At 39.3% G+C, this 72,089-nt stretch overlaps 2 protein-coding genes across 7 annotated transcripts in view; both read right to left on the bottom strand.

Moving 5' to 3' along the window:
* The window catches only part of RIF1 (replication timing regulatory factor 1), a 61,886-nt gene extending 58,020 nt beyond the window's left edge, over positions 1 to 3,866 (bottom strand). For 5 of the 6 annotated variants that reach the window (XR_005719060.1, XM_040229067.1, XM_040229069.1 and 2 more), the window contains exons 1-3: positions 3,805 to 3,866; positions 3,240 to 3,393; positions 2,197 to 2,275 (exon numbers count right to left, since the gene is read on the bottom strand). Coding sequence is in view for 5 of the 6 variants with exons in the window: in XM_040229067.1 (XP_040085001.1) it covers positions 2,197 to 2,275; positions 3,240 to 3,343 (183 nt within the window). In the remaining variant the exon portion in view is untranslated. Of the gene's footprint in view, positions 1 to 2,196; positions 2,276 to 3,239; positions 3,394 to 3,736 lie in introns of all 6 variants that reach the window. The other variant, XM_040229068.1, reaches the window with a different exon arrangement.
* A 37,352-nt stretch (positions 3,867 to 41,218) lies between these two features.
* TNFAIP6 (TNF alpha induced protein 6) lies at positions 41,219 to 58,376 on the bottom strand. Its single transcript, XM_040229024.1, has 6 exons — positions 58,122 to 58,376; positions 53,622 to 53,759; positions 52,044 to 52,205; positions 48,247 to 48,475; positions 45,990 to 46,030; positions 41,219 to 41,922 (listed from the first exon to the last, which is right to left on the bottom strand). The coding sequence occupies exons 1-6, from the start codon at positions 58,213 to 58,215 to the stop codon at positions 41,744 to 41,746; spliced, it is 843 nt and encodes a 280-aa protein (XP_040084958.1). The 5' UTR covers positions 58,216 to 58,376; the 3' UTR covers positions 41,219 to 41,743.
* Positions 58,377 to 72,089: the final 13,713 nt, after the last annotated feature.

The raw sequence follows: 72,089 nt of genomic DNA, 5'->3' as shown, positions 1-72,089 counted from the left end.
AAGGAGATCAGCCCTGGGTGTCCTTTGGAAGTTATGATGCTAAAGCTGAAACTCCAATACTTTGGCCACCTGATGCGAAGAGTTAACTCATTGGAAAAGACTCTGATGCTGGAAGGGATTGGGGGCAGGAGGAGAAGGGGACGACAGAGGGTGAGATGGCTGGATGGCATCACTGACTCGATCACTGACTCGATGGATGTGAGTCTGAGTGAACTCCGGGAGTTGGTGATGAACAGTGAGGCCAGGCATGCTGCGATTCATGGGGCCGCAGAGTCGGACACGACTGAGGGACTGGACTGAACTGAAGATTGAGACCATGGATACAGCTTGACAAAGAAAGAGGGAAACTATGTGGAGATCAGCTAAAAATTTTCCTTAAAAAAAAAAAAAAAAAAAAAATATCTGCACACCTGAAAGTAAAAAAAAAAAAAAAAAAGGAGGGGGGCAACAAATGGAAGATGGTGAAGACACTAGATAGGAAGTAAAAGTAGGAGCAAAACTTACATAAAGTAAGCAAAGATTCAAAGGCAAAAGCCGACATTCAGCTATAGAGTGGAGCACCACCTCTAACAGAGAGGGAAGGAGTTAGAAGTAATGTTCACTTAGTAGCTGAAGTGCAACAGGCTTTAAACGTCATCTCAATACTTCAGAGAGAAGATTCTGAATCCATGTCCACTTGGAATTCAAAGCTCAACACCATATTCTGCATGTAAAAGCTATAAAATCTCAAACCTGTCATAGTCTTGCCATTTGTTCCTAACCCTACATTTACTTGTAACCTTGCATCTTTCTTGGTACCATTTCCTATTCCAAACTAATGTATCTTTGCTGCTGCTACTGCTAAGTCGCTTCAGTTGTGTCCGACTCTGCGACCCTGTAAATCTCCCCATTGCTTCTAAAATCAGATATCTAAGAAATCCTCAACTATTTGCTATGCTTGACCAGGAAGAATGGTAAATGTTAGCAGTCCTATATAAGAACAGACACTTCCTTGGAGCACCCATTTTATAATTAATCAAACCAAACATCCAAAATACTAAACCCTAAGATACATGGGATATTAAGGCAATCAGTTCAGATAGTCACAAATAGATGAAGTCTTACACACTGAAGACTATGAGAGCTAATACTGTATCTCCTAAATAGCAGCTAGCATATGTGTGATCAACTTTTGATCATCCTATCATTAACCACCCACAGGCTTCTAAATAATTATTCATCAGGCATTTTAGTTACCAGCTCTATTTACAAACAACGCAAATTGATTCAAATTGCATGTAAATGACTTCCCGATCCTACATACTCTCAGATACCAAATAGATACATGTCATCACATCAAACAGTACTGAAATGTGAAAATGACAAAGAAAAATGGGATAATACCGTTAACATTGCTTACTTATTGATAAGTCTTGAACTATTACACAGTAAAGTTCCTGCTTATATGAACAAAAAGAACTGAAAGCTATAAGAATATTTAAGGTTAGGCAACGCAGTATCCCCAGTGCCTCAATATTTAGCCAAAAACAATGCTTAAGTGTGCAATAAACATCTTTAGAGTACTTCCACGTAGAAGCACAAAAACAGGGTAATAAAAATAAGAACTCAAGGGGACTTTGGAGATTTAGTTCAACCTCTTCATTCCAAAAACAAGTAAATTAAGTTAGGTGTTTAGGAAAGCCACAAAGCCACAGTATACTCAAACGAGGACAAGAATATATGTCCTCAGTTTGATACTAAACTATACAACCTCCCTATAAACAAGCAAACAGGATAAGCATAATATCAGTTTTTTAACCAAGTAAGAATGGCAGAAATATGGGTGAGTGAAGATAAAAAAATGAATGTTACCAACACAGTAGATCAAATACAAAACTATAGAATCATTTAGAAGCACTGTTATATTAAGAGTGAAAGTTTTGGATTCAAGTGGTCACCGCAACTAAATTTACAGACGTTAGACTAATTTCTTCTGCAAAGTGGGGATTAAAGAGGAGCCTCAGCTGGACAGGGAGTATTAAGTAAGAGAAAACAAGAAAATTAGACAGCACTTGATACATTGCAAGTCCTCAAATAGTACTATAATAACCCTGCTGTTATTTTATATTAGAGTCAAATTTTTGAGTTAGTTAGCAAAATCTTAACCCCCTCAAAGTAAAAAAAAAACTATTTACTATTTACAACAAAGATAAGTACCTTTAAAACTTTAAATAGCTGAGGAAGTTTTTTCTCAATTTCCGTAATGATTTCTTTTCCATCTTCTCCAGTCATACGACTTAAAAGCAGAAAGAACATTAAGTTTATGCAACTGGCAGATACAAAAATGAACTATGAAATACCTGCACAATCTTTTTAAACAACATGTTAGAACATTGGCAAACTGATTCAGTACTTAAGATACTTAGGAATATTTAATACGATATACATCTGACATAGTGAAGCTTCCCTGATGGCTCAGCAGTAAAGAATCTGCCTGCCAATGCAGGAGACGTGGGTTCGATCCCTGGCTCAGGAAGATTCCCTGGAGAAGGAAATGACAACACACTCCGTTATTTCTGACTGGAAAATCCCATGGATAGAGTGGGCTACAGTCCATGGGGTCGCAAAGAGTTCGACACAACTTAGCGACTAAAAAACAACTAAATGTGAATAAACCTCAGAATAACTTGTGCATCCACACAGTACACGTTTTGACAGCTTCACTAGGTGAAGAAGAAACAAGGAAACCTATCGCTAGTTACAAATTTACTAAAACTTACTAAACATTTATCGTTTTGTATCGATTTCCAAACAACCGACAGATAACTCGGAAAAATACAGTGTGCAGGGGAGAAAACAGTGTGAAGCACTTGCGGTTAAATAAAACTCGAGTTATTGCTCTATATTAAAAAACCAATTCCGTGTTTCCCCACTGTCCCGAAATACAGGTGGCTTACACTGAAAACCCACTTCTCTGGCCAAATCCCTCCCAATCAAACTTTTCTTAATCCTCCTCTTACAAGACACACGTGCAGGCTTCCTCATTCCAGACACCGTTTAAGGGCTGCAGCACCTGCACCCCGTAATGTCACCCAGCACGCATCCCCCCCCCACCTCGCCTCACCACCGACCCCGGCGTCCCCCCGCCAGCGCCCAGGCTTCTTGAATACACAAACGCGTTCGGCGTGCAGCACCCGGACTGTCTTCCCCCCACCACCCCCCCGGGCGCCGCACCCCCACCCACCCCCAACAGGCCTCACCTGGTCAGGGTCAGGTAAGCGTCGGTCTGCTCTCCAAGGGAGGCGGAAGGGTCTTCCAAAGTCTCCAACAGCGGTGCCAGGGGGCTCTGATCCGCGGCCGTCATGTCGGCCACCCTGAGGCCCGGACCGGAAGAGGAGACAATTCGGTGACCGCTGGAAACCGACCCGGGCGGCCCGGCGTTAGTCCGGGTCCCAGACCCGCGCTCCCGCCGCGGGCTCACAGCCCCACCGCGTCCACACCCAGGCCTCTGGCGCACAAACCCAAAGGCCTAACCTCCCCTGAGCGCCGCAACACGCACCCAGGGCCACGCTGCGCTCCGGTCCCGACCCGCTCCCGCCACCACTTTCCCGGGCAGCTTTCAACAGGGGGAGGAGACCAGCGGGGGGGCGGGAGAAGCCCGGGGAACGAGGCGTCTCGCCGCGAGGGGGCGGAGATTGACCAGGCTGAAGGTTCCCCGCAGCTTAGCACTGAAACCCCAGCATTCACCCCGACGTACGAGGACAGGCCTGCGTCGTCTCCGCCGCTGCCCTGCAGCACCCGGACGTGGCCACAGCTCCACTTTCTCGGTTCGGGCTGTTTACTCCCGCGTGCGGCCCGCTCCCTCCTCGACCAAGATGGCGGCGGGGGCGGGCCCTGGAGCGCGCGGGAGTAAAACAGGCCTAGCGGGAGAGGCTCGAGCTAATCCAACAGGGGGCGGAGTGCCCAAATCATCGATCGCCTCCCTTCCCCGCCCGTAGTCCCGCCCTACCCCTCGGGTCACCTTGCGGGGTGGAGAGGGAGGTTGGGCCCAAATTTTACCTTCTAGAGACTTGAAATTTAAAATGTAAGCGGATCGCCAAGTTCACCAGACTAAATTTAGTGGATCTTCAAACTGCAAGTCCAGTATTTGTTGACGTATTAGCAACAAATCATTTAACAACAGGAGATAACTGTACTGTGATATTTACGAGCAGCGTTTAGATTGGTCTAGATTCCAAGCCTAGTTCCGCGTTACCTTGGCAAGTTAATCAACTTTTTTATGCCTCAACTTGCTCCTGTGTACAATATGGATGATAATAGTACCGACTACTGGTGAAAGCCAAGTGAGAAAACGTTGAAGAGGCCAGAGACTCTCATGTTTTAAGTGTACATAGCAGCAGCAGCAACAATGGCCTGGAGCATATTCACGATTCAACTGCCTGCGTCTGCACCCCACCCCCTCCCGCCTTAGATATTGTGATTCAGTTGCTTTAGGATCTACAGTCTTCTAATTGGCCTCAGGTGTTGAAGGGTGGGACTTGAATAACACTTAACACTTGGAAACTTAATACTTGGAGAACCAACTTATACCCTTAATAAAAGTCCTTGAAAGTGAAGTCGCTCAGACTTGTCCGACTCTGCGACCCCATGGACTGTAGCCTACCAAGCTCCTCAGTCCATGGACTTTTCCAGGCAAGAGTACTGGAATGGATTGCCATTTCCTTCTCCAGGGGATCTTCCCAACCCAGGGATCGAACCCAGGTCTCCCGCACTCTTTACCGTCTCAACCGCCGGGGAATGAAAGTCCTTACCCTTTTTGTAGACCTCTGAGCACTCAAAATTGTATCAACTTTAAAATAGGCATCTAAGGCCCAAGAGCAACTGGTTTTTCCACCCTGGCCTCATGGGTGCAGCCACCCGGCTTGAGCCTCTACTTATCCACACTGTACAACTATCAGCTGTACTGAATTCAGGGCTGTGGTTTGCCCTGCTCTGTGTTATCTGCACCTAGCAAAGCGTCTGCCAAACCAAGCTCTCAGAGCGTGTTTCTTAAACAAAAAGATGAAGGAAAAGAGAGGAGACACACAAGTCCTTGTGAGCCAAGCTGTGGAAATTAAAGATTTTAAGAAATAGTTTAAAGCTGTGTGTGAATGAAATGTAGAGACACTTCGGACATAATGGAGGAGAAAGCTTTTCAGTGCAGTCTGATAGCAAATCCTTAAACATTTGGAGGGAAATTTGCTCATTTTCTGCATTTTGGCAAAACACAGATACTTAAGGGAAAGAGGTTATTAGACTGAAATATATGGACAGCATTGCATTGCATTGAGATTTCAGTATTTGGAGCTCTTGTGTTGGAAAGAGAGGATCTTGAAATCCTGTTATTTTTTATGAAGGCTATGAGGTTAGTGGAAAAAACATTAACTTTGTCTTGAGACAAGTATTCAGTACCTCCACCCAGCTGGTGTGCCTCTCTTGGCTTTTCTCTTCTTTCTAACACTTATCACACTCTGATATTCCATTGTGTATCTACTTTTTTATTGTCTGCTTCTTCCTACTAGAATATCAATCCTTTGTGTATAGGGCCTTTGTTCTTTTTTTTTTTTTTCCTAATTCCTCATTTATAAAAAAGAGGTTGGGGTGGTCATCTTGCTCCTCTTTCAAGTGTGTACAACCATGCTCTTCCTGAGATGTTTTGTAATATTTTATCATTGTCACTCTCACACCCGAGATCCTTTGGCAGTTCCCATCAATCACAGGATGAATTTCAAAATTCTTGGCATAACATGCAAGCCTATTATTGGGTCACTGCTTCACCACCAGCCTGAGCCCCACCTCAGCCAGGTTCTAAACAATCTGCCAAAATCTGTAAATTTTCTGTGCTTTTGAAGGTCTATGTTATTCTTTGTGTTTAGAACATTAAGTCAATTTTTCAAGTGTGATAAATGTCAGCTAAAATATACCTTTTAATGAAATCCTTCCCTTATCTCCTTTATCCCAATGGAGAATTAAATGTTGTCTCCCTGCTGGCTCAGAGGTTAAAGCGTCTGCCTGCAATGTGGGAGACCTGAGTTTGATCCCTGGGTCAGGAAGACGCCCTGGAGAAGGAAATGGCAACCCACTCCACTATTCTTGCCTGGAGAATCCCATGGACTGAGGAGCCTGGTGGGCTACAGTCCACAGGGTCGCAGAGTCAGACACGACTGAGGACATTTCACTTTCACTTTCTCCCTGCTGATAGCTCTTTGTATGTAAACCTGTTAAAGTATCTTACATATGCCTGAACTGGAAGAGTTGCAGGTTAGCCTGAGGGGCATTAGTTCCAGCCATTATCTCAATCTTTGCCCCCTCCCTGTTCTTTGGTATTTTCTCAGTCTGATCTAAAGTATCAATACTAAGATATTGCAGAGTCTAGACAAATCTCATTCATCACATAGACCGTTCTCTAGACATCTTTCCAACTAGATTGCTATACCCAAGCTTCTCTTTTATAGGAATTCTGAAGCGACCACCATGAACCGGCTCCCACTGAATTTTATATTACCAGACACCCAAAGGATATTTTGTTTTAGTTCATTAATTTGTCCATGTATTAACTCATCCATCTTTCATCTATTCATTCAACTAATTTCTATCTTCTCTGCCTCTCCAAATCCTGTATCTCTGTCTCTCCTCAGAACATAAAGGTCTGCACGTTCCCATCCCTTCATGGGAAATAGATGGGGAAACAGTGGAAACAGTGGCAGACTTTATTTTGGGGGGCTCCAAAATCACTGCAGATGGTGACTGCAGCCATGAAATTAAAAGACGCTTACTCCTTGGAAGGACAGTTATGACCAACCTAGATAGCATATTCAAAAGCAGAGACATTACTGACTAAGGTCCGTCTAGTCAAGGCTATGGTTTTTCCTGTGGTCATGTATGGATGTGAGAGCTGGACTGTGAAGAAGGCTGAGCACCGAAGAATTGATGCTTTTGAACTATGGTGTTGGAGAAGACTCTTGAGAGTCCCTTGGACTGCAAGGAGATCCAACCAGTCCATTCTGAAGGAGATCAACCCTGGGTGTTCTTTGGAAGGAATGATGCTAAAGCTGAAATTCCAGTACTTTGGCCACCTGATGCGAAGAGTTGACTCATTGGAAAAGACTCTAATGCTGGGAGGGATTGGGGGCAGGAGGAGAAGGGGACGACAGGGGGTGAGATGGCTGAATGGCATCACTGACTTGATGGACGTGAGTCTGAGTGAACTCTGGGAGTTGTTGATGGACAGGGAGGCCTGGCGTGCTGCGATTCATGGGGTCGCAAAGAGTCGGACACGACTGAGTGACTGAACTGAACTGATCTAAGGTTAGTCATAACTTTGCTTCCAAGGAGTAAGTGTCTTTTAATTTCATGGCTGCAATCACCATCTGCAGTGATTTTGTAGCCCAGAAAAATAAAGTCTGACATTGTTTCAATTGTTTCCCCATGTATGTCCCATGAAGTGATGGGACCGGATGCCATGATCTTCGTTTTCTGAATGTTGAGCTTTAAGCCAACTTTTTCACTCTCCTCTTTCACTTTCATCAAGAGGCTAAAAAGCCTCTTGTTCCTCTTCACTTTCTGCCATAAGGGTGGTGTTATCTGCATATCGGTGGTTGTTGATATTTCTCCCAGCAATCTTGATTCCAGCTTGTGCTTCTTCCAGCCCGGCGTTTCTCATGATGTACTCTGCATAGAAGTTAAATAAGCAGGGTGACAATATACAGCCTTAATGTCCTCCTTTTCCTATTTGGAACCAGTCTATTGTTCCATGTCCAGTTCTAACTGTTGCTTCCTGACCTGCATATAGGTTTCTCAAGAGTCAGGTCAGGTAGTCTGGTATTCCCATTTCTTTCAGAATTTTCCACAGTTGATTATGATCCACACCATCACAGGCTTTGGCATAGTCAATAAAGCAGAAATAGACGTTTTTCTGGAACTCTCTTGCTTTTTCCATGATCCAGCAGATGTTGGCAATTTGATCTCTGGTTCCTCTGCCTTTTCTAAAACCAGCTTGAACATCTGGAAGTTTACATTTCACATATTGCTAAAGCCTGGCTTGGAGAATTTTGAGCATTACTTTACTAGCATGTGAGATGAGTGCAATTGTGTGGTAGTTTGAGCATTCTTTGGCATTGCCTTTCTTTGGAATTGGAATGAAAACTGACCTTTTCCAGTCCTGTGGCCACTGCTGAGTTTTCCAAATTTGCTGGCATATTGTGTGCAGCACTTTCACAGCATCATCTTTCAGGATTTGAAATAGCTCAACTGGAATTCCATCACCTCCACTAGCTTTGTTTGTAGTGATGCTTTCTAAGGCCCGCTTGACTTCATATTCCAGAATATCTGGCTCTAGGTGAGTGATCACACCATCATGATTATCTTGGTCGTGAAGATCTTTTTTGTACAGTTCTTCTGTGTATTCTTGCCACCTCTTCTTAATATCTTCTGCTTCTGTTAGGTCCATACCATTCTGTCCTTTAGTGAGCCCATCTTTGCATGACATGTTCCCTTGGTATCTCTAATTTTCTTGAAGAGATCTCTAATCTTTCCCATTCTGTTGTTTTCCTCTATTTCTTTGCACTGATCGCTGAGGAAGGCTTTCTCATCTCTCCTTGCTATTCTTTGGAACTCTGCATTCAGATGCTTATATCTTTCCTTTTCTCCTTTGCTTTTCACTTCTCTTCTTTTGACAACTATTTGTAAGGCCTCTCCAGACAGCCATTTTGCTTTTTTGCATATCTTTTCTATGGGGATGTTCTTGATCCCTGTCTCCTGTACAATGTCAGGAACCTCCGTCCATAGTTCATCAGGCACTCTATCAGATCTAGTCCCTTAAATCTATTTCTCATTTCTACTGTATAATCATAAGGGATTTGATTTAGATCATACCTAAATGGTCTAGTGGTTTTCCCTACTTTCTTCAACTTAAGTCTGAATTTGGTAATAAGGAGTTCATGATCTGAGCCACAGTCAGCTCCTGGTCTTGTTTTTGTTGACTGTATAGAGCTTCTCCATCTTTGGCTGCATAAAATATAATCAATCTGATTTCCCTGTTGACCATCTGGTGATGTCCATGTGTAGAGGCTTCTCTTGTGTTCTTGGAAGAGGGTGTTTGCTATGACCAGTGCATTTTCTTGGCAAAACTCTATTAGTCTTTGCCCTGCTTCATTCCGTACTCCAAGGCCAAATTTGCCTGTTACCCCAGGTGTTTCTTGACTTCCTACTTTTGCATTCCAGTCTCCTATAATGAAAAGGACATCTTTTTTGGGTGTTAGTTCTAAAAGGTTTGTAGGTCTTCATAGAACCATTCAACTTCAGCTTCTTCAACATTACTGGTTGGGGCATAGACTTGGATTACTGTGATATTGAATGGTTTGCCTTGGAAACCAACAGAGATCATTCTGTCGTTTTTGAGATTGCATCCAAGTACTGCATTTCGGACTCTTTTGTTGACCATGATGGCTACTCCATTTCTTCTAAGGGATTCCTGCCCACAGTAGTAGATATAATGGTCATCTAAGTTAAATTCACCATTCCAGTCCATTTTAGTTCGCTGATTTCTAGAATGTCGACGTTCACTCTTGTCATCTCCTGTTTGACCACTTCCAATTTGGCTTGATTCATGGACATAACATTCCAGGTTCCTATGCAATATTGCTCTTTACAGCATTGGACCTTGCTTCTATCACCAGTCACATCCACAACTGGGTATTGTTTTTGCTTTGGCTCCATCCCTTCATTCTTTCTGGAGTTATTTCTCTACTGATCTCCAGTATCATATTGGGCACCTACCGACCTGGGGAGTTCCTCTTTCAGTATCCAGTATTCCTGCCCAATTTCCTCATTCTTTATTTAATCACATATTTTCCAGCAACAATCAAGCCTATGTCATGTCTATCAGTGACTCCTTTGTCATACTTGTCCCTGTGTCCTAATGAATCTTCCTTCCTAATAATTCTTAGATCTGTCCTCCTGTCCAACTAGAATCCAGTTTATGACCTAAACATATTTCAGAATTATAATATTGCTTTTCTAAAAACTGTTTCTTACTGAGTGCCAGATGTTTTAATATACGACCTCATTTATTTCTCACGATGGTTCTAAGATGAAGTACTTTTCCTGAATTTACAAATAAACAATGTGAATCTCAAAGAGTAAACTAGGGAACTTTAATGTAGTCATGTGTAACCCAAAATTAATCTGTTTAAGCTACATTCATTCATCAACTTTTAATGAGCTCTGCCTTGTAGGATATGATTTTTATGGTGGATTTACTCTTGAACATTGTAAGAGTCCTACAAAAGCTCACTATTGAAAGAACTCTTTTAGTAACCATTTAGCAACATAAAATATCTATCTGTAATCCAAATTATTAAGGTTAATGCAGTGAGCCCAGTTTTGGAATCAAATAGGTGAGGAGTGAAATACTGCTCTCCCACTCTGCAACTTAGGATCTGCCCCTAAAATGCTTAACTTTTCCATGTGTTCATCAGTAAAATGAGAAAAAAACACCATCCTCAAAGTTCAGTAAATGATAAATATCCTTACTTAATGCCTAGCACAAATCCTGGCACATAGTAGGAATTTAACTAGTGTTTATTACATGAATAGGCTTCCCTGGTGGCTCAGACAGTAAAGAATCTGCCTGCAATCCAGGAGACCTGAGTTCGATTCCTAGGTTGGGAAGATCCCTTGGAGAAGGGAATGGCAACCCACGCCAATATTCCTTTCTGAAGAATTCCGTGGACACGAGATCCATGGGATTGCAGAGTCAAACATGACTAACACTTTCACTTCACTATTACACGAATATGTTGATTGAAAAATTGCATATTTTTTCTGAAATATATGAGTTAGTTTAATTTTGTCATTTAAAAACTGTGGAGTATAATGATTCCAATACTTTGGCCACCTGATGCAAAGAGCCTACTCATTGGAAAAGACTCTGATGCTGGGAAAGATTGAAGGCAGGAGAAGGGGATGACAGAGGATGAGATGGTTGGATGGCATCACCGACTCAATAGACATGAGTTTGAGCAAACTCTGGGAGATAATGGACAGAGGAGCCTGATTTGCTACATTCCATGGGTTTGCAAAGAGTTGAACATGACTTAGCAACTAAACAACAACAATACGGGTTCTGAGAGATGTTTGAAACATTACCCAACACGATAACTATTTTGCTAGATTCATTTAAAGAAGGGCAGACTTTGAGATCTTTTTAGCTTTTTAAATCCTATGTTACTAAGAGATCCCGTGATGGACTTTTCAATAATTAATAGATGGAAAAAAATTTAAAGATTATTTTATCCCATTATTAGTTCCTATACAATAAAAATATAGAGCTAACAACATAACCCATGACCATCATGAAATCTACTACCCTTGCATTCAGACCGACTACACAATGTTATATAATTATATTAACTAAGAGGTGTTTTAATCCTTTAACAGACCAAGAGCTTTATCTGTACATGTAACTACACACTTTCCACTGAACTGTGCAGAGGGTTCCTGCCATTTAGGACCAAGTCAACTCCTTTCAGATGAGAAAATTGAGTTCCTTCAAGTTAAAATGAAAAGAGAGGGGCAATATAGTATGAGAGCGGCTGATTACTAGGGTTTAAATCCTGACCCTACAACTTCTTAACCATGTGACTGGCAAGTCACTTGATCTCTTGTGTCTCAGTTTCCATTTCTGTAAAATGGGAGTAATTGCACTTGCCTCATAGGCTTATGAGGTATATGTAAATCAATACATGAAAAATGCTTAAACAATGAGTGGGTACATGCTATAAATATTCAGAAAATATTAGCCATAGAAACATTGGTTTCTCAGGTTTAAATAAAACATGTTATAAAACCATGAATACTCTCCCAACAACAACAACAAAACACTTTTTCATTGAAATGGTTTTTCTAGCCCACATTAAAAGTATGAGACTACAGTTCATTAGCAGTTATTTAATGCTATATTTCACAAAATGTGGGCTTCTTTTGTGGCTCAACTCGTAAGGATTCCGCCTGCAATGCTGGAGACCTGGGTTCAACTCCTGGGTTGGGAAGATCCCCTGGAGAAGGAAATGGCTACCCACTCCAGTATTCTGGCCTGGAGAGTTCCATAGACTATATAGTCCATGGGGTCACAAAGAGTCGGACACAACTAACTTTCACTTCAAGTCTCAAAATGTGGTTCCAGAGTCATTGCATCATGAACTGGAAAGCTTCTCAAACTACAAATATCTGGTCTGTATCTCTCAGACCTACTGAATCAGTTGTTCTTGGATAAGTCAAGTAGTCTACATTTTTAATATGCCCCTGAACTATTCTTTTCAGAACCAAAGTCTGAGATTCCTACTGTGCTCCAGGCACAAATTTTCTTTAACTTTTATAGGACAGCTTTTAATTATTAATATTATTTGTAATTGAAACACAGATATCTGCTTTTGAAAGGACCCTGGGTATATGGCAGAAATCATTTGCCTATATCTCAAAACATATTTATGGAGGGAAAACAAGTCTTTAGAAGCTCAAGAGCTACAAAGATAATTGAAACTGACAGTCTTGAGCAGCCAAAAGGAATAGTGACTCATTGTTATGCTTCAGGCCTTTGTGGAGAAAGAACATAACCACAAATTTAGAAAATTAATCCAGTTTGAATTCATCACCAGGTCTACTCATGGGCAGGATTACATGTTCTACTTTTCCTGATCACTGGATTAAGGAAATTTTTCTTAAATTGCCTATTCTAGTAAAATAATACAATTGAAAATTTTAAGTCCTCTAAGTATACTATGGATAAAACAGAATTTTGACCTAAATTTGTAAGCTTTGTTTTTGGCCCTCATGATACTGTTAGAAGTGTTAATTGGTGCAATCTCTAGGAAAAACAATTTGCAGTATTTATCAAAGTTACAAATTCTTTGATGCAAAAATACCACTTCTAAATGATTATCCTACAAATATGCTCATTTGTAAAGTTTGGAGACATTTCATTGCCAGATTGTTTGATTTAAGAAAAAAGGTTAGAAACAACTCAATGAAGGCATGTTAAATAGATTAGGTACAACTATATTGTAGAATACTATGCAACTATCTATGTACTTAATAATATGTAGTGAAATCCAAACTATTTTAATGGGAAAAAAATGTTTCACTGAAAGGATCCAAACATCCTTAGAGAAATGACTAATACCAGGGCTGGGTTGAGAAAGTATAAGAAGAGCCTGGAATATCTTTTTTTGTGCCAGAAAGTAACAAATGCTTTAAAAATGTTGGGAATATGTTTAAAGGACACAAAAGCCAGCGTGAAGGGCTCCCACTGGCTGAATCTAAAACAGTGGAATCATAGACCATTGAATAAAATAAGAATCATGAGCCTATACTGATACTAAAAATATTATTAAATAAAAGAAAGAGACAGAACGACAGAGTTAGGAAATGCCAGTTTGCAACCATGATATTGATTCAGGCAATAATTATCAGTAATGTTAAAAACCATTGAGCAAAAGTCTAAGGAGGAGCACAGTCTCAAAGTATCTCCTCATAAGATACTTAGTAAATAAGAGGTAAATGGTAACTTTACAGTGGAGACAAATATGAAAATCACCAAAACTTGCACAAACTAGTATCACTGAGGTTTCATGAAGTAATTCACTGGGGTAACAACATCACTTCTGTGATGTGCTTACCAATAATTTATAAACTAAATCTATCCATTAAGAAAGAATCAGAAAAATCCATATTGAAGGGTGTTCTTTAAAAACCAAAGTCAAACAAAAAGCTGGCCCATGTTCTTCCAATAACAAGGTCATGAGAAACAAAGAAAAGCAGAGGCAATGTTTTAGCATAACGATGATTCAAGGGCCATAACAACTAAATGCATGCATGATCATGGATCAGTAGGAGCTCTCAGGAGTTTTCTCCACCACCACAGTTTGAAAGCATCAATTCTTTGCCGCTCTACTCTTTCACTCTCATCAAGAAGTCCTTTAGTTCCTCTTCGCTTTCTGCCATTAGAGTGATATCATCTGAACATCTGAGGTTGTTGATGTTTCTCCCGCCTATCTTGATTCCAGCTTATAACTTATCTATTAAATCAACTATGCTTCTAATTGAAAATTTTTTTGCTCTAAGGGAGTAGTGAAATTTGAACAATGACATGTTATAACAAATATATTTGATAACTGTCCTATGGTTCTATAAGAAAATCAGAACAAGAAATTCTCACAAATTTAGAAAAAGATGGATTTTTCTGCAGCTATAAAACCAAGTCGGGCTTCTCAGGTGGCTCAGTGGTAAAGAATCTGCCTGCCAATGCAGGAGATGTGGGTTCCATCCCTGGGTCAGGAAGCTCCCCTGGAGAAGGAAATGGCAATCCACTCCAGTATTCTTGCCTGGGAAATCCCATGGACAGAGGAGCCTGGTAGGCTACAGACCACAGGTTTGCAGAGTCGGACACAACTGAGTGACTAAACAAAAATAGAACCAAGTCACGGTGAGAATACATTCAGCTGATAAACACAACTCATCTCAGTGAACCTGCTTTTGTAAGCCAACTGATCATCATTAGCCTTTTGCTTATAAAAGTCAGCTAATCAGGGATAAACTCAATCCAAAAAATATGCCTTAGAGTACCAACCAATCAACAATAGTCACTTGCATAACCCAGCTTTTAAGGATCACGCCAACCCTTCTATGCCTCTCAAAGACCACCCATCCTGAATGCCATGCTTTCCAAAGACTATGAGTCCTGCAGTTAGGTTTGCTCAGATTCTGCCTGACCAGCGTAGTTCTCCATTACTATGGTAAGGAGTAAATTCAGCTTTGTCCTTTTATTTCAGATGGCAATAGAAGTCTCATTATCCCTTGGCAATTCTGGAATTTCTGCTAAGATTGTTTTAAAAGCTGATTTTGCATTATTCCAGGTAAGCTCTGGGTCAACAGGTGCTTTTACTGAGCCCTTGTGTCCAAACTTTGTCAGGCAGCTCCCAGATCAGTCAGTTTCAGTAACCACCTGAGCGCTACTTTCATTGACTTCTCATTACTGTGTTTATTGTTTTAGCCTGGGATATTTAACTAAGTTTTTTGCATAAGGTTGTTACACTTAGGTCTTTGTTCTAAGTAATTAGACCTTTTGATTTGGAGTAGTATCATTTGGTAGCTATATGGAGGAGTTTAATAAGGTTACTAGACCTTTTGCTTTGAAGCTCTACCATTTGAAAATGTTTGCCATAGACCTGCATATTCTCCTGCTGCTTGCTTTGGTTCTGTTTTGTTAGAAATTTTAAAACATTTACTTTAAAAATTCATTTAAAAACAAAAATGAGTCCACTATGTGTTAGTATAAATAATATATTTTAATGACAAGATTTTATGAAAATAATTAGAAGTATAGCATTATGTTTTAATTTTTTGTTGGTCTTAACAGAAGACAGCTGAGTTCTCAGAAAGTATTCTGCCTTTAATTTATTGTGCTGTGTTGTTTTGTTGAAGATCAGGAAGAAAATCCAGCCTGGCATAGGGAGGTAGTTGGAAGAAGGAACAGTGTTTTTATAGCCTCTTCAAATAATTGTGGATATTTTTCCTTTATGTAACAGCAAAACTTGACAAGCAATAGTTTCTTAAAGATTCACTGCAATGTGGAATCTGAAATCAGATGAACTTTTTATATTCTGTTATATTAAAGTACATTAGTGTATCTTGAATTTTGAATGGATCTTTTAATCATGTATGATTTTGTATCAGTTTGCATTGGTCATTTGAAAAATACTGTCATTGAGTAACTTGGATCCTTCAAATGTTTACACATTTCAGCTTGCATGTGCTCACTACTAATCTCTTTCTATTGATATATACTTACTGGAATTTTTGAGTCACAGGAAATAAGAACATAAGGCAATGATGACTTGTTTTCCCAAGTACTGTTCCTAATTCACAATGCCACAGCAATTTTATAGGAGAGTTCGATATTTTTTTTTCCCTAGAACTTGATAATTTTGAACACTGGTATAAAAGAGTATCTTGCTGTGGTCTTGGTCTGCCTTTTTCTGATAATGAATTTGAGTAATTTTTCATATTTATTCTTTTATGTGAAATAACTGTCATGCTTTTCATTCCTCCCTTTTTTCCTAACAGCTTTATTGAGATAATTTACATTCCTTACAACTTACCATTTGAAGTGTACAATTCAGTGGCTTTAGTATAGTCTCAGATTGTGTAACCATCACCAAAAGGATATACAATAACAGATACATCAATTACCTGATGTCTTCATGCTAAAATAATTGCTGTCATAAAGCTAGACACTCATAATAGAGATATTGCAAAGATGAGTATACTATTCTATAATCACTATAGTAATACTTTACATATACTATATAAATACATTTACAGATTGTCATGCTAAACAGATTTCCCTAATTAAAGTCATTATACAGGGACATCATTAAATCATCAAAAACAAAAATAAGAACAATAAATTCATGTAGAAGTTTAAAGAGTTCATCATAGATGGATAAAATCTGAACACCTAAATTCTGAAAATAAATACTGGGGATGATTAAGGTATCTAATCTATGAGGATAAAGTCTGGCAAATCCATAATGGCCATCTGACAGCACCCAATAACACCCCAAATGAACACTTGTGGAATCTTCCATGAAATAGCCCATCATCATGGAGAAGGAAATGGCACCCCACTCCAGTACTCTTGCCTGGAAAATCCCATGGACGGAGGAGCCTGGTAGGCTACAGTCCATGGGGTCGCAAAGAGTCAGACACAACTGAGCGAGTTCACTTTCATGAAAACTGTATAAATAGCATACCAAAATGTCCTTGTATGTGAGTTAGAATAAAGTGTTATTTCAGAAATTAAAAAAAAAAAAAAAAAAGAAATAGCCCATCATCAGTTCAGTTCAGTTCAGTCACTCAGTCATGTCCAACTCTTTGCGACCCCATGAATCACAGCACGCCAGGCCTCCCTGTCCATCACCAACTCCCAGAGTTGACTCAGACTCACGTCCATCGAGTCCGTGAGGCCATCCAGCCATGTCATCCTCGGTCGTCCCCTTCTCCTCCTGCCCCCAATCCCTCCCAGCATCAGAGTCTTTTCCAATGAGTCAACTCTTCGCATGAGGTGGCCAAAGTACTGGAGTTTCAGCTTTAGCATCATTCCTTCCAAAGAAATCCCAGGGTTGAAATCCTTCAGAAAGGACTGGTTGGATCTCCTTGCAGTCCAAGGGACTCTCAAGAGTCTTCTCCAACACCACAGTTCAAAAGCATCAATTCTTCGGTGCTCAGCCTTCTTCACAGTCCAGCTCTCACATCCATACATGACCACAGGAAAAACCATAGCCTTGACTAGACGGACCTTAGTTGGCAAAGTAATGTCTTTTGAATATACTATCTAGGTTGGTCATAACTTTTCTTCCAAGGAGTAAGCGTCTTTTAATTTCATGGCTGCAGTCACCATCTGCAGTGATTTTGGAGCCCCAAAAGATAAAGTCTGACACTGTTTCCACTGTTTCCCCATCTGTTTGCCATGAAGTGATGGGACCAGATGCCATGATCTTCCTTTTCTGAATGTTGAGCTTTAAGCCAACTTTTTCACTCTCCTCTTTCACTTTCATCAAGAGGCTTTTTAATTCCTCTTCACTTTCTGCCATAAGGGTGGTGTCATCTGCATATCTGAAGTTATTGATATTTCTCCCAGCAATCTTGATTCCAGCTTGTGTTTCTTCCAGTCCAGCGTTTCTCATGATGTACTCTGCATATAAGTTAAATAAGCAGGGTGACAATATACAGCCTTGACATACTCCTTTTCCTATTTGGAACCAGTCTGTTGTTCCATGTCCAGTTCTAACTGTTGCTTCCTGATCTGCATACAGATTTCTCAGGAGGCAGGTCAGGTGGTCTGGTATTCCCATCTCTTTCAGAATTGTCCACAGTTTATTGTGATCCACACAGTCAAAGGCTTTGGCATAGTCAATAAAGCAGAAATAGATGTTTTTCTGGAACTCTCTTGCTTTTTCCATGATTCAGCGGATGTTGGCTATTTGATCTCTGGTTCCTTGCCTTTTCTAAAACCAGCTTGAACATCAGGGAGTTCACGGTTCACGTATTGCTGAACCCTGGCTTGGAGAATTTTGAGCATTACTTTACTAGCACGTGAGATGAGTGCAATTGTGTGGTAGTTTGAGCATTCTTTGGCATTGCCTTTCTTTGGAATTGGAATGAAAACTGACCTTTTCCAGTCCTGTGGCCACTGCTGAGTTTTCCAAATTTGCTGGCATATTGAGTGCAGCACTTTCATAGCATCATTTTTCAAGATTTGAAACAGCTCAACTGGAATTCCATCACCTCCACTAGCTTTGTTCGTAGTGATGCTTTCTAAGGCCCACTTGACTTCACTTTCCAAGATGTCTGGCTCTAGATTAGTGATCACATCATCATGATTATCTTGGTCGTGAAGATCTTTTTTGTACAGTTCTTCTGTGTATTCTTGCCACCTCTTCTTAATATCTTCTGCTTCTGTTAGGTCCATACCATTTCTGTCCTTTATCGAGCCCATCTTTGCATGAAATGTTCCCTTGTTATCTCTAATTTTCTTGAAGAGATCTCTAGTCTTTCCCATTCTGTTGTTTTCCTCTATTTCTTTGCATTGATCACTGAAGAAGGCTTTCTTATCTCTTCTTGCTATTCTTTGGAACTCTGCATTCAGATGCTTATATCTTTCCTTTTCTCCCTTGCCATTCGCCTCTCTTCTTTTCACAGCTATTGGTAAGGCCTCCCCAGACAGCCATTTTGCTTTTTTGCATTTCTTTTCCATAGGGACAAATTGGCCACAGAATCAAACCCTTATGTGAATACTTCCAGGAACAGAGGACTTAGCCAGTTCATGCCCTATTACAACACAAATTAACCTGGAAAAATTGTGAAAATAAGGCAAACACTAAGATCATAGCCTAAAAGATCCTTTGAGATCACTGAAGGAATTGTAGCAATTGGTTCCCTCTATCATTTATGAATATATACTATCAATAGTACATTTATTTTCTAGATAAGTTAAGACATTTGCCTGTTGAAAAGCCACAACACTCACAATGGTTAAAATACTATTAGATCTTGAATTTCCTATATAGAATGTTTCATCTTATTTATCCAGCAATATAAATTGATGCTTTTGAACTGTGGTGTTGGAAAAGACTCTTGAGAGTCCTTTGGACTGCAAGGAAATCCAACCAGTCCATTCTGAAGGAGATCAGCCCTGGGATTTCTTTGGAAGGAATGATGCTAAAGCTGAAACTCCAGTACTGTGGCCACCTCATGCAAAGAGTTGACTCATTGGAAAAGACTCTGATGCTGGGAGGGATTGGGGGCAGGAGGAGAAGGGGACGACCAAGGATGAGATGGCTGGATGGCATCAGTGACTCAATGGACGTGAGGCTGAGTGAACTCCGGGAGTTGGTGATAGACAGGGAGGCCTGGCATGCTGTGATTCATGGGGTAGCAAAGAGTCAGACACGACTGAGCAACTGAACTGAACTGATGGGGTAAATTTTAGTTTCACAGGATTCTGTTCTTTACTCCAAACCTGATTGTCTATACCACTTACAATCCTCTAGAAAAATATAAAGACCTTAACATAACTGAAAAGTTACAGCTATTGGAGATCCTAAACTGACATTCTCCAGAGACCCTCCAGTAACTGATGGTTCCTGAAAGTGGGTTGCTGATTCAAGATCTTAAGAATAAGCTGGTAGCTACACACGGTAAAATGTGTTTTACCAAGACCTCTGGGGGATTTCCCTAGTGGACTAGCAAGATTCTGGGCTTTCACTGCCATGGACTGGGTTCAATCCCTGGTCAGGGAAATGAAATCCTTCGAGCTGTGTGGCCAAAAGAACAGAAAATCTGAAAAAAAAATCTATAATTCCCAAGACAGTTGGAGCAATACTCTTCTATATATCACACTCCTTCTTAAATACTTTTACACAATAATACTTTTTATTCTTTACTGATTGAAAGTTTGTATTTTTTATTCAGTCCATCATGTTCCCCTAATGAATAATAATGATGTGCTTAGATGTAAACTTTACTAAAAACAACCACCACCTCTCCTCAGTAAAAGTGGAAAAGAATAAAATTAAATAAATAAATGTATTTTTTAAAGCTGGAAAAGAAAAAAATTAAAAATAAAAATAATCACTTTTATAAATCTATAATTTAGTTCTCCTAAGCTTTGCTAATACAGCCAGGTTGAAAAGGAATTGAAGGTATGCTAGTTACATAATAAAAATGAAATATTTTAAAAATTTATATAATATTGTAACATACAGTATTATAATATATAATATAGCTTATATATTAATAACTATATTATATAATACAGTATATATTAGTTAATAGTGTATAAGATAATAGATTATATAAAATTATATTAAGTATAATATATAAATTAACAAAAATATTCTTTTGTGGCAAGAGAGGGATATAACTATTCTTGTGCTTAAGTGGTAATTGTTTCTCATAACTACACCCAAAAACAACAGATCTATAACTTCTAGATTGATCATACCCTTTGGGTACCTCCTGGATTCTTTTTCCTTTGTGAAAGTCGGTCTCTTCAGTGCTGACCCAGAACCAAGGTTAATGATCTGTAGGGCTATTTGTGAGGTCATTCGAGGAGTTTAACTCCTTAGCACTTTCAGTGAACTACATTTCTTTAAAAAGAGTCTAAAAGATAAAACTTGGTGGGATGATTTGGGAGAATGGCATTGAAACATGTATACTATCATGTAAGAAACGAATCGCCAGTCTATGTTCAATACAGGATACAGGATGCCTGGGGCTGGTGCACGGGGATGATCTAGAGAGATGATATGGGGTGGGAGGTGGGAGGGGGGTTCAGGATTTGGAACTCATATACACCCGTGGCAGATTCATGTCAATGTATGGCAAAACCAATACAGTATTGTAAAGTAAAAATAAAAATTTAAAAAAAATAATAAAAAATAAAAGATAAAGCCTTTTGTGGGAAAGTTCAGTTCAGTTTAGTTCAGTCACTCAGTCGTGTCCAACTCTTTGCGACCCCATGAATCGCAGCACGCCAAGCCTCCCTGTCCATCACTAACTCCCGGAGTTCACTCAGACTCGCGTCCATCGAGTCAGTGATGCCATCCAGCCATCTCATCCTCGGTTGTCCCCTTCTCCTCCTGCCCCCAATCCCTCCCAGCATCAGAGTCTTTTCCAATGAGTCAAAACCTCCCCAAAATGTTTTCCCCGACCCACAAGCACAACTTCAAATGGTAACTAAAAATGTGTTCCTTATCATTGAGTGAGCCCTACAGGTAGTAGAATAGAATAGCCTTAATTTTCTTTTTTTGGCTAGCCAGGAGAGAGTCTGTACTATTACTAAAATTTCTCCTCATATAGGGAAGGACACGTTAGGGGAGATAAAACTAAAGTTGAAAGAAAAGGAAAACTGACTAAGGTCAACTCAGTGAGTTGTTAGGCCTTGTTTTATTCCTCAGTCTTGTAAAATCTTGGTGCATGGCTATGGCGTATCTTCCTTTCCCTTTTAATATCACAGGAACTTCTCATTTTATTTGTTGTGTCACTGTTGTTCAGTGTCTGTTGTCCAAACTTTTAAATGATTCCACCCAGCCACTGGGCTAACAGTAATTCAGCAAATGATTCAAAGATAAAAGCAAGATAAAATCACAATGATGAATGTGCAAATTGCAAATCATATCTCCATAAAGGGAACCTCAACACTCAGGAACAATCAACAAAAGTGGTGGTAAAAATCTGGACATTTGGTTGCTCTTTCAGCTTTCACTGAATGAGGATGAAAAGAGAGGACTGATTATAAAAGGATCCCCACAAATGCTGGAAAACACTGCTTCCTCAGAAGCCGTAATTATAAGTAATCATCAGAGCTGGTCTTAAGCCTGTTGGATTGATCGGCAGCTCACCTCAGTGAACACGGATTTTAAAAGCAAACTAATCAGCATCAGGGCCTCACTTCTGAAAGTCAGCCCATCAGCTATGAACTCAGTCCAGTAAACACGACGTGGAGTGCCAAACAGTCAACAGTAGCCTAAGTCACCACACCACAATTAATGACGTTAACCCATGGACGCTTCCAAAAGCCTGCCAATCCTAAAAGTCCTATTTAAAAAAACTCTTTTCTATAGTAAACAATCAATTTGACACTGTTATATCAAGTGTTGATCCTGTCATCATTTGACAAATATCATCCTGTTTTAAAGAATACACATGAAATATTTAGAGTCAAACATGTGTCTGCAACTTAACTTCAGATGGTTCAGTGTTTGTTCATATGAGAGACAGAGAGATAAAGCAAATGGGTGAAAATATTAGCCATAGTTTTGCTAGTCAGCTTAGGTAAGTGTTCATTATAGTAGTCTGGACTTTTCCATAAATTTGAGTTTTCAAAACTGAAAAATGTGAACAAGAGCAGTGATAGCAAGAAGATGGTGGAATAGGAAATTTGAGGCCTTTGTTCCCCATGGAGACACTAACTTAGTAACAGTGGAGGTGCCAGGACTTCCCTGGTGGTCCAGTGGCAAAGAATCCACGTGCTGGTGCAGGCAAAACAGGTTGGACCTCTGGTCCTGAAAGATTCCACATGCCCTCGGGGCAACTAAGCCTGTGCGCCACAACGCCTGAGCCAGCACGTCCTGGAGTCCATGCTCCAAACAAGAGAAGTTACAGCAACGAGAGCTTACACACCACAACTAGAGAGTGGCCCCCACTCTCCACAACTAGAGAAAGCCCAAGGGCAGCAACAGAGACATAGTGAGCCAAAACCCAAAAAGATAAATATCTAAAAATTTAAAAAACACAATAGAGGTGCCAAATTGCCTCAGTGAGAAAGCAGTTAAGAGGCTGCAACAGCCAAGTGCAAAGCCAAGAAGAGACATAAAGAAGCAAGTAGGAAAGATCTTCCCATTTGCCTATCTTAGCTCCTCTGTCTTCCCCGCCTACTCCCAGTAAAGCACTGGCACTCCCAACTCCTAGATTCTCCCTTGGAAGGGAAACAAAAAAGTGAATCTAATGGCCTGGTTTTTCTGCCCAAGGGATTGATTTCTGTCTTATCTGATTCAGTCTGCTGATGGAAAAAGAATGGATGTGCACTTTAAATGCTGGGTTGGGGGAAGCTGAAAAGGATGCCATGCAACAGCTTGTTATATCAGACAGAAAACTGGAGCTACCAAGAGAACATTTCATGCAAAGATGGGCACAATAAAGGACAGAAACGGTAAGGACTTAACAGAGGCAGAAGAGATTAAGAAGAGGTGGCAAGAAGACATGGAAGAACTATACAGAAAAGGTCTCAAAGACCTGGATGGCCACAGTGGTGTGGTCACTCACCTAACGCTAGACCTCCTGGAGTGTGAGGTCAAGTGGGCCTTAGGAGGCATTACTACGAATAAAGCTAGTGGAGGTGATAGAATTCCAGCTGAGCTATTTAAACTCCTAAAAGATGATGATGTTAAAGTGCTGCACTCAATATGTCAGGAAATTTGGAGAATTCAACAGTGGCCACAGGATTGGAAAATGTTCAGTTTTCATTCCAATCCCAAAGAAAAACAATGCCAAAGAATGTTGAAAAACTACTTTACCATTTCTCCCAGTTCACATGCTAGCAAGGTAATGCTCAAAACCTTCAAGCTGGGCTTTAGCAGCACATGAACCAAGAAATTCCAGATGTACAAACTGGATTTAGAAAAGGCAGAGGGACAAATTGCCAACATCCATTGCATCATGGAGCACGAGCATTCCAGAAAAACTTCTGCTTCATTGACTGTGCTAAAGCCTTGACTGTGTGAATCACAGCAAACTGTGGAAAATTCTTAAAGAGATGGGACTGTCAGACCACATTTATCTGTCTCCTGAGAAACATGTATGCAAGTCAAAAAGCAACAATTAGAATCGGACATGGAACAATAGACTGCTTCAAAATTGGGAAGGGAGTATGTCAAGGCTGTTTATTGTCACCCTGCTTATTTAACCTATATACAGAGTATATCATGCAAAGCAAAGATGGGCTCAATAAAGGACAGAAATGGTATGGGCCTAACAAAAGCAGAAGACATTAAGAAGAGGTGGCAAGAATACACAGAAGAACTGTACAAAAAAGATCTTCACGACCAAGATAATCAGGATGGTGTGATCACTCACCTAGAGCCAGACATCCTGGAATATGAAGTCAAGCGGGCCTTAGAAAGCATCACTACGAACAAAGCTAGTGGAGGTGATAGAATTCCAGTTGAGCTATTTCAAATCCTGAAAGATGATGCTGTGAAAGTGCTGCACTCAATATGCCAGCAAATTTGGAAAACTCAGCAGTGGCCACAGGACTGGAAAAGGTCAGTTTTCATTTCAGTCTGTAAGAAAGGCAATGCCAAAGAATGCTCAAACTACTGCACAATTGCACTCATCTCACATGCTAGTAAAGTAATGCTAAAAATTCTCCAAGCCGGACTTCAACAATACATGAACCATGAACTTCCAGATGTTCAAGCTGGTTTTAGAAAAGGCAGAGGAACCAAAGATCAAATTGTCAACATCTGTTGGATCATCAAAAAAGCATGAGAGTTCCAGAAAGACATCTATTTCTGTTTTATTGACTATGCCAAAGCCTTTGACTGTGTGGATCACAATAAACTGTGGAAAATTCTGAAAGAGATGGGAATACCAGACCACCTGACGTGCCTCTTGAGAAACCTGTATGCAGAGCAGGAAGCAGCAGTTAGAACAACAGACTGGTTCCAAATAGGAAAAGGAGTACATCAAGGCTGTATATTGTCACCCTGCCTATTTAACTTATATGCAGAGTACATCATGAGAAATGCTGGGCAGGAAGAAGCACAGGCTGGAATCAAGATGGCCAGGAGAAACAGCAATACTCTCAAATATGCAGATGACACCATCCTTATGGCAGAAAGTGAAGAACTGAAGAGCCTCTTGATGAAAGTGAAAGAGGAAAGTGAAAAAGTTGGCTTAAAGCTCAACATTCAGAAAACTTAAGATCATGGCATCTGGTCCCATCACTTCATGGCAAATAGATGGGGAAACAGTGGAAACAGTGTCAGACTTTATTTTTCTGGGCTCCAAAATCACTGCAGATGGTGACTGCAGCCATGAAATTAAAAGACGCTTACTCCTTGGAAGAAAAGTTATGACCAACCTAGAGAGTATATTAAAAAACAGAGACATTACTTTGTCAAATAAGGTCTGTCCAGTCAAGGCTATGGTTTTTCCAGTGGTCATGTATGGATGTGAGAACTGGACTATAAAGAAAGCTGAGTGCTGAAGAATTGATGCTTTTGAACTGTGGTGGTTGGAGAAGTCTTGAGAGTCCCTTGGACTGCAAGGAGATCCAACCAGTCCATCCTACAGGAGACCAGTCCTGGGTGTTCACTGAAAGGACTGATGTTGAAGCTGAAACTCCAATACTTTTGGCCACCTGATGTGAAGAGCTGACTCATTTGAAAGACCTTGATGCTGGGAAAGATTGAAGGTGAGAGGAGTAGGGGATGAGACAACAGAGGATGAGATGGTTTGATGGCATCACAGACTCAATGGACATGAGTTTGAGTACACTCTGGGAGTTGGTGATAGACAGGGAGGCCTGGCGTGCTGCAGTCCATGGGGTTGTAAAGAGTTAGACACGACTGAGCGACTGAACTGAACTGAACGGCATGTATCATGCGAAATGCCAGGCTGGATGAATCAAAGCTGGAATCAAGATTGCTTGTTGAAATATCACTTTGCTGACAAAACCATGGTTTTTCCAGTAGTCATATATGGATGTGAAACTTGGCCCATAATGAAGGCTGAGCACTGAAAAACTGATGCTTTCGAACTGTGGTGCTGGAGAAGACCCTTTAGAGTCCTTTGGACTGTGAGGAGAACAAACCAGTCAATCCTAAAGGAAATCAATCCTGAATATTCATTGGAAGGACTGATGCTTAAGCTTCAATACTTTGGTCACCTGATGTGAAGAGCTGACTCATTGGAAAGTCCTTGATGTTGGGAAAGATTGAGGCCATGAGGAGAAAGGGGTGACAGAGGATGAGATGGTTGGATGGCATCGCCAACTCAATGGACATGTGTGTGATTAGTCGCTCAGTCATGTCAGACTCTTTGCAAACCTATGGACTGTAGCCCACCAGGTTCTTCTGTCCACGGGATTTCCCAGGCATGAATACTGGAGTGGGTTGTCATGCTCTCCTCCGAGGGATCTTCCCAATCCAGAGATTGAACCCAGGTCTCCCAAATTGCAGGCGAACCCAATTCTCCCTCATTGCAGCTGAGTTACCAGGGAAGGCCCAGTGGACATGAGTTTGAGCAAACTCTAGGAGATAGTGGAGGACAGGGAAGCCTGGCATGCTGCAGTCCATAGAGTCGCAAAATGTGAGACAGAACCTAGGGACTGACCACCACCACCCAACCAGAGAGAACGCAGTACCTCAGACAGACTCTAGAGGGAGAAGAAGATTATGAGCTCCAAGAAGCCGCAGAGGCAAACCTCTGACTGGGAAGTTACCTGCACAAGTCCAGAGAAGATCCTTACCCAGAAAAGTTCTTATAGGTCCCCAAATCTCTAGCTAAGCTAGTTTTCGTATGCCCAAATCTCTAGCTAAGCTATTTTTCAGATGTCCAAATCTCAATAAACAAGCACAAAGCAAAAAAACGGAAACATGGCCTATTTAAAGGGGAAACAATTAAAATGAGAGAATAACCAAAACAAATTTGTAAAATAAGCAGAAATTTGGAGAACTTCCTGATTTCAAAACTTATTATAAAGCTTCAGTAATCAAGTGAAGGTGGTGTAAAGATAGACCTATAAATCAGTGGAACAGAATCCAAAAGTAGACCTATACATGTATAGTCAATGGAATTTTGACCAAGATGCCTATGCATTTTAGTGCGAGGAAAGAAAGACAGATGACCATTTGCCATTTAGAACATTAAGTCGTATTAACTGACCTAAATGTGAAAATAAAACCTGAAATTTCTGGAAGAAAATATAGGAGAAAATCTTAATAACTTTGCAGTAAGTAAATATTTCTTAAATAGGACTTAAAAACATAAGCTATAAAGGAAAGTGATACATTAAACTTCATTAAAATGTAAAACATGCTCTTCCAAAAAATACTGTTAAGAGAGTGAAAAAACAGACCAATAGAAATGTTTGCAAAACATACATCAAAGGACTTGTATCTAGAACAAAGAACTCTTCAGTTCAGTTCAGTTCAGTTCAGTTGCTCAGTCGTCCCTGACTCTTTGCAACCCCATGAACTGTGCAGCACGCCAGGCCTCCCTGTCCATCACCAACTCCCAGAGTGTACTCAAACTCATGTCCATTGAGTCGGTGATGCCATCCAACCATCTCATTCTCTGTCGTCCCCTTCTCCTCCTGCCCTCAATCTTTCCCAGCATCAGGGTCTTTTCCAATGAGTCAGCTCTTCGCATCAGGTGACCAAAAGTATTGGAGTTTCAGTTTCAACATCAGTCCTTCCAATGAACACCCAGGACTGATCTCCTTTAGGATGGACTGGTTGGATCTCCTTGCAGTGAAAAGCATCAATTCTTCAGCACTCAGCTTTCTTTATAGTCCAACTCTCATATCCATACATGACTACTGGAAAAACCATTGCCTTGACTAGAAGGACCTTTGTTGACAAAGTAATGTCTCTGCTTTTTAATATGCTGTCTAGATTGGTCATAACTTTCCTTCAAGGAGTAAGTGTCTTTTAATTTCATGGCTGCAGTCACCATCTGCAGTGATTTTGGAGCCCAGAAAAATAGTTTGTCACTGTTCCACTGTTTCCCCATCTATTTGCCATGAAGTGATGGGACTGGATGCCATGATCTTAAGTTTTCTGAATGTTGAGCTTTAAGCCAACTTTTTCACTTTCCTCTTTCACTTTCATCAAGAGGCTCTTTAGTTCTTCTTCACTCTTACAACTCAATAATAAAAAGACAAGCAAATAAAAATTTTAAATGGTCAAAAGATTTGAACAGACACATCACTATAAAAAGTATAAAGATGGCAAATAAACACATGGAAATGTGCTCAACATTGTTAGCCATTAGGGAAATACAAATTAATACCCACTCAGTGTTTGCTAGAATGGCTAATACAAACAAAAACAACAACAACAACAACACTATACCAAGTATATGATGATATGACCACCAAGAATTTTTATTCATTGCTGTTGGGAATGCAAAATGGTAGACATTTTGAAAGCAATAGGCAGATTCTTAATAAGTTAAATGTAAATTTACTATACAACCTTGGAATTTCAGTCCTAAGTATTTTTTACACCTAAGAGAAATGAAATATCCATCAAGACAAAGCTTGTACATGAATGTTCATAATAGCTTCTTTCATAGTAGCCCCAAACTGGAGAAAGCACTTGTCCATCAACTGATGAATACCAACAAACTGTATGCAAAGGAATACTGCTGTTGCTGCTGCTGCTGCTGCTGCTAGGTCGCTTCAGTCGTGTCCGACTCTTTGCGACCCCATGGACTGCAGCCAACCAGGCTCCTCCGTCCATGGGAGTTTCCAGGCAAGAGTACTGGAGTAGGTTGCCATTGCCTTCTCTGAAAGGAATACTACTCAGCAATAAAAAGAAATGATACAAACAACAACTTGAAATAATCTCCAAAGCACTATGCTAAATGAAAAAAGCCAGACACAAAAGACTACACACTCTATGATTCCATTTCAGTGAAATTCTAAGAAAGACAGAACTCTAGTGAAAAAAACTCAGTTATTGTCAGGGGCCAAGGGATGGCAGGAAAAGACTGACAGCAAAGAGGCCCAAGGTTGCCATTTTAAAAGATAGGCATATTCTATACCATGTTTATGGTGTCAGTTATGTGAGTGTATGCATTTACCAAAGCTCATTGAATTGTACACATAAACTTGGTAAATTGTATTATTTGTGTAATGTATCATAAATGAAGTTAATTAAGACAGAGATGAGTGTATATAATATGCTACTAAAAAAGTGGAGTGGGGAAGAGAAAATAGAATATATGTATCTGTGTGCAAATATATATATTTGCATTTATGTGGGAGACTTCCCTGGTGGTCTGCTCTGAGATGCCATACTCCCAATGCAGCAGGCGTAGGTTCAATCCTTGGTCAGGGAACTAGATCCCACATGCTTCAATTAAGAGCTTGCATGCGGCAACTAAGAGTTCTCGTGCCGCAACTAAGGATCCCGAGTGCCACAGTGAAGAGTGAAGATCCTGGGTGCTGCAACTAAGATTCAGTACAGCCAAATTAAAAAAAATAATAATTAAAGTAAGTAAATAATTGTTTTTTAAAAAAATATGTTTATGTAGACTGTTTCTTGCAGGCTATCCGAGACACTGGAAATAGCTCTCAAGGAGTAGAAATGAGTAGATGGAGAAGTAGAATGAGTAGTCGGATCGAAAGAACAATACTCGTAATACATCATCTGTCAATTCTTAAGTTTTATTAATATGAGCTGATAAACTAGCCCCAAATTAAATTAAATTGAAAACAGAAAGAAACGGAAATCTTAGTTGACTTGCATACCTCTAGATGAAGAGGTATGTAAATAGATGATCCAGTGCGCTGCACATACTGCCATTTAGGCAGCATGTTCTTTTTCCCCATAGCAGTGAAACTGTAGCTGGAACGCCAGCATTCATCTAGCAGTGCATTGTCCTCCACAGCACTCTTAAACTTAATGACGTATAGCTTTTAAATTGAAAAGAAAAAGTCAGCTCGTCACACTTCACAATTCTAATCATTTTTATCTTCTAACCTTGCTCTTTCTGGTTTTGCAAGAAACAGCTCATATGCTGGGGCAATTTTTCCTACTTCTGCCTACAATATGTGAATTAACCGTTGATGAGGCATACTTATTAGGTATAAAAATATACATAGAAAAAGTTGATTTCAAATGCAGCCAACCATCTAGACTCAACCTGCTGTGTTTTGCTAATCACTCTGGTCTATGCACCCCTCCAAATCTGATTCTCTGTGACAGCTTGGGGTTTTTTTTTGGCCATGCTCCAGGACTTTCAGGATATTAGTTTCCCCATCAGGGACTGAACAGTGGCCCCGGCAGTGCAAAGTGCCAAGTCCTGACCACTGGGCAGGCAGGGAATCCCCCTCTCTGTAACATTAAAAGCCTAATGCTATTTTATATTTTCAGATTGACATTAGGGCAGGAGCTATGTCTTATATATCTTGAATAAACTCTTATAAAGGGGAAACGGTGGATTCTATTGGAAAATACTTTTAAGCTTAACTTTTATTGAGAATACTTGAAAGAGAATGTTTTAACAGCCTAAGAATATAGCAAACAAAATTCAAGTTCAGGCAATTTTCATCCCTGAAATCCTTCATGAACCTAAGTTTTCCTATAATTGATGTATCTTAGACTTTTATCAAAGTGTACTGCTTACTATTCTAGTGATAGTGATAGTGAAGTCGCTCAGTCGTGTCTGACTCTGAGACCCCATGGACTGTAGCCCACCAGGCTCCTCCGTCCATGGGATTCTCCAGGCAAGAGTACTGGAGTGGGTTGCCATTTCCTTCTCCAGGGGATCTTCCCAACCCAGGGATCGAACCCAGGTCTCCCACATTAGAGGCAGACACTTTAACCTGTTAGCCACCAGGGAAGAGCTTACTATTTTAAGAAGATATTATTATTGTAATTCAAACATGAACACTTCCCAGCAAAAATGACAACATAAGACATATTTGTAATTGCTGCAGTTAATATTAAATGTTTCTAATTCTTAAGCCTTTCATCTTTTTACCTTTGAATTTATCATTCCTGAGCAGCTCACTAAATTTATCAATATAGCTATCACTTATAACATTCAAATGAATTTGTCCAGAACGTGAGCACAGATGATTTTTACTTTGGGAAGTCCACATATTCCGAAGGCCTGTATATTTCAGATGGTACTTCTGTGGGATAAAATCTTGGCCTATATCACAGAGTCTCCTAAAAATATAGGTTTCAGGTAGGAAATATGCATTTTTCCAAATATTCAGGAGTATGTAAAATAGTACTATTTATTATAATTTTGGGAAATAGATATTGTGCTGGTATTCAGTTCATTCCTTTTCGGTTCTAAGTATTTCATTGCCTGCTCTGTGAAAATGGAGATGGGCCCTTTAAAATTGATCCTTTATGAGACTTCCCTGGTGGTCCAGTGGTTAAGACTCTCTGCTTCCAATGCAGGGGGTACAGTTTTGATCCCTGGTTAGGAAACTGAAAACTAAAGTCCCACATGCCATGGGGTACAAACAAAAAAAAATTTTTTTAATGAATAAATAAATTAAAAGAATTAAAAAAAGAAAGAATTTGTCAGGTAATAAAATATATGTTATAGGATTACAAATATTCCATCATACATGTGAATAAAAAAAAAGAAAAAAAGTTAAAAGTTTATTGTTTATGCATCTTTGCACAGTGTTAAGCTTTGTCAGTGGAGAGCACTGGCGAGATGGGGGAGGGGCTTTCTGCTTTCCCTCCTGGTTTTACAGTGCTTGCTCAGCAAGTTCTTAGGGTACACAGGGCTTCTTCAACATCCAACTCCTGCAGTGCTTCAAGACCAACAGCACCCAGGTCTCCTTAGCTCCCACATCAAATGACTTGAGTAATGAAGGGTCTTCCATGAGACACCGCTCTATGAATAGCTTTCCCCAGTAGGGTGCTTTCCAGAAATTTCCACATGCACTGTCCTGTTACAGACTGAACTTGGGTTCACTTGCATGACGCACAGCAAAGCCAATCTACTGACTCAGGATCACAGTGATGGAAAGTACAACATTTATCTGCAGGGTACAACCCACTCCAGTATTCCTGCCTGGAGAATCCTCATGAACAGAGGAGCCTGGCGGGCTACAGTCCATAGGGTCACAAAGAGTCAGACACGACTGAAGCGACTTAGCATGCATGCAAGGATAATCGGCAGCTAATGTTCAAAACTCATGTGAAGAGTTGACTCATTGGAAAAGACTCTGATGCTGGGAGGGATTGGGGGCAGGAGAAGAAGGGGACGACAGAGGATGAGATGGCTGGATGGCATCACGGACTCGATGCACGTGAGTCTGAGTGAACTCCGGGAGTTGGTAGTGGACAGGGAGGCCTGGCGTGCTGCGATTCACGGGGTTGCAAAGAGTCGGACACGACTGAGCGACTGAACTGAACTGAACTGAACTGAATGTTCAAAAGACCTGAACTCCCCAATGACTTTCAGGCAAGGATGTTTACAGGCAGCATTATGACTAAGGGTCATAGGGTACACGGTCAGCTTGTAGACATTCTTCTGATTGGCTGGTAGTGAGGTAGCAGGTTAATGTTTGTTTCAGGAATCTTAATCAGTCTTCTGGTTCCAACCACTATGGGGTCTAGTGCTTTTATCTCAGTATCTTCTTTCACAAAAATCCACCGTTTTTTTTTGTGTGTGCTCCATCGTGTCTGATTCTTTGTGACCCTGTGGACTCTAGTCCACCAGTCTTTTCTGCCCATGGAATTTTCCAGGCAAGAATACTGGAGTGGGTTGCCATTTCCTACTCCAGGGAAACTTCCCAACCCAGGGATCGAACCCACATCTCTCATGTCTCCTGCTTGGCAGGCAGCTTCTTTACCACTAACACCACCTAGGAAGCCCTGGGGTCTAGTGCTTTTGAACAGTACATAGTCGACATCCTCCACTGCGTGGTGGGTGGGTAGGGGTTTAGCTTCTGCAAAATCATTCAAAGATACACATCAGATTGTTATCTATATCCCTTGAGGAGAAGCTAGGAATCCTGTGATTCTGTTTATCACTGAACTATTGTTCCAGAGAGGAGAAGGCAATGGCACCCCACTCCAGCACTCTTGCCTGGAAAATCCCATGGACAGAGGAGCCTGGTGGGCCACAGTCCTTGGGGTCACTAAGAGTCGGACACGACTGAGTGACTTCACTTTCACTTTTCACTTTCCTGCATTGGAGAAAGAAATGGCAACCCACTCCAGTGTTCTTGCCTGGAGGATTCCAGGGACAGGGGAGCCTCATGGGCTGCCATCTATGGGGTCACACAGAGTCGGACACGACTGAAGTGACTTAGCAGCATTGTTCAAGCTAGTATTACTTTCCTGGCTTGATTGCTTTTCCTTACTTTCTGTATTCTCTCACTTCTCTAATCATTAATTGTTTGAGTGTGCTCTTTGGAACTCAGGGAAGGCCTAGGAGACTAAAGCTTTTTCCTATAAATAAGAAGTGGGGACATAGAGGGGCTTGTCCTTGGGAGGATCCTGCAGGGTCCTGCTTGATTTCAATACCACTGTGACTTCTTTACCACCCAAGAGCCTATGTTACCCTCTCCATCAAGGTCTAGTCTCAGTCCTGGGGGATTCCATCAAGGATGCTCTACCTTATAGAGCTCATGGCTCTATGTACCTATGCTGATATCTCTTTATATTTTTACTTTCTACAAGCCAATATATTGCTGCTTATAAAAAGTCTCTTGTAGTAGTTAATAATTCTTTATGTAAACTTGCCTTGTTCACATTTTAATACTATATGGTTTCAAGCCTCCTAACTGGACCCTATTGATATAGTGTAAAACATACACTTTCTATTACCTGTATGCAGGTCAGGGAGCAACAGTTAGAACTGGACATGGAACAACAGACTGGTTCCAAATAGGAAAAGGAGTACGTCAAGGCTGTATATTGTCACCCTGCTTATTGAACTTCTATGCAGAGTACATCATGAGAAACGCTGGGCTGGATGAAGCACAAGCTGGAATCAAGATTGGCGGGAGAAATATCAATAACCTCAGATATGCAGATAGCATCACCCTTATGGCAGAAAGTGAAGAACTAAAGAGCCTCTTGATGAAAGTGAAAGAGGAGAGTGAAAAAGTTGGCTTAAAGCTCAACATTCAGAAAACGAAGATCATGGCATCTGGTCCCATCACTTCATGGGAAATAGATGGGGAAGCAGTGGAAACAGTGTCAGACTTTATTTTGGGGGGCTCCAAAATCACTGCAGATGATGATTGCAGCCATGAAATTAAAAGACACTTACTCCTTGGAAGGAAAGTTATGACCAACCTACGCAGCATATTAAAAAGCAGGGACATTACTTTGCCAGCAGGTCCGTCTAGTCAAGGCTATGGTTTTTCCGGTGATCATGTATGGATGTGAGAGTTGGACTGTGAAGAAAGCTGAGGGCCGAAGAATTGATGCTTTTGAGCTGTGGTGTTGGAGAAGACTCTTGAGAGTCCCTTGGACTGCAAGGAGATCCAACCAGTCCATCCTAAAGGAGATCAGTCCTGGATGTTCTTTGGAAGGACTGATGTTGAAGCTGAAACTCCAATACTTTGGCCACCTGATGTGAAGAGCTGACTCATTGGAAAAGACCCTGATGCTGGGAAAGATTGAGGGCAGGAGGAGAAGGGGACAATAGAAGATGAGATGGTTGGATGGCATCACTGACTCAATGGACATGGGTTTGGGTGGACTCTGGGAGTTGGTGATGGACAGGGAGGCCTAGTGTGCTGCGGTTCATGGGGTCGCAAAGAGTCGGACACGACTGAGTGACTGAACTGAACTGATTACTTAATTCTTGGCAGATGGTAAGAATATTCATGGTAGCCCATACGTTAATACTTTTTCTACTCGACTTTATGAGTTTGTTGTTTTTGTTTGGGTTTCCCAGGTAGCACAGTGGTAAAGATTCCACCTACCCATGCAGGAGAAGCAGGGAATGTGGGTTTGATCCCTGGGAGTACGAAAGGACAACACACTTCAATACTCTTGCCAGGAAAACGCCAGAGGAGCTTGGTGGGCTACAGTCTACGGGGTCGCAAAGAGTCTGACACAACTGAGCATGCCTGCATGCACCTGTTGTTCAGTTACTAAGTCATATGCCATTCTTTGTGACCCCATGGACTGTAGCACGCCAGGCTCCTCTGTCCACTCTCTCCCAGAGTTTGCTCAAATTCATGTCCATTGAGTCAGTGACACTATGTAACTATCTCATCCTCTGTTGCCCGCTTCCTTTGCCTTCAATCTTTCCTAGCATCAGGGTCTTTTCCAATGAGTTAGCAATTTGCATCAGGTGGCCAAAATATTGGAGCTTCAGCATCAGCATCTGTCCTTCCAATGAATATTCAGGGTTGATCTCTTTTAGGATTGACTGGTTTGATCTCCTTGCAGTCCAAGGGACTCTCAAAAGTCTGAGTGGGCTTCCACTTCCTTCTCCAAAGAATCTTCCCAACCCAGAGATGGAACCCATGTTTCCTGGATTGGCTTTCTTTACTGCTGAGCCACCAGGGAAGCCCTTATGAGTTTTAAGCAAGTTATATTTCATATACTGTATTTCATTCTAGATAAAAGGCTAATACTAATACCTTCCTTCATTTAATTGAGGATCTTCTATGTGATGGCTCTTTTGTACGGCCTATAGATAGAATAGTTAAACAAGCAAATAAAATCCTAGCAAAAGTCACTGTTGTCATGGAGCTTACATTCCAGGAGATCAAACCAAGGTAAATAATTAAATACGTAAGTAGCAATAACTTCTAAGGATAAGAATAAAGTAGGGAAGAGAGTATGAAATTTTAGGGAGAACATGTTTAGAATAAAAGGCCCACTAAGGATATCAGTGTAGCTGGGATGAAATAATTGTGGATGAGGGGTGAGGAAAGAAAAAGAAGATGAGATAAAAGAGGTTAGAGGGAGGGGGCCAGATCATGACTTAGATGGGTCTTCTAAGTCATGGGAATCATTGGTTTTCTTGAGTGAGATGCAAGGCTATCACCACTGGCGTCATCAATACACTGCCATTTATTTTATTTGGCTGCACTAAGTCTTAGTTGCAGCATGTGGGATCTAGTTCCCTAACTGGGAGTAGAACCCAGGCCCTCTGCACTGGGAGCATGGCATTCTAGCCACTGGACCACCGGAGAAGTCCTAATACACTGTTATTTTAAGTGTTCTTGTTTGTATTTGAAAAATGTTAATTACTAAAACACTTGGTGTTTTATAAAAGAGAAGTAAAAAGAACAATATAAAAATTGTTTTGTGATTCTCATGCACTGTAGCAAGGATAATATTTCAAAAAGCAATGCGAAAATTATTTTTTGTACTGTATTCTACATGTAATTTTATTTTAAATGAGTGTCTCAATTCAGTTAAATCTAATACCACGTAACTTTTCTTTTGACATCAAGAGAACAACTGTAAAGTTATTAATACTTAGGCAAGTAATAGTCCTGTCTATAGTTGTTTGACAGTCAAATTTTTATTTTTTTTTAAGAATATTTTTAAAATACTCTTAAGGATGTGGCTTTCCCAGCAGAGGCCCAAGAGTTTGTGTTTTTAGGGAATCTACTTTTATACATTGAGGTTTTGTGGGATGTGATTTCTTCTTGTGGTTTTCTTTGCTGGGCATTTGTTCAGAAGGAAATTAAACAGCTGTAGATATATATTTTAGAAATTTAAAAACAATACAAGACATGAAAACAACTTCCCTTCAAAATAAACAGAGCCTGGAAGAAAATATTTTTTGAGAGGAATGAGTTATAAAACATATTCCTAAAAAACTTCCTTTGCAAAAAATTTTCTTCAGAAAAATATGAATTTGAATGCTATGTTAAATAAAATACTGAATATGTATATATATATAAATATTAGTAAATTTGTTTTATTTTCAGAGAATAATATTGATATCAAGATCACATTCAATTGAAAGTAAGTAAAGCTTAAAAAAGAACCTCCTAAACCCACACATAAACATGACAAAGAAAAAAAAATAGAGAAACAATCTACAAACACATCTGAACAGGTATTAAGTTGAAAACATTCAAATAAAGTGAAATTTCTAGAATGTAAAAAATACTAGATTAAAAAAAAAGAAAAAAAATACTAGATTAGACATACAAAAGATGCTATATTGAATTAAGAAAATCATGTTTTAAAAAATGCTCTATGTCAGTTTTTCTTTTACTCATTTTTTGTACTAAAATTTTTGCTAAAAGTTATCTATATATAACTCTTCCTTTCTAAATATTTCTATAGATCTTAGAATATGATCATAATGTATCCTAAATCTCAGTAGAAAGGTTTGAAAATGATTCAGCCAAATCTGTAGAAGTCATTATAACCTGTCTCTGATGGTGTATAATCTTCTCACAATACCATCTGGATATAGGGGGAATCTAGGTCAGTGTGATAATGCCATCTATTAAAAAGAATATTTAGAATATCATTCTAAATATTTCACTCATTTTAATATTATTTTCTGGAAAATTTTAGAGGATTTATATTTACCACCATATCATCAATAATAATTCGTTATATCCTGCTGCTGCTGCTGCTAAGTCACTTCAGTCGTGTCCGACTCTGTGCGACCCCATAGACGGCAGCCCACCAGGCTCCCCCGCCCCTGGGATTCTCCAGGCAAGAATACTGGAGTGGTTTGCCGTTTCCTTTTCCCGTTATATCCTAGACATCATTATAATTTTCAAACACTTATACATTCTTCAATTTATTATTTAAATTTCTATTCATGGTACAAATATAATCAATAGTATTCCTTTGCCAACAAAGATCCATATAGTCAAAGCTACAGTTTTTTCAGTAGTCATGTATGGATGCGAGAGTTGGGCCATAAAGAAGGCTGAGTGCCAAAGAATTGATGCTTTTGAACTGTGATGTTGGAGAAGACTCTCGAGAGTCCCTTGGACTGCAAGGGGATCAAACCAGTCAGTCCTAAAGGAAATCAACACTGAATATTCATTGGAAGGACTGATGCTGAAGCTGAAGCTCCAGTACTTTGGCCACCTAATGCAAAGAGCTGACTCATTAGAAAAGACCCTGATGCTTAGAAAGAGTGAAGGCAGGAGGAGGTAGGGACGACAGAGGATGAGATGGTTGGATGGCATTACTGGCTCAATGGACATGAGTTTGACAGGCCCTGGGAGATGGTGAAGGACAGGGAGGCCTGGCATGCTGCAGTCCGTGGGGTCGCAAAGAGTCGGACACGACTGAGCAACTGAACAACAACTTTGTATGGTGACAGATGATAATTAGACTTAAAATGGTGATCATTTTGTAATGTATAAAAATATCAAATCACTATGTTGTACTCCTGAAATAATATAATATTGTTAGTCAATTATCCTTAAATTTCTGAAAACTGTGGGAAAAAAAGACCAAAAAGCCTATGGATGTGAGGAAAAATTTTTTTAAAAAGGATGAAAAAAAATCATGAGTAAGGAAGTGGAAAAGTATTAGATGTAGGCAGGAGAACATATGAACAAAGAAATGATATACTAGCCTTAAATAATATTTACCTAAATTAATTTTGCTGAGTTTAGAGAAACAACACTCTTCTGTTTATAACTTCTTGTGTATGCTTTGTTATCTAGAATTAGACTTTTATTCTTGTGTCTAAGCCTGCATGAAATTGATTAAAAGGTGTATTAGCTTTCTATCACTGCTGCTGCTGCTGCTACGTCGCTTCAGTCGTGTCTGACTCTGTGCGATGCCATAGACGGCAGCCCGCCAGGCTCCCCCGTCCCTGGGATTCTCCAGGCAAGAACATTGGAGTGGTTTGCCATTGCCTTCTCCTTTCTATCACTGCTCCCCTCAAATTATAGCATACCCAGTGGCTTCAAACAATATGAATGTATTATCTTATAGTTCATAGTTCAGAAATCCAGTGGGGACTCATTGGGCTAAATCTGAGTCAGCAGAGATGCATTCTGTCCAGAAGCTCTAGGGGAGAATTTCTTTCTTTGCCTTTTCCAGCTTCCAAAAGTTGCCCACATTCCTTGGCTCGTGGCCCCTTTCCTCCATCTTCAAGGCCATCAATGTTGCATCTTTCTGGCCTTGCTTCTCTTGTCACGTATTTTCTCTGACTTTCTTTTCTTAAGCTTCTTTCATCTACTTAAAAGGACACTTGTGATCACATTGGGCCCACTCGGACAATCCAGGATAATATCCCATTTTAAGATCCTTGACTTAATCACTTGTGCAAAGTCCCTTTTGCCAAGTAAGGGAACATATTCATAGGTTTGGGGGATTAAGTTGCAGACATCTTAGGGGGAGCGCTGCTCTGCCTATCATAAATTTAATGTCTCATTCTCAGACCACAACCTACTATCTCTCCAATGTGTCCCCTTTCATACTGATTCGACAGCCCTTTAAGCCCCCTTGAGACCTTTACTTCCGTCTACTGCTTTTCTACTATTCCTTATTTCCTGTCTTCTCTTCACTCTTTATGAATCTAAATTTCCCGAGTTATCATTGCAACGCCTCCTGACCTACATCCTCTATTCCCTTACCCCTGTCTTATCACACTCACTTGGCAAAAGCCCAGCTATGGTGATTCCTACTCTCTCACTAATCTGTCCTTGTCCTTATATAGCTGAACATGGTCAGAGGAAAATAGCCTTGCTGACCCATCTCCAATTAAGGTCCATACCACAGGGAATTCCCTGGCAGTCAGTGGTTAAGACTTCCACTGCAGAGGGCACAGATTCTATTGCTGGTCTGGGAACTAAAAAATCTTGTGCCATGTGGGGTGGCCAAAAAATTTGAAAACAATTATTTTAGTTAAAAAAAGAAAGGTCAATATCGCAAAGTTCATATGTGCCCTTCAGTTCAGTTCAGTTCAGTTCAGTCACTCAGTCGTGTCCGACTCTTTGTGATCCCATGGAATTGTAGCACACCAGGCTTCCCTGTCCATCACCAACTCCTGGAGTTTACTCAAACCCGTGTCCAGTGAGTCGGTGATGCCATCCAACCATCTCATCCTCTGTTGTCCCCTTCTCCTCCCGCCTTCAGTCTTTCCCACCATTAGGGTCTTTTCAAATGAGTCAGTTCTTCATGTCAGGTAGCCAAAGTATTGGAGCTTCAGCTTCAGCATCAGTCCTTCCAATTAATATTCAGGACTGATTTCCTTTAGAATGGACTGGTTGGATCTCCTTGCACCCCATGGGACTCTCAAGAGTCTTCTCCAACACCACAGTTCAAAAGCATCAATTCTTCAGCACTCAGCTTTAATTATCGTCCAACTCTCACATCCAAACATGACTACTAGAAAAATCATAGCTTTGACTAGACAGACCTTTGTTTGCAAAGTAATGTGATATCTAGGTTGGTCATAGCTTTTCTTCCAAGGAACAAGTATCTTTTAATTTCATGGCTGAGATCACCATCTGCAGTGATTTTGGAGTCCCCAAAAATAAAGTCTGTCACTGTTTCCATTGTTTCCCCATCTATTTGCCAGGAAGTAATGGGACCGGATGCCATGATCTTCATTTTCTGAATATTGAGTTTTAAGCTAACTTTTTCACTTTCCTCTTTCACTTTCATCAAGAGGCTCTTTAGTTCTTCTTTAATTTCTACCATAAGAGTGGTGTCATCTGCATATCTGAGATTATTAATATTTCTCCCGGCAATCTTGATTCCAGCTTGTGATTCCTCCAGCCCAGCATTTCTCATGATGTACTCTGCATAGAAGTTAAATAAGCAGGGTGACAATATACAGCCTTGACGTACTCCTTTTCCTATTTGGAACCAATCTGTTGTTCCATTTTCAGTTCTAACTATTGCTTCTTGACTAGCATACAGATTTCTTAGGAAGCAGCTCAGGTGGTCTGGTATTCCCATCTCTTTCAGAATTGTCCACAGTTTATTGTGATCCACACAGTCAAAGCCTTTGGCATAGTCAATAAAACAGAAGTGGATGTTTTTCTGAAATTCTCATGCTTTTTTGATGATCCAGTGGATGTTGGCAATTTGATCTCTGGTTCCTTTGCCTTTTCTAAATCCAGCTTGAACATCTGGAAGTTCACGGTTCACGTACTATTGAAGCCTTGCTTGGAGGATTTTGAACATTATTTTGCTAGCATGTGAGATGAAATGTGCCCCTAGAGTGCCCTTAAAACCTACAAGTTTCCTAGTCCATTCACTTTCTAGCTTCCCTAGAAGATAACTTCTTCTGCTGAGTAAGTATGGCCCACCTGCCATCCACCCTACCACCCATCCCACTCAGTGTCATAAAGTCCAACTGATCTACCTCAAAATTTATTTTAATTAATCTCTGACTCAGTAATTCCACCTCTAGGACCCTATCTTGAATAATTAGAGGGATGCCCAAATACATATATGTTCAAGGATGTTTATTGAAACAATATTTATAAAAACAACCAATAATTCCCACAATAGAGACAGGTTTACAGAAAATATGGAACAATCATACCACGGACATTTTACAGTTATTCAAAATCATGTTTTTGCAGAATACTCAGTGATAGGGGAAAATGTGTATACCATAAAGTTCAAGGCTAAAAAAATTCAAGATGTCAAACTGTACATCGAGTAGGATTCAATAATTTGAAGTATGAATACATATAGATGCATATATACATATACCACAAATTGAAAAATGACTAAAAAAGTATGTATAAATTTAATGCTTGCTATTTTTATGCAAGGAGATTATGGGAGGTTTTATTTTCTCATTCAGAGTTTTCCATATTTTCCAGTTTTCCTCAAATTATCAGGTATTGCTTTCACATTTAGAAAAATAATAAATAAATGTTGATAATAATAATATAAAAGTGAGATCAAAAGTGTTCCAAAAGATAGAAACATAAATACTGAATGTCTTTTTGGTTTTTTTTTTGCTTTTATAAATGGCTAAATCTTCCAGCTAAAAAGTTTTTATTTCCAGTAGAAGTAGTACTTGCAGTACTTGCATTCTTTCCTTGACTGGATTTGGATAGAGGGTCCACTGCGACGTATTTGATTTGGAAACCTCCTGCAGTCACTGACGCATCACTTAGGAACTTCAGTGTCATGACATTTCCTGGGGAGGAGGAAGACGCAGAAGAACCAAGATGTTACTCTCCTTCAATTTGGCTGACAGTCCAAAGACTCATTATTCTCATATGGAGAACATAAAAGTTCATGGAATAAGACTCCTAGAATTCAGAACTATATTTTCAAGTTGTTGAGTCTGTAGTATCATTGCCAGGTGAAGCAAGGACTTCCAGATTTTTCCTGTGGCTCTCTAATCTGTCCTACAGGAAATTTTGTCTATTCTGTTTTAAAAGGTTTTCTTTGTAGAAGGAATATCCATAAAATTACAGGAGAGCAGCAGGCAGTTCAAACCAGTGAGATATAGATGGGTTATTTACTAAATGATGGCAACAAACCTTGCATTTGTTAAGAAAATGAAAAAAAGGAAAAAAGCCACAAAGCTAGATCTCTCTTTTAAACAAAGCACTTAACTACATGTTACCTGCATTAAAGACCAACATGTACCAAAAATAAAAAAGAAAAACTTCATTATATGAAATATGTAGGGATATTTTTGTTTTTCATGTGGGAAAAGCCTTTTTAATCCAAATCATAAATCCAGATTTCTTTGCAAAATCCCCATACACACTGAATGCTGATGTTTGCTTTTGTTAAGCACAGCTTTAAGTATCTTTCATCTTATCTTCCACCGTAACATGATGAAGTGCATACTATTAAAATAGTCATTTTATAAATGAAATTGAGGCACAGAGAGCCTGGGTAGCTTGCCCAAGGCCACAGGGTTTTAAATGGCAGAACCAGATTTGAACCTAGAGTTCATGCTCTGGTCTCCTCACTCTCCTCAAACTTGGGAGAGCTGCTTAAAAGAAAAAAGAAATTTTTTCTTGTAGACTACTCAACTGGTTAAAATAAACATTGGCACAGTAGGACCTAGTGCCAATTTGCTGGCATCTATCCACATCTGTGGCTTCCCACGTGGCACAGTAGTAAAGAATCTGCCTACCAATGCAGGAGACACAAGAGCTGTGGGTTTGATCCCTGGGTCAGGAAGATTCCCTGAAGAAGGAAATGGCAACCCACTCCAGTATTCTTGCCTGGAAGAGTCTATGAACAGAGGAGCCTGGCGAGCTACAGTCTGGGGGGTTGCTAAGAGTCAGACTCAACCGAACACACACACACACACACCCCTAAGTGTACATTACTTGTGACCCCAACATTTCAGTTTTAGGAATTAACTCTTAAAAAAAATAGCACTAACAAGTAGAAGTATGAAAATATCTAGGGGACTTCCCTGGTGATTCAGTGCCTAAGACTCTGCACTCCCAATGCAGGGAGCCAGGGTTCAATCCCTTGTCAGGGAACTAGATCCTACATGCCACAACTAAGACCCAGCACAGACAAATAAATAAATATATATATTAAAATGTCTAGTGAAATGTTGAATAGCAAAAGACAAAAAAATCAGCAACAACTGCCTTCAGGATGTTAAATATTGGTGTGTGACAAATTATGGCACCTATTAAGAGTCATCAAAAAGAATTAGAGTGATCTAAATATACAGGGCTTCCCAATTATACTGTGACTTTGAAGTAGCTCCATGGTCTCCATGTATGTAATGTTTGTTTGTTACAGGAAGACATCTGGAAAGGTGGACACCACATAGTTGTCCAATGCCTTTCTTGGGTAGGGAGAGGTGAGAAGAGTGGGCACTTTCTTTCCTTATATACTTTTTATTAAAGTGGTATAGCTATGGGTAGTTTTTAGTTTATTTTCTGTTTTTGTTTTTTAATATAAATATCCTGGGGTGAGTACGCATATATTTAAGAAGAAAACTAGATCATAATGTTAACAGCAGTATCTTGACTGAGAAGATAATACTTTAAACTTATTTTCTATATTCTTTTTCTATTACTCTGTATCAGTGTGTATTCTTCTTGCTGTTTTGCTAAATCTTTGGCATTTTATTTAACTATGTTCTCTCTGTTGATTTGTTTCTTTTCGAATAATAAATTGTGTGGGTTTTTCTTTTTTTAGTTTCTTGCAGTTGTGCCAGAAAAACACTGATTTGGTATTCCATTTGGAGTCTGTTTTAGACAAAATAAGAAAAATGTCAAGTTTCAGGCTTCCTTTGGATTCTCCCTCTGTTTCACTTTTTAAAAATAGAATTCTCACCCCCCCCCCAACTACACTCCTACATCTCATAAAATGTCTTTCCGTTTTCTGTTAACATGAAATATGTTCTCAAGTAAAGAATAAGAGATAAATAAAAAGTTTAAAAGATTACTCTTCCTAAGGAGATTGTGACATAGTAATGAATTAATAAACTTTAAGCATTAATCATTCCAATATTGAACAAGAATTTCCATCTCTTGTAATGATTCATCAATGAAAATTGCATGCACTGCAAAGCTAGGGTGTGGGACTAATTCAGCTTGTAGTATCTCAGTTTAAGGACTGTTTGGAAATTGCAATTCAAAGTATCTTTGGTGTTTTTAGTTGCAAAAGTATTGTGATAATTTTTTTTTTATGTTGCAGAGGAAAACGAGCCAGAATGCGAATTACTGGTGCAAGTTATGAAAATAAAGAGAAAAATGAAGACATCGAAGAAAGTAAAAGTTCTTAGCCAGAAAGTAGCAGTTTGAGGCAATAGCAGTGGTATTGGTCATTGTGATAAATGTATGCTGCTCCTGGAACATTTCTTGGTGCACATTTCAAGGAACAGTCTCATAAAATAATTACCAAGAGGAAAAAGATCTGGAAAACATTGCTCACTATAGTTAGTCTTTTAAGATTAACTATGGCAAAAAGTGAAGAGGAACTAAAAAGCCTCTTGATGAAAGTGAAAGAGGAGAGTGAAAAAGTTGGCTTAAAGCTCAACATTCAGAAAACGAAGATCATGGCGTCCGGTCCCATCACTTCCTGGCAAATAGATGGGGAAACAGTGGAAACAGTGTCAGACTTTATCTTTTTGGGCTCCAAAATCACTGCAGATGGTGACTGCAGCCATGAAATTAAAAGACGCTTATTTCTTGGAAGAAAAGTTATGACCAACCTAGATAGCATATTGAAAAGCAGAGACGTTACTTTGCCAACAAAGGTCCGTCTAGTCAAGGCTATGGTTTTTCCAGTGGTCGTATATGGTTGTGAGAGTTGGACTGTGAAGAAAGCTGAGCACCGAAGATTTGATGCTTTTGAACTGTGGTGTTGGAAAAGACTCTTGAGAGTCCCTTGGACTGCAAGAAAATCCAACCAGTCCATTCTGAAGGAGATCAGCTCTGGGATTTCTTTGGAAGAAATGATGCTAACGCTGAAACTCCAGTACTTTGGCCACCTCATGCGAAGAGTTGACTCATTGGAAAAGACCCTGATGCTGGGAGGGATTGGGGGCAGGAGGAGAAAGGGACGACAGAGGATGAGATGGCTGGATGGCATCACCGACTCGATGGACGTGAGTCTGAGTGAACTCCGGGAGTTGGTGAAGGTTAGGGAGGCCTGGCGTGCCGCAATTCATGGGGTCACAGAGTCAGACATGACTGAGCGACTGAACTGAACTGAACTGAACTGATGTGTACTTAGCATAGTAAAAGTTCTCTAATGTCTTCTAACAAAGAAACCTGTTTAACCCAATGTTTCTCCAATCTACCTGACCTTAGAGCCCTTTTATCATGTAATATCTATTAAAAACACCTAACAGATCTGTGATTTTCATAAGACTTCCTTGGGATTGCTGTACTAATGTGAAAATGCAATAAATACAACTTAAAATTTTTTTCAGTGATGAAAGATATTTTTAACAACTTGACAAATTACTTCAATCCTTTATCAATGAAACATTTGGGCCTTTTGTTACCACATTTTATGGGAATTAGAAGATACAGCAGTATTTATGGATTTGCACACTCAAGACTATTTCAGACTGCATTTCCTGCAAGTAACCAGAGACTACACACTTTTTAAGTATAAATAGTTCTTTGCCTTTTACAAGCTAGCAAGCCATGTCTGTCTTCAGTTGTCAACTTTAAAAAGTTATATAGTAATAACTGTTGGATCCTTCACTTTCAGTGACACTGAGAAAGCAAATCATAGTTTTGTTCCTCAATTTAGAGCCATTACCTGTACTAATGATGTCTTCTGGAAGGTCATCTCCACAGTATCTGAAAGAGAATTTTTAAAAAGGAGAGGCCGCATGAATGATTATAATATAGCTCTTGCAAGTGACTAGCTGATAATTGATGTACTTTACATTTCCCCTAAGAGGTGTGTGTGTGCTCAGTCCTGCCTGACTCTCTGCAACCCCATGGAATATAACCCACCAGGCTCCTGTGTCCATGCAAATTTTCCAGGCAAGAGTACTGGAGTGGGATGCTATTGCCTACTCCAGTTCCTCTAGCAATGGCTCACTTTTCTATTATTTACAACATTGGCACCCCACTCCAGTACTCTTGCCTGGAAAATCCCATGGACGGAGGAGCCTGGTGGGCTGCCGTCTATGAGGTCACACAAAGTTGGACACGACTGAGGTGACTTAGCAGCAGCAGCAGCGTTGTTTATTTATTTTTACTAGAATTTATAAGAGAGCCTGCGTGAGTGCTAAGTTGCTTCAGTATGTCTGACTCTGTGTGACCCTATGGACCGTAGCCCGCCAGGCTCCTCTGTCCCTCGGATTCTCCAGGCAAGAATACTGAAGTGGGTTGCCGTGCATTCCTCCAGGGAATTTTCCTGACCCTGGGACTGAACCCGAGTCTCTTACATCTCCTGCACTGGCAGGCGGGTTCTTTACCACCAGAGCCACCTGGAAAGCCCTTGTAAGGGAGAAGAGAGGCTAAACTATTGTTTGAAATGGACTTCCTGCAGTATTGAGACTCTTAGGGAAGAATTTGTGGCATTCCTACTCTTGTGTGTCTACAAAGCTTTATGTGTGGTAGACAATTTGAATCTATTTGGGAAATTTAAAAAATCTGTTTCTGATTAATCTCATGAAGTTTTCTTCACAGTTAAAGAATGGGGAGTATGACTGATTTAAAAAGGAAAAAATTACGTTGGACTTTATAAGATGATGTGATTTTTATCTGAATCATGGCTTGAAAGGAATTCCCTTGCACATAATTATATAAAAAGTAAGGGTTTTTGTTAGTTTCTAAAGAAAAAGTAGTTTATTCCAGAGAAGGAGAAAGTCTATTATAAAGGTAAATCACACAATATAATCCAATAAATAACAAATTAGCCTGTAAATTAAAAAGTCATTTTATCTAGAACTGTAATTGATTTCTGAAACTGGATTTAGAATAAAAATGTTATCTTAAGTCCCAAGGTAGGAGGTCCGTTCTTTCAAAGTAGACTTTGTTCTTAATTCCTCAGATCCTACTTCTAGTCTTCTTCAAGCTATTTTTTAAAACTATTTGTATTTCTTTCCATAGTAGTAGTCTCAGCTAAAGAACAAAACAACAACAGCAAAAAACACTTTCCATCCAAAAACTGCTATTTACTTATACAAGAAATACCTTTGTTTGTCTATTTAAGTTACAGATTTCAAAGTCAATAAAAATATATTGTCTATTATTTTAAATTATCCCCAATACTATTTTCTTTCATTAAATTACTATCATGGATGATAGAGAATTGATAACCAATAGTCTATTGATAATAGATATTTTAAAATACACATTAAGTGAGGACCTGAATATATAGAACACCTAACTGTGCTCTCTTTAATTTATAATATTTCATACAATGTTGCAAAATTTGTATTGTAAAATGTAAACTATATTAAAGATACTGGATGAGAACATGCACCAAAAATATTGTGTCCCAGCATGTTGAAAAACCAGGAGAGAAATACTGAGGAAAGGAACATTTGTTTTTTCATGGCAAAGTAAGCTATTTTTAAGAAGATATCCATTGTATAATTAGCTGAACTGTATGAGAGAAGGGGCTCTAGTGTACTTATTTACTTTATATCCATAATGCTTAGTACAATGCTTTGTACACAGAAGAAAGGCAACAATTACTGAATTTAGGTTGACAGAAATCAGAACACTTAAAAACCCCAACAAATTTCCCATCCTACATATCTTCTTTCTCCTATTAGTCAAATCTTGAGGTCTGCATAAGTAGAATATTTAACTGTTACAATTTAACAAATCAAAAAGTAGCTATCACTATTTTAATCATAAGTAGAGGTAGCAGCTGACTATGGCTTGTTAGGACTAACAGTGGAAAGAAAAATCTTGGTTAGGAAAGAAAAGGATGCTTCAGGGGAATAGATAAACTGGAAAATCAATATTGTAGGGACAGTTGGGGAGAAATTAAAGAAGCATCATGCAAAATATCAGATGTTCATTAGCTTCCTGTATGGAGAAGCAACACATACCTTCCCACAAAGCCATGGACATCATCGTAACTGTCGTATACTTCAACATAATCAGCCAAGCAAGCTGGGTCATCTTCAAGGTCAAAGTCCAAAAAACTCAGGTGAATGCGCTGACCATACTTGAGTCTAATGTGCCAGTAGCAGATTTGGTTATCATCATACTCATTTGGGAAGCCTGGAGATTTAAAAATTCTCTTTGGATCTGTAAACACACCACCACACTCCTTTGCTGAAATGAGAAAAGAAAAAATAAAGCATTTAAAAAGATGATTCCTACTTTAAAAAGATATTCATTTCTTAGTGTCCATCTATTTAGTACTTTTTATGAAATAAAAATAAAGATGAATAAATATATAGCCTCCATAGTATATTGTGTATAATTGTAGCTGAAGAATAACTGTATTTTTTTGTTAATAGTTGCTAAAGTCTCGAAAATAAACATAGACCACTTGTGATTTTGTTAAAAAAAGTAAAGTAGCAAAAAGAAATAATTGTGCTCCTATTTACATTTCTTGCTCTGTTCACGTTTTAAGCATAGAGCACACATCTTCAGTGCACACTTAAATTTGTGTTTTGACAAATCTTGATTCACATACCTACCTGTATTACCAACATATACCTGCTTCACCAACATATATCTACATCACCAGCCATGACAGGGATTTTGTCCTGTGGTGTCACCACTGTGTCTTCAGGGACTTGAACACTTAGAACAATGCATCCAATAAATTCTGTTTGGAAAATCCTTATAAAGACCACTAGGGAACTTGAAGGTCATTCTAATCCAGTTAAAAGGAAGAATTTATAATCATTCTATACTCCTTTTACTGGTTTAAATTAGCAACTTAATTCTAATACTATTTGAGGATTTGGTGGAGATATCTATGTTGATTTTTTCAAGTCATTTACCATTTCATAGATTTCTGTCATGTCCCATAACCTCTTATAAAAGCGAACAATCTCTACCAGAACAGTAACTTTGCAGTATGACCTAGAAGGAAAGTTATAGCAGGGTCCCAGTTCATTTTAATTCCATATCAACTAAATGTCTAGTGTCTTAAAAAAAGGATAGAAACTGAAAATTCAAATATAATCTGACTGGTGGTGTGGAGGTGGTGACTTTGGTAGTATTCAAAGATATTTTTATTGTATCATTTAGAGGCTTTTAACAAGAATATTCTTCTTTAAAATAACTATGATAAAAAATTGTGCTAGAATCCTTAACACCATAGAGGTTAAGGAGCTTATGTCTCCAGGGCAGAATAGGCTTTTAGAAAGGCTAGGGAGTGACAGGGAAGGTCAGCAACCTAGTCTGAGCTCGGTAACCAGTCTGTACCTCAGTGTCTTCATTGATAAAATAAATGTAGTCATGCCTCTTCTGTTACCTCCCTCACAGCACTATCCTGAGGATAAATATAGAGGATAGCTTAATGGTATTATGCAAAGTGTAAGCTATTCATATTGTGTTATTAAATATTATAAAATATAGAGTGTTTATGTGCCCATAAGGGGCTTCCATGGGGCTCAGATGGTAAAGAATCTGCCTGTAATGCAGGACACCCGGGTTGGATCCCTGGGTTGGTAAGATTCCCCTGGAGAAGGGAATGGCTACCCACTCCAATATTCTTGCCTGGAGAATTCCACGGACAGAGGAGCCTGGTGGGCTACACAGTCCACGGGGTCTCAAAGAGTCCGACATGACTGAGCGACTAACAAGTGCCTACTTTGGGAGTGATTTTCCCTGTCCCATAGCATCCTACATTTACATATATACAATATCTATATATATATTGAGTAAGAACAAGTCTCCTAGGAATCTGTACACATTTTTCCAGAGTGAAAAGTATTCAGCCTCTATGAGAAATAAATACAACTTACAAAAATTTGTAAGTTAATTTGGCATTCTTATAAAAGAGCAATGAAATGTACAGAATCCTAGGGGACTTGTTCTTACTCAATTCTCAGCTTACTTTTAGATTCAGTGACATGCTGATTATTTAGGATGTGGTTAACCTGAAGGGGACTGGGGGCCGCCTGAACTAGCAATGGGAGAAGCACAGTTCACTGAAAAATGATTGGAATGAAAAAAAAATCATAACAGTATCAGGAAAATGATGATTCCCAATTAATCAGTATCTCCAAGTTAGAGTAAAAAAGAGAAGTGCCTGTATAAATATAATTAAGGAAAAGGGGGAGTTCCCTGGTAGCCTAGTGGTTTGGATTCTGGGCTTTCACTGCCTTGGCCTGGGTTCAGTCTCTGGTTGGGGAACTGAGATCCTGCAAGCAGTGCAGCACAACCGAAAAAAAAAAAAAAAAAAAGGAAGAGAGGAGGGGAGAGAGAGGAAAAGGAGGAATATAAATTATTAACAATGACTAAATATAGGACTAAATGTTGTATGTGTGCTTGCGTGCTCAGTTGTATCTGACTCTTTGTGACCCCATGGACTGTAGCTAGCCAGGGTCCTCTGGAGTGGGTTGCCATTTCCTACTCCATAAATGTAGTATATTATAGGATTATTGTATGTCAAAGTGGTTTGAAAGAGTCTATATGAATGTGCTGTAAGAATTTATTCATGTTTTGTCTCAAGTGGGAATAGGTGATAGCTCCAGACAAAATTCTTTTATATTATTTTGAAATATAGGTTAGCTACAAACATGAGAAACTGTTCTCCAATGACTAATATTATTAAACGGTAACATATTCTATAATACTATGCTAGAACTTCACTGTAACTCTCCTACTGTGTTACAGACTTCCTCATAAAATAGATCCAAATGGGACACCACCTGAGGATATTTATGATCATAAATGTAGGAAATAGTTTGTGACATGTTGTAATATTTTGTAATGTTTGTAATATTATCCTGGGGGAAATAAATCCCCAAACAGTCTAATTTTTCTCTAAGAGCATGGAGCAAGAATTACTCTTCATAGTAATTATGATCAGTTAATTTTCTCTTTTAAGTTTTCCTGACTACAATCAACCATGGAAAAAGAATATGAATAAAACATATACTATATAACAATAACTAGAATATCCAGTATATATTCATTAAAAAAAAAAACAGAGTGGGAGTTGCTTAGTTTGGAAGTTTAAGAATTTATACACAAAAAGAAATTAGGAAATACAATTTGTTTATTCTGTCTCCTTTCTCTCATTCTATTAAAAGGATAACTTTGAACAGTTAACATTTTGTAGTATTATACTACTTCATAGTTTTAGCTAATTCACTGTGATAAGTTTATAATCTGCTTTTTTTTTTTTCCCTTTTGTGCTCAGGAAGTTCCCTGGCACAGAAAACTAAATTTGAGATCTCACTTGCCTACTAATTATCAGCTGTCTGATCTGGGGAAAGTACTTAAGTTCTTGAACTTTCAGTTTCCTGAAGTCTAAAATGAGTATAACAATAACTCCTTGCAGAGTTGTGCACATTCAGTGATAGTGTGGATGAAGGGATGTAAGTCAGCATTTGGCACAACATAATCATTCTATGAATGGTAGTTGTTATTAATAATTATCATTACTGAGGACTTCCCTGGTGGTCCAGTACTTAAGAATCTGGCTTGCAGTGCGGCGCCCGCAGGTTTGATCCCTGGCTGGTGAACCAAGATCCCACATGCACTGGGGCAGCTGAGCCCACACGCTGCAACTAAGACCTGATGCAGCCAAATGTATATTTAAAAAATTTTTTTAATTGTCATTATTAAATTGATTTGTTTCTGGAAAAAGAAGACATTTCTTTTTCATAACATGTAACTGTTTTTGTATAGTATAAAATTACTGTTTTCCACAAACCATGTGGGTTGTAGCAATATGCATCCCATCTTTCACTTCTATTGAGACGGATTCCATAATCGATAATACCAGTTTTTCCAAATCCACAGTTGGGCCCTGGCTTCACAATAGGGTATCCAACTCTGCCCTTGGCCATCCACCCAGCAGCACAGACATGAAATCCTACAAGAGAATGGAAGGGTAATGGCTTAACTTGTATGTTCCCTCAGTAGAGCAAAGGTTATCTCAACCAAGATGGCCCCTCCCAAGAGGGACAGTGTCTTAACTGCAGAAATCCAGTTCATATATAAGGGGAAAAATGGTTTTCTTAAAAAATAAAGTTTGAACACATATAAAAGTTCTTGTAACATCTCACTTTTACTAGAAAATGACATCTTGGCAAAAAAAAGAAAAAGATGGACTAAGAAACAATAATACCATGGATGTGAAAACAATCCAATTTCAGAGCTGGCTTCTTTTCACAAATGACCCTACTAGTGCCATGAGATAACTAAAATTATCACCAATACTGAAAAAAATCTTTTCAAATGATAGTGTCTCTTTCAGGATCAATTAAGATATTGCTAATATTTTTAAAAATTTGAATAAAGATAAAAGTACTCAACATTTCAAACAAAGCCTTAGCCCTGTTTTCCTTGCTCAGCTTTGGAGGCTCTTTTAATATTTGCCAATGCCATCCAAGAAGGATTTGACTACAAGTCCCTGGTGGCTAGTAATGGCTCTGCTTTCGCATGCATCATCCCAGTTACTGTGTCACACACAGCCCTGTGGGTATAGACTGAGCAGTCATCTGGGGAAGACTCTGGGCCATTTGTGAAAACACCTTTATTTTTGTCTTGGGTAATATAAAATGTTTGCATGAGCTTTGCCAGGTATGTTCCTATAAGCAAAGGGATTTCTTTAATGGAGAAGATAATTCTGAATGGAGGTGGCCTTTTGGATTCTCCTGAAAGTCCAGAAGAGACAATAGCAGCCCCCTCGCTCTCTCCCAACCCCCAGCTTTTATCATAAAGAAGCAAACAGTATTTGTTAATTACTCGGTTTTCACCAGGTGTCCTGACATCATCTTCCCAATATCTTTCATCTGGTGCTTTACAACTCTTTTCCCCGTGGCTTTTGATCCTAAAGTACAAATGCATTCTCCCACTTAATGTTAAAAACGAAAAGGAAAAGCTTGAAAAAAAATCACTAAATTCACTATTTCTTCTACCAAGTGAATTTCTTTGTAAGATTCAACATAGTAATATCATTTAACAGCTGAGGAAACCCACAGAGATCAAGAAAAGATAAAATGGTATAATATTAAAAATGAATAGCAGTAGCTTAGAATTAATGAGTAAGTTAAATGATATCAAGATGATATCTTCATTTTCTTTTGACTTTAATTTATTTGCTCGGAATGGGAAGTGACCCCAACTCAGTTGCTTATTTTAGAAAGTGTCCACCATCTAGCTCTAGGCAGAGAAAACGGGAGAAGCAGAGGTGGAGAAGTAAGTCTTAATAAGAGTTTGCAGGAAAGGTGGAAAAATTTTTTTTCCAAGGGTGAAAAAGAAGAAATATTATATTCAAAGCAGTTACCAATTTTTCTGGCTGCCTCTAACTGCTTGTAGGTGGCAAGATGGCCACCCTCATATTCACACACCGCCTTCGCTTCTGCATAGGTGAGCTTGTATTTGCCGGACCGTGCTTCTCTGTGGTACACGCCTGCTGCTTGTTCTGTGAATTCACAAAATGTCATAAATGCACTGTTATCCATTCTTGTCCAACAAGGGAAATTTTGTGGCCTCATCTGGAAGATTACATCAGCTATTGTTCCTGCCAAAGGGTTCCCTGGGTCGGCTGCCTTGAGTGGCTGAGTTTTCATTGTTAGAAAGCTTTGGGAAACATTTTGAATGAGGGGAATTTTGGGGGGACACAGAGAGAAACTTAAGACTAAGTTATGTTTTTGAACTGAGAGCCTGAAAGAAAGTTTTAATACAGCATTGTATTTCTGCACTATCCAAAGGTGATAAAGTTTTAACTTGTTTTTTTGGCTTTGTTTTAAAAATTTGGAAAGGTAAACACTAGGAAAAGAAAAGGAATGAAAATTGAAAAGAAAAGCCAATGAAAATTGGCTCATAATGAAGGAGAAAAATAAGCCAAAATATCCATTTGAGGGAAATGAGTAATGCAATGTAGTTGAGAATTTAGTAAACAAATCGAAAACTGAGGAACAGTTTGAAAGAATCCAAAGGCACCAAATAATGCATTAAAGAAAAGAAAAATAGATATAACTACAGCTGAGAAAAGGTGGGACACACCTAACTACCAGTTCCTAAGTTCTTTACCTGGTTTGTCTTTTTTTAGTTCACACTTGTTCCCAGCACATTTTAGATGGTATTAAGTCATACGTGAGCTGTCTCCTAGTAGATCACTGTTTAAATTGATTGTTTTGAGTTTGGAGTGCATTTTGCCATAGAAACAATGTGAAAAGATTCCCAGGACAATAATCATAACATAGCTCTAATAGTTCTGTGTAGACTATCAAGATTATTGTTAAGTCTTTGTACCCCGACCTGTGTAATCAGCCACCATTAAGACCATTTCCAACAAGAATTTACATTTCCAGCCTTGCAGCAAGATATGAATCCAGCAGTATTAGAAATACTGTTCTTTACTCTCTACCCAAAGCTGAAGTTGACAATGTCAATTCAATAGGAGATGCTGCTTGGCATTTTCCCTGCTTTTCTAGACTCAAGAGATCCTGCTCTTATACCTTATATGGTAAAAGCCTATCATGCATACACAGTGTGTTAGTCAGTCTGAGCTAATCTATCAAATGGGAATAGAGGTCAGAAAACACAAGGAATATCAAAGTCATTCGCTCTTTTGAGAGTTACCTACTTTCCAAGTGTCCTTCATAGGTAAAGCCTCATTAACTCAACTTTTACCATTTTCCAATGTAGCTGTTTTGAGAATTTACCATGAGGTACTTTGCTAGGTTCTGGGGAATCAAGCCCTGTTCTTAAGCAACTTGGGCACTAATGGGCAAGGCAAGTACATCTATTTTGAAGTACAGGGATACTGAGGCTTTTAGTAGAGAAGAGGGACACGTAGTACTTAATAATATATGTGATGGAGATGATTGTTACTTTTAAAAAATGTTAGAAATGTATTTGTTTTCTAAAAGGTGTTTATCTGAAAAAAATTTGATTATTTTGTCTGCCCAGATTTCTCAAACTAAAATTTCCTTTATATTTTACTCCCCAAATAAAAATCTGATGTATTAGAAACAAGACAGCAAGCTAAGTCCTAAATCACCAAATGAAGAGTTAAGTATAGTTTCAGCTTACCCAGAAATGGAATCTTAAACCAGTCAGTCAGAAGACTCCTGGTCATCACTAGTTAGATCATCTGCCTGATAGACCGCTACTATCCCCTAAAGGAATGTAACTTAGCCATCAAAAGCCTACTATTTTGCTAGTAAAACTTTCTTATGCCTGCATCTTTCTGCCTATGAAAGTTTTGCATTTTGTACCTCTCCTTGGAGCTCCTTCTGTTAAATTGGATGCTGCCGAATTCAAAAGGGTTGTTGCTCAGATAAACTCAAAATTTTAAGTATGTCTCAGTTTTTCTTTTAACAGAGGTTTGGAGGGGAAAAAAAGAAACAGAAAGATTAAAAAATAATTTTAAGTTTTCTTCCCAGTAGTTTTTCTTAAAACTTTGGTACCTCTTGAAACTTGTCTAGTAATAAGATAGTAACTTAAATAGCAGCAATGTCTATACTATAATTTTTAATTGATTAAATGATATTAATATTCCACATTGCTCCTGAAAGAGACCCAAACTTCCCATTATCTTGCCTTATGAACAAGTTGAGAACTCTTGGCATATATACTTGAATATTTTAAGCACAGATTTATTTTAAAGTATTTCTTAATTCAGAATTTATAGTACTAAAATGGTCCTTTGATTAATGAGTCTTAATCTAAAGAGTTTCACCTTTCAGAAGAAGTAATAATTTATTAATTTTTCTAGCTGTCATTCATTAAAATTGAAAATCTGCTTAACCAATAATTTCCTTTTCCTTTTATTAATAATAAGTGGTAACAGTAGCAGGTTGGCTCTGATTTCTACTTCTGGTTCTGTGATAGACCAGTTGTGTGACCTTGTATGAATTACTGCCTGAACCTGTTTCTTCATCTATCAAATGGGAATAATGACAGTTATTTTTTGGAATATACAAACCATGAAACCTATAAGCATTGCTTCTGAATCCTAGCAGGAGCTCATGATAATGTTACTTTTCCCTTCTCCTTTTTCCGATTCGAAACAATGGTTAGAAGGAGTTGCTTATTTGTACATTTTTTGATTTTCCATTTAAACTAGTTGAAGTCACTCGGCCTTATGTGTCTTAAAATTTACTATCTAAGAAATTAAGAGAATACAAGAGTTAAAAATAAACCTTAGGGTCCCTTACTTCAGACTTCTCATTTTACCAGCATGGAACTGAGACCAAGAATTTTAAGTGCCTTGTCCTTGATAGTTGCTAGCAGATTCCTGCCTTATAGTTCAACTCTCTTCCCCCTCTAAACAGTTTTCTAATATTACATTGATCTAACCAACTATAAACAGTTTATGCCAGGCTGTCTGGTCAATAATTTGTCCCACTTTGAAGCAATATGCAATCACTCCAGGCCCCAGATGTGCAGCATACTATTAACAAATATTTGGGTTTGCTTCCCTCTACCTCCGGGACAGCACTTCTATTGTCCAGGTTTCTATTTTGGTGATATACAACATCACTTAAAAAAAAACCAAAACTACATTTTGCTTCATCATTAGAGAATTTGACAGAATTTCAGTTTATCCATTTGGGTTCAACTCTTACTAGCTTTATGATCCTCTTTTTCATTTCTGACAAATAGGTGCATGTTTCTCAAGTTCAATGGTGTATAATGAAAATAAACAGAAAGACTTGCTCATTCCTCTAGTAAATTCCAGACCCCATCTTGGCCAAATGGATTGCACTGTTCAGCATGAAAGTAGTTCACTGGCTCAAGCTGAAAAAAGAGGCAGTAAGGCTGTGCATTGCAAATCGAGCTTTTTAATGAAATCCGCATGGCTGTAGTTATTACCAGAAAGAAATACGCTGAAAGAGAGGATATACTACAACTCTGTGCCGCTTGACAAGCATAAAATCAAGATCTAGGTTAATTTTGCTTTCTCTTTATTTATTTGTTTTATATAAGGATCTGTCAATTTTCTTCTTGAGCAATTCAAAAAATTTTCACCATCAGATACAACAGTGAACATAAAGCAATAATAATCTGTATCGTGAGAATTAAAACATTGTTTAGAGTACTCTATGGAGCATTTGGGGTTTTATCTATTTAGGTTTTTTTGGTCTATTGTTTATATTCTCAGTTAGGCCTGTGTCATTTCCTTACATTTAACAAAACAAAACAACAAAAGAAACTTTCCTTGTCTAACAGAAGAGGTAGTAAAGTATTTCAATGGTTAGCTCAAACAAAAGAAATCAAGTGATAAGAACGTATTCAGAATACAAGCTTTTTTCATTTTTTCTATATTACAAGATGGCTTTGTAAAACTAGTTGAAAGAAAAATGTGAGTTATACTACAGGTCAGAGTACACAGAGCAGTGATTGTAAAATTATTTTATATTCTAATTTACCTGTTATAATTCTCTTATGGTTACCTGTTATGAAATCTGACTGCAAATGCATTGAAATAAGAACAAAATAATGTATTAGTAACTTTATTTTGTTAAAGACACTTTCCCCATTATACCACCACACCTGCTTTGAAAATTTTAAAGGACATATTCATATGGACTATAAATATTAACCTCTATTTTCTACTCAACAGTTCACTTTATAAAAAGCTATTCTAAAATTTTAGAAGGCAGGAACACTTAAAAAAAAATGATATATACACTCCATCAGCTGTTTTTCCCAAACAATTTTCTTAGAAAACATCAGCCTTAAATAGAAGAGAAAAATTTACAGCTTTGATTCACTTCTGTATGAATTCAAAGAAGTGACTTCCCCAGCGAGAAGTTCGAGTGAAGTTTCTTACCGAGCCATATGGAATTATGAAAAATTCCATTCTTGAATCCCCATCCATGAGCCTCTTCCCATAGCAAGACAAATAAGTAAATTAAGATGATCATATCTCAGTCGTAGAGAAGGAATGTCCTGTCAGGGGCTGCTCGGGATAAATTCTCAGAGCAGAGGCTGAAATGTGTCTGAAACATCTGGTTTCCACATCTTTTAAATGTTTTTTTTTTTTTTTTTCAGCTGTGAGGTCAGCAAGCGCTCTCCAATGGCATTTTCTGCTGTAGAGTTACACAATTAACTCACTGTCTGAGCCAAATCCTCTGACTCATTTGCATTGGCAACTCAAACTAAGGATATAGAACGATATCTACATTTTAAAATTCACTTACTTGGAAAGGGGATAATTTATTCTGTCTGTCACGGACACTCCTCTGTTAGGAAATTCTTTATAACTTGGTGCAGATTCAGCAGTGGTTTCAAAAAACAAAAGAAAGACACCTCAGTAGGAATTTTAAGAGAAACCCTGAGTATCTCATTTGCAATAAGTCAAATGTGGTATGGGGTTTGGGGTTAAACACTAATCTTGAACTTGACCCTGGTAGTATTATTAATACTTCAGTTTCCCCTAAACATTGTCAAGCTTGAATAGAAGTTTTGAAACAAAAAGTGTGCATAGCTGGCCAATTCTGAACTGTCTCCAGTGTTGTAGGATTTCTTTACTTTCTTTTCTGTCTGCTTCTGTCTTAGGGTGGGGTTTGTTGCAGTCCTTAGATTACTGTGGTCCAAGGTAGGTAAATACATCATTTTTCAGAAAAGTAGTTCAGTTTCAGATGCTTAGGACCTTCCAGCAGTTTGGGGCTATCTTATTAGAACACAACATTTTCCAGGTCACAAACCCTTGTTATTTTGGGAGGAAGGTGGGTTGGTAGATTGTCATAAAGTTAATTAAAACACGGTGTTAGCTTCCCTACTCTAACTTTGAAGATTATCAAAATAATAGTTACAGTTATCATAGTGAAGTCACCATGCCTTAAAATACCCAAACTTTCCTCTCCTCTTGTGCGGGGTCTTTGGGTAACCTGTTTGGTAATACCCCACTGCTCTGATGCTCCCTGGCTTTTCCTGTTGATTGACAGCCATTCGGGGAGGGGCAGCTTTGACATCTCTTTCTCATTGGTCATTCTTTGCTACTTATCCTCTCTACTCCTGCTACGAAACTGCTTCCTTTTGTTCCTATTATATTCATTTCTCTCATGCTTTCTTAGTTTCTCCCTTGATATTTAATCTTTTGAAATGGTCAGCTTTCTGGACTTGCTCTGATCCAAAGTTAACTTGAATCTCTTAGGCATCTTTGCATTGTACATCAAAGGCTTGCCCTTATCTCATCTCCCCTGGAAAGAGCAGTTGTAGGAGGTAGGCTGAGGTTACAGAATTTACTAGACACTCACGGAGGTTGGATAAAGCTGTCAGGATTCAAAAATCTCTATTTTGGACCCACAGCAAATGAGAGATGAGATGATTATATACCAGCTCACCCACAGAATTTTGAGGGTTTGAGTTTGGTGCCAAGAAGAATCTAGTCTAGACCAGGTAGGTGTGACTATGAAGACAGGTATGGTCAGTGGGAATAGGATGAAGAGATAGTTGGAAGGAACAAACCATGATATTTCTCTGGAAAATGGAATTATATGACTATTTCAAGCCATAGTTTAGGAAGTAAATATAACTTTACTTGGGCAAGGCAACAGCTGAACCGTCACAGCTTCTCCCATTCTTTGCCTGGTCACATTCTCTGCCCATGTGCTTTCTGCATCTCTCGAAGGTACTCAGTCCCTTCTTGTCCTTATTTATAAAAAATTATTACCAGGAAAGGGTTGAAAATTAACATTTAACTAGGCCAAATAATGAACAAGAGATACCCTTCTTTATTCATCTTATTTATTTATTCATTTTAACAAATCTCCAAGTATGACAAGGTGTACATGTTCACCTTATTTCAGCATAGACATTTAATGATTACTTTAATGGATTAACCCAGTCAAGGGGGGGAGGGTTTCTTTCTCTTCCTCCCATTTCCCCTGGGCACTTCCCCCATCTCTGCACAGTGTTTGGAAACCCTACATTAAGCAAAGAGGAAACACTGCCTAATCGTGTGAGTTCTGGTTTTGAGAGGGTGTTCAGTTCTGTTGTGGAAGAAAAAGGGAGAATGAGGGTTTTGTGTGGAAAAGATGCTGTGGGTGTGGGTGGGAATTCAGGGAGGAACCAGAGGGAGAAGGATAGAGGAAAGAAGGAGTTTTGTTTGTGAACTTAGCTTGAAAGTTGCCCAAGAAAACAAACCTTCCCTGCCCACCCCTCCCCCCCAGTACACACTGTTGCTGCTAAGTCGCGTCAGTCGTGTCCAACCCTGTGCAACCCCAGAGACGGCAGCCCACCAGGCTCCCCGGTCCCTGGAATTCTCCAGGCAAAAACACTGGAGTGGGTTGCCATTTCCTACCCATGATGTATTTGAGGAGTTGAGAGAAGATACACTGATGAAAGTTCCTTTCAAAAGCTAGAAGACTTTGCTAGTCCAGTGTTCAGCCTTTAGAGATAAATGTCACCTTCTACTCCTTCCATCTCTTGATTGTATTTGCCAGTCACTGACTGAAAGCCCAGCAGGACCTTTTTTGTTTTTGGCAGAGGCAGCTCCCCTTGCAACCGCTTTCCCAGTGTTTCAGTGCTCATGAGCCCAATCCCTTCTAGACACCTAAAGACAAGGTGGAGAGATTGTCATACTTGATTTGGGCTAAGAGTGCATTGAACAAGCTTTAAGATTGCCTGAAGTGGCACAGTGGTATGGTAATGTCACTATTCCACAAACTTTAAAAAGAGAGACTCTAAAGATAGAATGTCAAATGGCAGAGGAAGAGAGGAAATATTTAAAACCTTTTCGACATGTTCAACCTCAGCTAACAGGGAAAAGCTATGGAGACGTGTCAGGTGGATGTGGATCAAGCAGTAGAGAGAAGAAGAGAGGAAAAAGAAACACATTCTAAGAAATCACATGAATAATTATAATAATGTAAAAAGAATATACTTGAATAGCTAGACATTGTGGGGAAACAATTGTTTGGCATATAGTATTAAAACTAAAGCATAAATTATACAATTTGTTGATTATATCATGTATTTTGTAATCTTGGGAAGTGAAGGAAAGAGCAAGAGAAGATAAGAGAAGAAAAAGGTGGAGCTCAGTGAATTACAAAATATGTCAGTAGAGGACATAATTAAGAACATTGGCAGTAAGGCCATGAAATTACAGTACAGGAGTTCTCCACCCACCCCAAGAGCTTCATACAGACCATGGTGTGAATAAAGGCAATAAAAGAAATAAAACTCACTTCCCTAGTGCACAATTTAAAACAATTGGAGAGAAATTCTAATGCATGGCGAAGAGCAAGGTTTAAGAAACATATGGCTTCTTAAACTCATTTATTCAATAAATAAATATTGAATAAATTTAAATTTCCACTCATTTATTCAATAAATATTTAATCTTCAAGTAGAGATACTCAATCTTCTAAGTGCTGCAAACTTTTACAGCACCATTGAACTGAATGGAGTCTATGTAGAACAATGGGAAATATATGGAAAAGTGAAACATTTAATTATTTTATATCAAAAAGCTTTTTAGAAACTGAATATGACATTGAACAGAACAATGTGCTTTCAAGTTTATGGGAAAACAGATGTCAGAAAGAGATCTGAAACTGACATTGGACTTCCCGTAGGCAGATAGTGTGACAGTAATTAGTAAAACCTGCCAAGTGTTTCTTGTTCTTCATGTTCCAGCAGCACTTTGGCAGCATTGTACCCTATGGTTTGGTGAGATCATGTGACTTTTTCTGGCTGGTGAGATATGAGCAGAGATTTGATGTGTTATCTCAGAGATGAGCATTTGATTGCTGATTCTCTAGAGCTCTCTTTCCCTCCAGCATGGAGGGAAATGTTTAAGATACTGACTGGTCTATTACTTGGATCCCTGACTGATGTTATGTGTGTGTGTGTGTGTGTGTGTTTAGTTGCTAAGTCACATGTTGTGTCCAACTGTTTGTGACCTCATGGGCTGTAGCCAGTCAGGCTCCTCTGTCCATGGGATTTCCTGGACGAGAATACTGGAGTGGGTTGTCACTTCCTTCTCCAGGGGAATCTTCCTGACTCGGGATTGAACCCACGTCTCCTGCATTGGCAGGCGAGTTCTTTACCACTGACCCACCAGGGAAGTTCCTGATGTTAAGTAGTGTGAATGAAATATAAACCTTTATTGTTTTATGTCATTGAGATTTGGGGGTTGTTCATTACTGTTAGCATAACTTAATCTGTCCTAGTTTATAGGAAGCAGTGAGTATATGGGTTGTGCTGTGCTGTGCTGTGCTGTGCTAAGTAACTTCAGTCGTGTCTGACTCTGTGTGACCCCATGTACTGTGGCCCGCCAGGCTCCTCTGTCCATGGGATTCTCCAGGCAAGAATACTGGAGTTGGTCACATATCTGTATATGGGTATTCACAGCAAAGAACTACTTCAGAAGTTTGGAGATCTAGGGACATTCAGATACAAAAGTTAAAGCCAGAAGAAGAAAGAGGAAGAGGAGAACAAAAGAGAAGGAGGTAATGATACTATACTTAATATCCTTCCTCTCCCCACCCTGCCTCCTTATAATACACAGCACCCCAATTTGCATATGATCTGTCTTCCAATTTTTTTTTAATTGGAGTATAATTGCTTTACAATGTTGTATTAGCTTTTGCTGTACAAAGAAGTGAATCAGCTGTATGTATACATACATCCCCTCCCTGTGGGACCTCACTTCCACCCCCCACCTCCCACCCCTATCCTACTCCTCTGGGTCATCACAGAGCACTAAGCCGAGCTTCCTGTGTTTTATAACAGGTTCTCACTGGCCATCCATTTCACACATGGTAGTGTATATATGTCAATCCTAATCTCCCAGTTCTTCCCAATCTTCCCTTGCCCTCATGCCCACATGCCCATTCTCTATATCTCTGTCTCTATCCCTGCCCTGAAAATAGGTTCATCTGTACATTTTTCTAGATTCCACATATATGCATTAATAGATGACATTTGTTTTTCTCTTTCTTACTCCCCATATGCATTCATTACCATCATACAGTTCCCTGTACCTCTGGTAAATCTTGAAAACTCTTGCTTCCTCCTCTCTACCTCTTATCTTCCCTTACTCTAGATAGAGAATAACAGAACTCACTTTTGGGGACTTAAAGATCAACTGGTTCAAATTTTACCTGTGTTGTAAATCCCTGCTACGCTGCCCTTACTTATATTGACCTGAAACTCTTAGTTAAATTTTGACTCATTTGTGTTATTGAAGTCCATAGAGTAAGTGTTACCTATATCTGCTTTTAGGAAAAATTACCATGATGTGTGAAGCTGGAACAATGAACACATATTTGAAGATAAATTTAAAACATTCTCACTTGGAATTTGCTTTTTAAATACTATTTAAAATGTAGGTGCAGAAATATTAAGTTCAGAGTGATCCTATCTTGATAAAGGAGGGATATGTATAAATATATATGAAATATAAAGTCCAGAAGGGTATACATACAGATGCCAAATATCTCAGCATGGTTCGGTTATAAGCATTTTATATTTTCTTCTTTTTGTTTTTAGTTTTGTATTTTGTAAATTTTTGTTCAATAAATTTTTATCATTTGTATAATGAGTGAAAAAGTTGCGATTCATATGCATAGATTTTAAGACATTAACTTAATTGACATGACAATGAAATTGATAGAGAATACCAAAAAAATCACTACTGGAACAGAATATTAAATTTTTACAAGTTCTTAAGAAAATTAAGCATTTTGCATCTAACAAGATAAATGGGTGGTTTATGATTAAGCCTCTTTCCAAGGAAAATGAGATTAGTCATAATGAAGCCAAAACTGAAGCCAAACCATAGTTCATAAATTTGTACTGAGGTCTTGTAGTATACTTGCTTGCTTTCAGATAACTTGCTATATATAAACAAACTTGACCTTTCAGTTCAGTTCAGTTCAGTTGCTCAGTCATGTCCGACTCTTTGCGACCCCATGAATTGCAGCACGCCAGGCCTCCCTGTCCATCACTAACTCCAGGAGTTCACTCAGACTCATGTCCATTAAGTCAGTGATGCCATCCAGCCATGTCATCCTCTGTCATCCCCTTCTCCTCCTGCCTCCAATCCCTCCCAGCATCAGAGTCTTTTCCAATGAGTCAACTCTTCCCATGAGGTGGACAAAGTATTGGAGTTTCAGCTTTAGCATCATTCCTTCCAAAGAACACCCAGGGCTGATCTCCTTTAGAATGGACTGGTTGGATCTCCTTGCAGTCCAAGGGACTCTCAAGAGTCTTTTCCAACACCACAGTTCAAAAGCATCAATTCTTCGGCGCTCAGCCTTCTTCACAGTCCAACTCTCACATCCATACATGACCACAGGAAAAACCATAACCTTGACTAGACGGACCTTAGTTGGCAAAGTAATGTCTCTGCTTTTGAATATGCTATCTAGGTTGGTCATAAGTTTTCTTCCAAGGAGTAAGTGTCTTTTAATTTCATGGCTGCAATCACCATCTGCAGTGATTTTGGAGCCCCCCAAAATAAAGTCTGACACTGTTTCCCCATCTATTTCCCATGAAATCTTGACCTTTAGCCTACATATAACTATTTAATTTTTTACGAATGTTTCTGCTAAGTCGCTTCAGTCGTGTCTGACTCTGTGCTACCCCATGGACAGCAGCCCACCAGGTTCCCTCGTCCCTGGGATTCTCCAGACAAGAACACTGGAGTGGGTTGCCATTTTCTTCTCCAATGCATGAAAGTGAAAAGGGAAAGTGAAGTTGCTCAGTTGTGTCTGACTCTTCACGACCCCATGGACTGCAGCCTACCAGGCTCCTCCACCTATGGGATTTTCCAGGCAAGAGTACTGGAGTGGGTTGCCATTGCCTTCCCTGACAAATGTTTACAGAGGGCATAGTTTATGTTAAGTATGCTGTATACTAGGTTTGGATATGAAGATTTAAAAGGTGACCTCAAAGAGTTCAAAATTTCCTTTTAAAAAGTTATCAAGTAGGCTTGATTCTTCACCTGGGAGTCTGGGGAAGCGGTATAGTTATAAGTAATACTCTGCCCATTGTCTTTGCACATCCTCTGACTCAGTGAAGGGAAAACCTACCAGGAAGATTTTTGGTCTTAGCATCTTCAGTATGAACAATGCTGGTAAGACTAGTAGCTGCTGCTTGCTGCACCAAGACTGATGGCTGCTCACTTACTGTTAGGTATACTTAGCCAGGTGAGTACACCCTTCTTCAGGGAAATACTTTATATCATCAGGGACAGTTTCCCTTTAGAATAACTTCCCCCCTCTCTGCCTTCATGTTATGCTCAATTGCTATGGGCAAAATCTTTGTGTCTCCTTCCATTCATCTTCCCTCATAACAGGTGAGATCAGAGAAAGGTGAGGAATCAAGCACACATCCTAGGCGTTCTTCTACCCTCGTTACCAAGCATCACTAGTGAGAGAATTCTGAGACTTCCTTCTTTGGGGAACATTTTATTTTTTATTGAGGTATACCCAGTATGGATGTGAGAGGTGGACCATAAAGAAAGCTAAGGGCCGAAGAATTGCTGCTTTTGAACTGTGGTGTTGGAGAAGACTCTTGAGAGTCCCTGGGACTGCAAGGAGACCAAACCAGTCAATCCTAAAGGAAAACAGTCCTGAATATTCATTGGAAGGACTGATGCTGAAGCTGAAGCTCCAATACTTTGGCTATCTGTTATGAAGAACTGACTCATTGGAAAAGACCCTGATGCTGGGAGAGATTGAAGACAGGAGGATAAGGGGTGACAGAGGATGAGATGCTTGGATGGCATCACTGACTCGATTGACATGAGTTTGAGCAAGCTCCAGGAGTTGATGATGGAGAAGGAAATCTGGTGCTTTGCAGTCCCTGGGATTGCAGAGTTGGACATGACTAAGTGACTGAACTGAAATGAACTGAACTGATAGCAAGTTAACAATGTGAACGGAATATTGTGATAGTTTCAGATGAACAGTGAAGGGACTCAGCCGTACATATGCATGTATCCATTCTCTCCCAAACCTCTCTCCCATCCAGGCTGCCACATAACATTGAGCAAAGTTACCTGTGCTATACAGTAGGTCCTTGCTGGTTATCCATTTAAAATATAGAAGTGTGTACATGTCTGAGGCTTCCTTCTTGACTCCTCTCTTCCTCTCATCAGTGTCACACAATCCTCTTCCCAGTCCTGTGATCTCTACCTCTGAAAGAAAATGGCAGCAGAGATTGATGAGTACCAAACCAGGTTCCCTTTCTAGCTGGGCACAGTCATAGATTACTTTTCTCTGCCTCCTTGGCAGTTAGGTGTATGGAGTATGTGATTAGTTAACACACAGTATGAGATTCTAGTTAACATAGTGTGGGTTAGCTTGATGCATAACAGTTTCAGACCAGGCCCATAAAAGTCTCCCACAATTGGCCATGTATTTGCCATCTGATAGCTGAATGAGGAGGACTTCCGTAGCCCTGGTGGAGAATGCAGTCAGAAGGTAGAAGGAGCCTCATCCTCTATGTACCAAATAAAAGCACACCAGTCAGGAAGACCAAAGAGAATCCTACTCTGCTAAGCCACGGAGATCAGGATTTACTTGTTACCCTAACCAACATAATAGAGTTATATGGTATGTGGGGGCTTCCCTGGTGGTGGGTAAAGCAGGTAAATGCATGAGACACAGAAGATGCAGGTTCAGTCCCTGGAATGGGAAGATCCCCTGGAGGAGAAAATGGCAATCCACTACAGTATTCTTGCCTGGAGAATCCCATGGACCGAGGAGCCTGGTGGTCTATAGTCCATGGGGTCTCAAAGAGTCGGACATGACTGAGCGACTAAGCATGGACGTGTATTGTGTTATATCCCTTCTTTCTATGTTTTCATACTTTTTATCTCTGTGTTTTCATCCCGTGACACCATAATCTCTTGCTTGGACTATTTAATAGTCTCCTATGTCCTTCCTTCCACTCTTGCTTTCTACAAGTCTGAATGATCATTCAAAAGCATAAATCAGAGCTTGTAACTCCCCTGCTTAAAAACCTAAGTTTTCCTGTGGCACAAAAATAGCCTTAATCTTTTGATTTTGGTTTCTAACCTCCCCCCTGTTCTGGGTCTTTTTCACTTCTCCAGCCTCACACACTGTGCTCTAACTTGAGTATGCAAAGCTCATCCCCACCGTAGAGATTTTGCAAAAATACATGCCTTTCAATTCACCTTCTTCCTTACCTTCAAATCTCAACTTAATTACAACCGTCTAGGTGAGGCTTTGTTGTACAACCCAAAGCAGTCTTCTGTAGCTTTTCATTATAGGATCCTATTTTTTAAAGGTCAAGTTTTTCAAGATTTAATTTACATATGATGAGTCACTCTTTATAAGGTATACCATTCTATGAATTTTGACAAATGCACACAATTGTGTAACCACCCTAAGGAAGATGGCGAGCATCTCAAAGAGTGGATATATGTATATTTATAACTGATTACTTTGCTGTTCATTTGAAAGTAACACAATATTGAAAATCATCTGTTCCAAATTTTTTTTCTAAAATATGTAGAGCATCTCCATCACCTCCAAAAGTTCCCTTAATATCCCTACTTTAAATCCATCACAACCTAATATTCTTAATACACTTATTGCATCTAATATTTTTCTTGTTTATTTATGTATTTGTTTATATTTTGATTCATTTATTTGTTTTATTGTTTATCATCATCTGCTAGGATATATAGATCCATGAAAGGAGGGACCTTATCTCCTGGTTTACCTCTGTTTGCAGCGCTGAGAATAGTGCCAGGTTCATCACAGATTCTGAACGAATATTTGTGCAAGGAAGGAAGAAAGAAAGGAAAGAGAACTTTTTGAGTCTTGCTCGACTCATGTTTTCATATGTCCACCAGGGATATGTAATATCCCTTTTGGAGTACTCCTGAGGACTGCAGGGGGTGTTGGTTGACTCTAAGCACCCCTGGCACCACGCTGGCAGTAGGTAGCCTTCAGTACGGAGAGCTCCTGTAGCGTCTGAAGTCAGTGCACAGTTTTCCTTGGCCTGTTTGGCACTTTCAGCTGGACTGGTCTTACTTCTGCTTTTGCTCTTTTGTTCTGTGGTGCTGCCCTCCACGGGTCCAGGGCTTCTCTCTCACTAGTGGCATCTCTCCAGGTCAGGGTGGTCACTGACCTCCCTCAGTGGCCTCCATAGTAGCTGAAGAGAGAAGCTTCCAGATTCCTTCCTGCTCTGGCCGATAATTACACGTGTTTCTTTCACAAGACCCAGAGGGCTTTATGAGGAGCAAGATAAGGGATTCTCTGTTCTGTCCTGTCCTTATGGCTCCAGTGACTCAGCAAATCGAGTAGCTCAGCTAGCTGCAAGGCTCTGGGTTCTCTCAAGGATTTACTTCCCTCTCTAAGACCTTGTCAATGCTCATCCTTGGCCAAACCTCAAGAGAGTCAACGCCCTACATATCAGCCCTGATATCCTTATCCAAGGGACGGCTGCCCACAGCTGATATTCATATAGCTCCAGGTTACAATTGTCAGACTTCAAGGGAAAGTGCTTTGTCGCTATTCTGAAGCTTCCATCTCTAGGGGACTTTTATCTGCATACACTGGAGACCTTTGTTTTAATGCTGCTTAGCCAATAATCCCATGGGCCGAGGAGCCTGGTAGGCTGCAGTCCATGGGGTCCCTAAGAGTCGGACACAACTGAGCGACTTCACTTTCACTTTTCACTTTCATGCACTGGAGAAGGAAATGGCAACCCACCCCAGTGTTCTTGCCTGGAGAATCCCAGGAACGGGGGAGCCTGGTGGGCTGCCGTCCATGGGGTCGCAGAGAGTCGGACACGACTGAACCAACTTAGCAGCAGCAGCAGCCAATTTATGGTGGGAGCAAAACTCAGAGCACAGACTTTTTGCTGTAAGTAAAGCAGATACATTAGAAAATATGCAACTTCTTACCAGGATGTTCCCTCTAACATTCTATATAATAAGACAGAAAAATAGAAGTGACTGTGATGTACATCAGCAAAGGAATGACTACATAAATGATGGTCTGGCAATATCTTGGGGTACTGGGCAGCAGTGCAAAGAATGAGAAGGAAGAATTCTGAGAACTGGTGGGAAACATTTTTCTTTTAGTGTTATTTGAGTATTTTAATAATATCGTTGGTTACTGAGTAATTAAAATAATTCAGAATTAAAAAAAAAAACAAATTTATTTGATCTGCTACTAAATTTGAAACCTGGGAGAAAGGTGAGGGAGCACCTTTCTAGCACCCTCATGTAGAGGATTCCTCAGTGTAGAAACTGAGGCTGAGAGAAATTAAATTGTCTTGGTTTGTCAGAGTCATATTGATCAGAATCTGGATTAAGACCCAAGTCCACTGAATCCTGTTCACACATCATTACTGAAGTCAATAATGTTATCATTCTTATCTCCCAGAGAAGGAATAATAAGGCGTTTCTGAAAGTCTTTTTACCTATCTAATACCCTGTCACTGCACAGGCAGTGCTCCAGAGATATTGATGGTCTTAGGATCAAGGAGAGGCTGACTTGTAAATCATGCTCTGGCATCCTTGAAAAGGAAGATAATGTTCCATATCATAGGCTGAAACATGGTAGCTAATTGTAATAAATACATTATCAGTTGGAGTCTTTAAACAAAGAATTATCTTTAAACAGTGTTAATATTTGGATGTGAAAATCTTGCCAGGGACGAAATGTTCCAAGCAAAGGAAGGCTCAGAAACTGAAACTGCTGATAAATTTGGAGAACAGCAGGTTCTCCAGTTTAGCAGGGAAAGGGGCATAGTAGATGGGGAAGTGATCAGAGGCGAGGCCAGAGGGAGGCCAAGCCAAGTCTTCTTTGCAAACCTGAGGAATTTGAATTAGATCCTGAAGTTATAGAGGGTGCCTTTTAAGGGCCAAGAAACAATCTCCCACATGTTTCTTTCCTTAATTTTTTCAAACTTCACAACTCTTTTTCAGGAGTCCTCTAGTTCATAAACTTCAATGAATCCTTGGTCCAGTTAAATGCATTTATTTGAGAGAATTAAGGACTGCAATCTGTTTTAAAGGAAGAGACCTTTTAATTGAATGGCAAATTGTGTTTGTGTGTGTATGTGTGTTACCATAAATTTAGTATATTTTGCCAGTAGGTACTACTGGGAGAATAAATAAATAGAAATAAATACATACAGGAACACACACACGTATAGTATTTTTTGGCCGCATCATTACTGTATGTGGGGTCCTAGTTCCCTGAGCAGGGATTGAACCCATGCCCACTGCATTGGAAGCACAGAGTCTTAACCACTGTCTTAACCACTGCCAAGGAAGTCCACAAGAACAGATACATATATACAAATTTTTGAAATAATTATTTATTTACTCATGTTTCAATAGCACTCAATGGCATATCATCGATATTTAAAAGTCTCTGTAAAGTCAGAGAAAGACAAATATATAATATTGCTTATCTGCAGAATCTAAAAAATGATTATACAAATGAACTTATTTACAAAAGAATAATTTTGCAATAATAATTTACAGAAACAGACTCACAGACTTAGAGAACGGACTTATGGTTGCCCGGGGGAGGGATAAGGGGAAGGAATAGTTAGGGAGTATGGGATTGACATGTATACACACACTGCTATATTTAAAGTGGATAACCAACAAGAACCTACTGTATAGCACAGGGAACTCTGCTCAATATTACATAACACCCTAAATAGGAAAAGAATTTAAGTCTCTTCCATAGGAACAGATTGTAGCCCTTAAATCTTTCCTATATAGACATTCCACAGCAGCCACAAAATAAAAAAAATTAAGAGAAAAATATATTCATAGAAGGACTAAAAACCAGGGAAAATGCCATCATTGCACAGAAATTTTGAAAAATTCCAAAGAGAAGCACACATGATTAGCTAAGAAGAGGAAAACACATAAGCGGGAAGGTGCTTCTGCCGAAGATGGGACTGGCTCCAGGACTGCTCTGAACACATAACAGTGACTGTAAGGAATAGAAAGGATCTCTTCAGCAATCGTTAGTATGATTAAGGAAGCACCCAGAGTGGTCAACCAGGTCAACCCTGGCCCAGCCAGAGGAAGCCAGCAGAACTGTCCCCTCCTAACTGAAGCAGTGGAGGTAAGCACTTGAGTCCAAGAGAGGACAGTATCCTGGGTGATTTTTACCCTCAGAAAGGGGCTGGTATTTCCAGAAGACAAACTACTGTAAACAGGCATCAGATTCAACTCTTTCCTGATGATAACTGATGCAGACTCTGTTGAACAGAAGCAGAATTCTCAGACAGGTAAATGTAGGATCTCAAATACACAGAGGAACTGAAAACCAAAATCATCCACCATTAAAGGAAAAATCAAAACCACAAAGGGAAACATTAAACCCAGCTAACATCTGCAGAGGCTGGATTTATAGAGCAAGAGGTAAGAGTGGATTGTAACCATGAAACAAGAACAGAATATTATGAAAGAGAATCAATGAACAATGATGGCAATGAAAAATATGATCATTGAAACAAAAACTAGATGAGCTGAATAGCGGAATGGACACAACTGAAGACTGAATAAGACCAGGGAGATAGAAAAGAATTATCTTGGAGCTTAATATTGCAAAAGGACAGAAACGTGAAAAGTATAAGAGACACTGAGAATATCTTGTAGCCCCACAGTTTTCGCATTTACTTAGTTAAATCCTAAAACAATGAGATTGAATATAGTCTCATAGGCTTATTGATCATTTGTATTTCTACCTCTGGACCTTCATTTTTATGTTAGGCTGAACTATTAAAACTGGGCTAATTTTAAGAATTGACAGGAATAATGATTCAGACTTACCTG

Source organism: Oryx dammah, unplaced genomic scaffold (assembly GCF_014754425.2).
Source record: "Oryx dammah isolate SB20612 unplaced genomic scaffold, SCBI_Odam_1.1 HiC_scaffold_27, whole genome shotgun sequence".
In the NCBI taxonomy this organism is placed as follows: domain Eukaryota; kingdom Metazoa; phylum Chordata; class Mammalia; order Artiodactyla; family Bovidae; genus Oryx; species Oryx dammah.
Note: the sequence above shows the minus strand (reverse complement) of the source record. Positions and strands in the feature narration are given on the sequence as shown.

Excerpts from the sequence above, each read along its gene's own strand:
- TNFAIP6 (XM_040229024.1), bottom strand. The coding sequence starts at position 58,215 with ATGATCATCTTAATTTACTTATTTGTCTTGCTATGGGAAGAGGCTCAT. Across the intron at positions 53,760-58,121 it reads TCATAATTCCATATGGCTCG|AACAAGCAGCAGGCGTGTAC; the intron begins GTAAGAAACTTC and ends GTGAATTCACAG. Across the intron at positions 46,031-48,246 it reads GTCCATGGCTTTGTGGGAAG|ATACTGTGGAGATGACCTTC; the intron begins GTATGTGTTGCT and ends ATTCTCTTTCAG.